The sequence below is a fragment of the Ruditapes philippinarum genome, unplaced genomic scaffold (assembly GCF_026571515.1).
Source record: "Ruditapes philippinarum isolate M1 unplaced genomic scaffold, ASM2657151v2 ctg5762_1_1_1_1, whole genome shotgun sequence".
Lineage (NCBI taxonomy): Eukaryota > Metazoa > Mollusca > Bivalvia > Venerida > Veneridae > Ruditapes > Ruditapes philippinarum.
The window spans coordinates 1-57,441 of NW_026860723.1; the positions used below are offsets into that span (position 1 = coordinate 1).

The 57,441-nt window shown below is 31.6% G+C and overlaps 1 protein-coding gene across 1 annotated transcript; it reads left to right on the plus strand.

Moving 5' to 3' along the window:
- Positions 1–18,309: 18,309 nt before the first annotated feature.
- LOC132713188 (multiple epidermal growth factor-like domains protein 10) lies at positions 18,310–51,411 on the plus strand (the record flags this gene model as incomplete). The annotated part of the gene is made up of 16 exons (XM_060695673.1): positions 18,310–18,462; positions 20,229–20,378; positions 29,831–29,980; positions 33,245–33,394; positions 37,844–37,993; positions 39,118–39,255; positions 40,357–40,488; positions 42,758–42,889; positions 43,795–43,926; positions 44,249–44,387; positions 45,169–45,326; positions 45,661–45,815; positions 46,621–46,708; positions 50,104–50,180; positions 50,619–50,655; positions 51,314–51,411. Coding segments are annotated over 16 exons (2,039 nt in total), but the record flags the coding sequence as incomplete, so codon positions are not given.
- Between the last annotated feature and the right edge of the window lie 6,030 nt (positions 51,412–57,441).

Genomic DNA, 57,441 nt, shown 5'->3' on the forward strand with positions numbered 1-57,441 from the left:
TAACGCTAATGACCTCACGTCAAATTATATGCATGGATGTGCAATACCATATTTACTGAGTGGCAAAATCGTCACCGGTGTGTGATAAACAGAGCTGCATTACTGGTACTGGTACTGGTACTGCAGTACGTACTGCAGCGATTCTACAAGTACTGGTACGGATACTGAATTACTCTTACAAAATTTGCTACTACTGGTACTGGTACTGCATTACTGTCTTAAAAAGTGGTACAGCTACTGCATTACCCAGTACTTTTGGTTTTGATAAAAATTAAAAATAACATCAATTTTTCTCATAAAATAAAGCTGTAAATTACATTAACTATATTTTTTTTTGTGAAAAAGTAAGTTACCAAATGTATAGATAATTTGCTGCAATATTCTTTCAAATGTTAACATAGTATTCATCATAAGAAGCACCAAAGGCTTTAAGTAAAAATTAAATTAAGATAAATTAAGATAAACAGACTCAATAACTCTTTACCCTAAATTATCCTTATTAAAATCTTTTATTATTTTGTATTTACTAGTAAAAGAGCAAAATAAACACTAATTAATTTCTTCTTTTTTAATTAATCCCATTTCAAGTGAAAAAAGTGATATTGTTAGCACCATAAAAAGTTGTTATTTACTTTGGTATAAATTGAACAGAGGTGTGAAGGTGTGAAGGCAATAAAAGACTGTTGTGTTTTAAATGAAAGATGTTTGCATTGTATTTATACAGTTGACTGGTTACTAAACAATTAGATATGACATGAATATATGTTGTAAATATTGTTTGTAAAAAGTATGTTAAAACTATAAAGTTGTAAATATGTTATGTTAACTTTAAAGTAAATTATGATTTTATTTCTTTGCTGAATAATATTTGCAATTATTTGTTTGACACTGTATTTATTCAAACTTTGATGAATATATAAAAGTAATGGTACTGATACTTAATTACTTCACCAAAAAAGTACTGGTAGTGCAGTACCGAGCTAAAATCTAGTACTGGTACTGGTAATGGTACTGCAAAATTTGCCAAGTACTGGTACTGGTACTTAAGTACTACACCCTTAGTACTGATGCAGCTAATAATTATTATAGATGTTGAAATATGATTTTTTTTCAAAACGGCTTATATTAAGTTTTTTTGATATATATGATCAGTACATGTGCTGGGATTGACAAATATGCATTTTATTTGGATTTTAAAGGCATTTTGAGCTCCAAACCCCAAGTGTCTGTGGTAGAATCCTGTGTTTTTAATCTGTTTTCGTGACTTCTGTCAAAATAGTTAATTCCTTTATTTTACACTCAAGATTATATAGTTTGATTGTTTATAATGCAGCCTCACTTAATATATAGATTTGCCTCATAAATCCATCTGAATTTAATTGTTAGCACTGTATATTTATGAAAAATTGCAATGCATTTTTCAATGTCGGCCATGTTGGACTATTACGTAAAGATTATGTAGTGAATGCAAGGGATAGTTCTTTATCCGATTGCTCATAAAAAGGAACACGTTACCCTAACTATTATACTTTCGATATTAGCGCATGATAGCCTATAAATATTTCTAAAAATCATTTGTTGAGGCTGTGACAAAAATTAATTTCGGTGCTAGGTTGAGTGCATTTCAGTTCTTACATAAACTCGTTTATAATACATTTCTAGCTACCATATAGATCTATATGATAATCAAAATTTATCGCTAAACGATCTACATCTAGCTAAAGTTGTTAAAAACTTAAAATGATTACGATGTTTTAATAAAGGTTTAGCAACGTTTTCATTTTGCGTGCGTTTTAGCGTGCGTATATCGTTTAGCGTAATTCGTTTAGCGTATATCGTTTTGCGTGCGTCTGCGTATTTGGTTTCGTTTTGCGTGCGTATAACTTGCGTTCGTATAGCGTGTAACGTGCGTTCGTATAGCGTGTAACGTGTGTTTTGCGTGTAAACTGACACGTTCACCCTACCCCTACTGTATATTCAAATATTGTACTAGCATCATACTGCTAATTACTAATATGTTTTAATCATTTAGCTCGTCCTTCCCCCCCCCCCCCCCCCCCCAAAAAAAAAGAGAGGCATTGTTACAGTGATGCTGGCATTCACATTGCCGTCCGCAAGTTTTAACCTTGATCATAACTATGTAAAATGTTGCTGTCGTGTTATCCTACTTGGCCACTTGAACACTTGACAAGACCTTCAAGTAGACCAAACTAAAATTCATTCATAAATTACCATGACTTTCAATGTTAATTGTCTAAATTTTGCTTGAATTTTGACTTTTAATATTAGTGGCTAATTTGTTATTTTAATTGGATTTTCTTCATACTTGAACACAAACATCTTTTAGGAAGACCTTCTAGTTAACAAGACAGACCTTAAACCTGCACTCGTAAATGACTGTGACCTCTAAGATCAGTTATTTTCTTTCTTTTTTTGCTCTAACTGACTTTAACTTTGTTATAAATGAATGATTTAACTTTATATTAAGATCCAACCGTTTTCAGGATAGAACCTTTATGTGTTTCAAACCGAAACTGGTCTTGACTAATTGATGACCTTGACATTTAAGGTCAAATCATTGAATTTTCACTGATTTCTGCTATAATTGACTGTATTTAATATTTATTTATTAGTTATTTTCATACTTGCATAAATTAACGTTTTGCACAAGACCTTCTTTAGGCTTAAACTGGCCTTGATCTTGAGCTTTAAATGACCCTGACCGTTTCAGTCGATTATTGACTTTTGGTTATATTGTCATTATTTTGTTTTTATTGTATAGATTTGATCTATACTGAGACAAGACTAGACGTCAAATTAACAAAATTATCTTGTTTTGCCTTCAACTGGCTATAACTTTGTTGTTAATAAATAGATTAACTTCATATTTAGACACAGCATCTTTTAAGTCAGGGCCTTTATGTTTAAAAAAAACTCAATATAATTGTCATACAAAATATCTAAGGTCTATTCTTTGGGGCTTCAGGGAAGAATAGTTATAAAGTATGTTTATTAAATATAAATGAATAAATATTTATAACAAGTAACAAATATGTCACTGTGGCTATCATTTGATACAATATGATATTGACGAATTTTGTTAGAAATTAATTAGTAATTGTCTTTTGATATTTGATTTAAACATTATAATAATAATCATAATAATAATAATAATATCGACGGTTCGGCATATGTAACCTCATACAGATAATTTTAAGTGTTGAGATAAATTTATCTAAAAAGACATTTAAAATAATTTGTGTATAACCAGATTTTGCAGTAATTGTTAAAATTACACCTTTAATTAATATATATACAATCAAACTTTTGACAGCATTTAAATAATTTTAAACACACTTAATGCCATGAATCTATGACAGTACAATATTCTTCCATTAATACACATATAACATGCGTTTTGATTTTATGTTTTTAAACTATTTTATATATTTCTCAGAAATGATTTAACTACATATTATCTCGATATTCAAACTTCTGTAAATCCTACTATTTTAACTACAAAATATATCATATGCGGTATTTTTTCTCCCGCGAATAATATAGCTATTGTTTTTTTACTGAATATTTTCAAATTTTAGGAAGGCTAAAATTATTGAGGACATCACGCTGTGTTTCTCTTTGACTCGATCTCCCCTGAACATAGTAGATTTATGTAACACTTCGAGTCTATAAAAACAACAACTTACTGTCCCATATTGGAAGCTCCAATTCGAACTTATTCTTAATAATATCAAATCACTGCCGGTATTTCTGGACATTTTGTTAAATTGTGAGACGGAAAATTAAATCTGCATTTACGAGCTTAAAGTGTATAGGCCTACGTTTAGTTGCTCAAACTAGAAATAATGTTTATATTCTTATACATGTAATTTACATTTTTCTCGCATGCGAGTCTGTATTCTCTCATTAGCGAATGCCTTAGTTAAGTAGACACGGTGCAAACCAAAACTGAACATTAAGTGAATCAGTTTCCCTTTCTATATATTTCTTGTCAGTTTTGCATGATAATGTAGTATTTGTTGGCGATTTCTAACGTCAGGTTTCTGTTGTGAAAGTTAAAACCTGCGAAAAGTTTTAGCGCACGAACATCGCACCCAAAATAAGAATTGTAACATATTTATGTATCCCATGAGGCCCGGTTAATTTAATTATTTCTACATAGACGTGATACATACTAATGGACAGAAATCAGAATTTAAATTAAACATTAGCGACGAACCATTTGTTTAGTCTTCTAGCTAGTGTTTCCGTTCCCCTACGACGCGTTGTGGTATTCAAGATACGCGCTTGATTAAAAAGCCATCTCTTGCTCTTGAACTCTTAAAAAGAATATAAAATACGACAGTATATCATGGTTATTATATAACTAATAAATCTTTGTGTGTTATAATTTATAAAGCGGTTACTGATATTTCACTTCAAATGATTTATTTTAAATTATGGTTTAGTAAAATTGCCTTTTTGACACCAACTTTGTTTTCATTTTTCATCCATTTTGATGATAACATTTAGCTATTGATCAGTAAGTTAATAAGATAATCAAATTTTTATAATTACCGAGCACATTTCACGCTAATTGTGAGACGAACCCTAAATGACGTCTGTGTGGGCCCCGCCATTTTAAAATGGACGTAACGTCAGGTTACAAAGTAAGTCAAAGGGGGAAAATATCATTTTAACATTTTGACCATATTACTGACTTTATGGACTAAATGAAAAACATGCCTAGAGATCTTGACGTCAGGGTTAACATGACATTAATTTAAATTATTTTACTATTATATTTAATAAAAAATGGAATATTCAAATTTGGTGTTATAGTTCCATTCTTCTAACGATAATTTATTGAATTCATAACCAAATGTAAATTATAATTGTATTTGAAATAGGTTAGTTGATGAAGGTTATGATTTATTAATTAAAATTTGCTGAGTAGGTATGAACTTCTCTGTTCGATTGAATCTTAATGAATGCAAAGTATGTTACACCACTGTTAAGGTCTTTGACAGATTTTACGTGATATGTAACAACAATCTAGGTATGTTTCATCTTATAAAAGAACAACTTTACGAATAAAAGAAAAAATAAAGACAACATTTTATCAACGTTTCCACCTCCCTGCAAAAAAAGCGTAAGCAGTACTTTTCCTAAACAAAAAATCATGACTTATTGAGTGAAACATATTGTGGCTAAAAAATGAGCATGCGAATTCGGAAAAGTTAAAACATTCAAAATAATAACGCACACTTCGCATTGAATATCACATAATCAAATATCCATCATTCGTGTCAGAATGCTAGAAAATTACTTGATTTCTTGTAATCACTGGACAATGAATAAAGCAAATGACCATTGATTATGTGATAGTCATAAATTGTAAAGGAGTTACTTGAAATTTCTGATAAAACAGTTTTGCTATGTAGATTTCATTGTTAAACAATAGCACCGATGCGATTTAAAGGCTCGTCTGTAAAGGGCAAACACAAAGATTATCAAAACTTTTATTATGCCTCTTATCTCTTAACTTTACAACTGCCTCTTGTCATAATAAACAAGCATTCCAAGATTCATATTGATACCTTAAAAATTGTGTTAGCAATAGGTTATACAAAATTTTTTGATTCTTCCACATTTTTTCGGAACAGACGGGTAAAAATCGGATTTCAAGAAGTAAGCGTCAAATATTTACATTTAAACATGAATTTAATTGTCTTAAATTACATTAAGATTATATTTGTTTCTAAAATGATACTTTTACATTCGCAAATACCCATGACAATTTTTGATAGGTAAATATATATGGCTAAGAATAGGCATTTTGTTCTGTTTTCAAGAGACTTTTATATGTAAAGCACAATTATAACGATAAAAAAGTGTAATAAGATCTCATTGCATGAAAAAACCAGCACAAACATGATATAGAGGCTCTTACGCGATCGTTTACTTTCGCAGCTCTATTCACTGATGACCTGATAATATCCCCTTATCTAATTTTGTTGACCTATATGTCAGTTAAACTTTGGTGTCAATATCTATCGCACATACATCAAAATATATATTGTATTGTAATATATAAAGTATTAAGTTGTTGTTATAAAATGACGATTATGTAATGAAATTTCTAACAAAATAGAGGAAAAACAGAATCCCTAAAGAAATCCCAGCACGACAAAAGACAAGGTTTAATTGAGCCTGCTCAAATTAAAGACGTGTTTTTAGGTGTCTTTATAAACGTATGCTTCGTGTCTTTTTCATCTTAAAATAGAATTATCCTTCTATGATTTAAGGATAATAAAACCTAATTGATCTATGTGAACAAAAGGATCTGACCTCCTGTGTGTAATATGTTACGTAATTGACGACCTGTGGTGAATATGTTTTTCACACGTTCAAGTGGTGTCAACATACTTGAGGGGGCATTCAGGCCTGGCATTCGTTCTTTTTTTTGCAATCCAATCAGAACAGAACATATACTTTATTTCTGACTTGGGCTCAACACCCATCATCATAACATACATATAAATGTATAATTATTACAGTATACATACAATTATCAGATATTATCCGAAAGATAATTTCTTTATTCATTGGTTATTAGAAAATTAGAACTGCGTTAACCACACCATGCCCTATTGACTATTATATGGTCGATGAAATTTTAGCTAATCATCCAGTCAAAATACAGTCGAACTTCGTTCGCTTGAACTCGAAGGGCCCGTGCAAATTTGTTCCAGAGATCGGTAGTTCGAGCCAACCGAGTATTAAAGGTACACTGTATTAATCTATATTCATGCATATTGTAATTGGTCGAGTTCGATTGGGCAATTATGTTCCAAACTTGTTGAACAATGTTCAAAATATATTTATATGTTTCATACGGGACACATTTTATTTTTAACAATGAACTAATAAAATACATGTATTTAAATATAGTGTATTATAAACAGTGTGAGCGATCAGTTTCCGGTTTCGGTCCAATAGCGACGGACACTACTTTACCCGTCTCTGAAGAAAGCGTGTGAAGCTGGGTTACGAGCAAGTCTACATATGAACAAACTTTTCGTCTATAATAAAATGTACACGGTAGACTCTCTCCAAATACACGAAGTAGAAAATTTTCCAAAAATTCCAGGTGCCTAGCAACAGAATTCTGCCCGCAGCATTACTAAATAGGAAATAAAATATGAATGGTTCTATCTTGGAATATTTATGGATAAAAGTCTAAGCTGAATGATTTTAACTTTTTAAATCTCATCTCTTCATATGATATTGTGCTGTTAACAGAAACAATGACTTCAAACCTTAATCTTTAAATTATCTTAATCATTAAAAAATTAATGGTTTTGATTATGTACATGGTCCTAGACCTAACAGTAGTAGTTGGGGGGATTGTTATTTATTACTAAGACACTTTGGTTAATACGCTTGAGAGTGTGAATACAAACTTAAAAGGTATCGTTTGGATTTAATTAAAAAAGGGCATTTTGGATGTGAAACAGATATGTACTTGGGTTCGTGTTACATTCAATCTGAGGATTCAAATGTTTATAAAGATGTAAATTCTCGAGTTTTACTTTTTTGAGCAATTAAATGAGGATATTCGTAAATATAGTGACCTTGGTCAAGTCTTCTGCATGGGCGATTTCAATGCTCGAACTGGTAAGAGGCCGGACCATGTAGAGAACATTCACTAAAATCATTTCACTGCGCTTCGACCGACGAGATTCAGGATATTCCGAAGCGATCAAACAACGATTCACACGTTAAATCTTTTGGTTACAAATTATTAACTTTGTGCAAAGAAAATAAAATTATCATAGCTAATGGATGTTAATTATACCCCGGTCACATATTCACGGAATACGCCCACGAAGAGCCACGGATTAATTCTGGCATCGTCCGTAGCTTCCCGTACTGGTCAGTAGCTCTCCGTATCGTAACCGTAATCAATCGTAGAAGTCCTTGTATATCCGTAGCGATCCTTGACAATTTTTGAACATGCACAAAAATTTGCTACGGAAAAATCAACCGTAGCGTATCCCTGTTAGTCTATATTAAACCGTACTGATACGTACGGGTCCGTACGAAAACCGGACTAGTCCGTACTGATTCGTAGTCCACCAACTTGTCAAGGCGTCGCTTGAAAACTGTAATGTTCTATCTCCAAATTTTCCAAAAACAAGTTAAATACACAATTTTGTCCGTAATGGACTGTTCTATCTCCTTGGCATGTTATATTAGTGCTTCAGAGCTTCATAAATAAATTACAACGAAACCATCCTGTTCTATCTCCACAAATTTACTATGTCTTGATAAATAGACTGTTCTAACTTACTGGACTAATCATATCATCGATAAATGTCACGTGACCTGTGGGATATATGCAACATACTGTTCTAAATCCAAAATTATCGTATCAAAACATAGCATCAAATCACGTGATAGCAGGACACCCGCCATGTTGTACGAAACATTTTGAGTTAGATGGTTTGTTGTTTATTTAATATACCAATACTAAATATAAGTATTGAATGATATTATGTATACATTTATTCCCTCCAATCATTGACATTTTAGTATTAAGTCCTGTACTTACTGCATAAAATTAAACAACAAGCAAAACTGATCATGATTTGAAAGTAATTTCGGATGTGTATTTTCGGATAGAAACAACTGTGATCATACAATTTCATCAAACAAATTCGTAAAAAAGAAAATTTGTTATATGTTCTAAAGTTTCTTTAACGTAAGGTACATTCTGTCTCAGAAACCAATTAGTTATCCTTATAACAGACACATATGAGTTTAAAAAAATTGACTGTACTCATTGCCAATATGAAACAAAAGCAAAAGATGGTTTAAGTTACTGACCAATGTGGACTATTTTGAAAACTATAACAGAACTCCAAATATCAGGCTTTTGAGAGATTAAGATAAAATAGATAAATAAAGAATCCCTAAAGAAAGCCCAACACGGCAAAATTGAAAATGTTGCAGGCTCGGTTTGATTGAGCCTGTTCATGGACGGTACTGGAAAGTGCAAATTACCGTCCACGCCCCCTAGCACCGATTTAAGCAGAATTCAACATTTAAACGTGAAATAGTAAAATTTTGAATTTAGAAACTTCCGCAGATGTGTTCATACGGCGGTTATCATGGAACCTTCAATGTGACACTTCCGTGCCATTCCATGAAAAGCGGCGTATGGTCCCCAAGTAATAAAAAGCGTGTGCCCTAAACGAGAAAACAATGGGCGGAACTAAATAAAATAGAATTTTGAAAGGGGATCAGAGGTTATGAAGCCTGCGTATCACAGATAAGACGTCAAAAGACAAATTTAAAAAGCAGGCAACATATCCTAAGGGTGATTCAACATTATTCAAGTAGGAATATTGGAACCACCCAACTAGAAAATGCCGAAAAGTTGAAACTAAAAGTACCACAAGCACAACAATAATGTCGTGCTGAACGATCTTCAAGGATCGAAAATATAACATCATTGATTAAATGTACGGGGAGACTTTTTACAGCGGCCACACGGCACAAATAACACGGATGTGATCATAAGATAGATAAATAAAGAATCCCTAAAGAAAGCCCAACACGGCAAAATTTAAAATGTTGCAGGCTCGGTTTGATTGAGCCTGTTCATGGACGGTACTGAAAAGTGCAAATTACCGTCCACGCCCCCTAGCACCGGCTTAAGCAGAATTCAACATTTAAACGTGAAATAGTAAAATTTTGAATTTAGAAACTTCCGCAGATGTGTTCATACGGCGGTTATCATGGAACCTTCAATGTGACACTTCCGTGCCATTCCATGAAAAGCGGCGTATGGTCCCCAAGTAATAAAAAGCGTGTGCCCTAAACGAGAAAACAATGGGCGGAACTAAATAAAATAGAATTTTGAAAGGGGATCAGAGGTTATGAAGCCTGCGTATCACAGATAAGACGTCAAAAGACAAATTTAAAAAGCAGGCAACATATCCTAAGGGTGAAAGCCTAAAAGCCTTTCTGGGGCAAAAAAAGGCCTTTAAGAAAATTTATAGATATTATACGTTTACATATACTACATGTTTTCGAATGCGTTAATGTTATATAACTAATAGATTGCTTTAAAGTAAACACATTTTATACCAAAGACAGAAGGAAGAAAAATATTCTTATACGTATATTTTGTTTATCTTGTAATTTGACTTTGAATTTCTAAATGAAAATTTATATAGCATTATGTTTGTAATGTTTTTGTACACGAACAATCTTTAAATATGACATTTTTCAGATATAAGTCATGCCTGCTCCACCATTAAAGTCTTTTCTAGCAGATATATTTTCATTGCCTGTTTAAGTTATAGAAACATTCTTTTACATACCTTCAATTATAAGAACTTCTTACCAACACACAGAACATGTAAAGCGCATAACAAAATAATTACTACTATTTCATACTTTTGGAAGGAATTTGAATTTGATAATCTTTTGAATTTTCATAAAAAGAAAAAACTTGAAAGATTTTCTCAGCATTCTAGAAAATTTGAAAGTTTTCTTTTCCCGTTTGCGGCTAGAACTTTCTTTTTCCAGACATTGAATCACTTTGAATGTGGCCAAAGTTATAAAAAATAGATAAAATGTCTACAAAATTTTTGTAGGTATTTTATCTTTATTTATTTAAATCATTTGTTCAAATGTCATTTAATAATGTAATGAATTTAAGGATTTTAATAAGATTTCGAATGTCATAGTTCATGTAGTAAGATACATATGGTCTAAGAAATAGTGTAGTGTCAAAGTCAACTAATCAAGGGATAATTAGCCGAGAGCATTTTTGGCAGTCTTTTAAAGATAAAACACACTGTTTTATATGATATAAATCAATTCAACTTTAAAGACATAATGTTCTAAGTCACATTAAACACTCTGATTTTTAACAATTTTTGAAAAAAGTTACAAGGACTGTTCTATCTCCAAATGTCTTTTTAGGTTTTTAAGCAAGGAAATATTAAAATCCATATATCTTTAACAATATTGAGTTGTTCTCCTGACACCACGTTTAGTAGTTTTTAAATTTTCAAAATCCGACAATAAATAAAAAAGTTATGCAATTCTAAATCTTTACATGCTTTTTTCTCAAAAACAACAAATTGGCACTTAGAACAAGACGTTTTTCAAGCGACGAAGGATTTCCACGGTTTGGTACGTAAAACTACGTGTTTGTACGGTTACCCTACGTATAAGCTACGGTTTTAATATGGATTAATACGGCATTGTCACGGAAAGCCACGATCGTAATCCGTTGTACTACAGAGGCAAGGATTAGCACGGTCTTATACGGTTTATTGCGTTGCATCACGAAACGGTACGGAATGGTGGGTCCACCACTGTTTAGTACGGATGAATTAAGTATCATGTACTTTTTCAAGGGTATAAATACTACCTTCTTGGTAAAAACAGACATATTTGCTTAAATATTCAATAAATGATAATTGCCATTTACTTGTTGCAACTTTATAATGAAATGGCTCAGAATGCGGAGGCAGTGGTCGAGCTGCTTGATGACATGCATGGAGGTAAAACATATATTAATATCATACTACAATTCATAAGTAAAAGAATAACATTTAATGTTACATATTTTACAAACATTGGATCGTGAAATTGAAGTAAATATGTACATAAAACGAAGTGTCTCATAAGCCTTGGACGCTGGCCCTTGAATGATAACAAGATTAATTAACAAGGTTTTTACATATTTTTTAAACATAAACATTCACGATAATTTATGTAATTGTATAATGAACAGCAAATCTTAAAATTAAAAGAGAAGCAGTATTGGTCAAACATTTTCATTAATGATTACTAATCCATATCTAATCAGGTAAGAGAAGATAGACGAGATAGTGGACTAGAGATGGGCTTTTACGAAGACCACTTCATGTTTAGTATGAAGCTCTCCAGCGTCCTTCAAGAAATTCACTTTAATCGGACCTGATGTTCTCGGGTGTCAGACGCGATTAGGCCGAATCCTCTCCGCCAAAATCATTGAACTCTGCAATTCGTTTTCTAGGTGTTCTTTTCTTGTGAGGTATTTTGAAAATGAGCAAGCAAGAGGTTGTGGACGGATGTATTAGGTCCGTATAGATCCGTGGCAATTCGTTCTTCTCCGTATCAATTTGTTCTTCTCCGTATCATACCGTACTTATTCGTACTAACCCGTTCTTATACCGTAGCAGACCGTAGTGTATCCGGAGTGCGTCCGTCCTGATTCGTGTTGCTCCGTATCAAACCGTGTCGGTCCGTAACAATCCGTGTCTCTCCTGGGGCTTTTGGTGGTAAATCCGTCGGACTCCGTACTCATAGCGTTGTGTGTCCGTACCGGAACCGTAGCGGACTACGGAATTTCACATTTCTGTAGTAATCCGTGATCGATTAGACCGTAGCTCTTCCTATTTCATATTCATTAAGTTATAGTCAAAGTAATGGCAAAATATACAAGGTACCACAAAAAATAAAATTGTATGGCATACTGAAAATAATAATAAATTTTGCAACTTATTGGAAGAAAATAGACATGTGTTTGAAAATATATGTGATTAACTAATGTCAGGTGAAAATGATATTGACTGTAGTATAAACACTTTATCTCAAATGATTTATGATATATCTTATAAATGTCATGGTAAAACATTTCATAAAAATAAGCAAAAAAATAATAAAAAATCGCCCTGGTTTAATCATGAGTGCAAAAATGCTTAATCAGATTTTCTAAACTTTGCTTTGAAAATATGTTATTATTTTTGACAAGCAGAAATAAGTATGCAAGGGTTAAGAGACATGCAAAATATTTATATTATTCTTAGGAGAAATCAAATCTTTCAGATTTAAGTAAAACGTCTCCCCGTAAATTTTTGAAATAAAAAAAATAAGAATTAGTATAAAAGTAAATCGAAAGCCAATAATTGTCAAACTTTAAATTTAACACAGCCACTTTAATGCTGACGATTTTTAACAGTCACGTGATTCACATATACACGTCGAGCAGCTAGATACCTTAATTACAATAGATGAGATCTCTAAAACAATTCCATCGTTGAATAGAAATAAAAGTGCGGATTATCAAAATATTGTGGCAGATTTTTTCATTGATGCTAATTATTTTATAAGTAAATATCTGTGTATTATCTTTAATAAAATATTTGAAACAGTTGTTTATCCTGATTCATGGTGTAAGGGGATAATTGTCCAAATACATAAAAAAGGGGATCATGATAATCCCTCGAAATACAGGGGTATCACTTTGGTAAATTGTATGGCAATTTATTTTCGTTAATATTGTGCAATAGAATTAATAAATGGTGAGAGTCAGAAATAATTTTCAGCGATATTCAGTTTGATTTTAGAGATTCTAGATCAACCCCTGATGCTATTTTTATTCCTCATGCCCTAATTCAAAAAGTTCTAGCAGCAAATAAAATCTAAACTCATATGTATTTTCATTGATTATAAAAAGGCTTCTGACACAGTTATAAGAGATGCGTTATGGATTAAGTTGTAAGATACTGGTATTAGTTGTAAAATGATAAATATGTTAAAGGCAATTTATTCGTCTTTCGTGTCATGTGTATATGTTAGTAATTAGCATTCGCCTATATATAGCTATTCAAATCAATGTGTAAATGGAAATAATAAATGCTTGGCTAGGAAAGCTCATACTATTATAAATGAGTTAGGATTTTCATATTTGTTAGATAACTATTATGTTATTTCTGTTTTAGCTTAATTTTCAAACAACGCCTTAGAGATCAATTTATACAAAATTGGCATGAGCAAATAAATAACATGCCAAAACTCTTTTATTTTAGGAATTACAAATCCAATCTTTGTTTTGAGGAATATCTAAGTGAAATACAAAATGACAAGTTAAGAAAACGTTTGACATGTTTCAGACTTGGTTCTCATTCTCTTGACATTGAAACTGGCAGATATATAGGTTTAAACAGAAATGAGACAATATGTAAACTTTGTACTCAAAACATGGTAGAATCAAGAATATCACTTCCTGTTTTGTTGGACATTTTATTCAGAATTAAGAAAACTTTTTATTCATAATGCATCTTTTCCAACACTGAATAAGTTTTATTATATCATGTCATCTAATAATAAACATAGATTATTACTGATAAGTAAGTACTTGGACAAAGCTTTTGATTTACGATATAATACCATGGAACAAATGATAAATAGACGAAATTAATGATATATTATTATTACTACTTTGTTATTTGTTAATTTAAAAACGAATACTGATATTTAAATTGTTTATATATGTATCTTGTAGTTATGTGTGCTATATTTCAAGATCTATATACAATTATGTATGTGTTTTGCATGTATTGTCAAAGGCAAGGATTTGCCGATTTGCAAATAAAATTCGAACTTTGAACTCTAAGACGGCAAATAAACAATATTACATTACAGACAAATCGGTTATAACACCTCTTATTTTATATCAATCAACCTTATTTACTTTATCACGATCATGATGTGTTAAAAAAATGTGTCGCCGACAGTAACTTTTTCAGAACATGTAGAACCAGAACTTTTGTTGTCTTTTTGTGTTGACCGAAAAGGTATGATTTTCACTATATTTCTGCCGAAGGGACCAGAGATAAGGTTTGAGAGTTTGAGCGATCGGTGTTCGAGCGATCCGACGAGGTAGAACAGTATATATTTTATAGGAATTTTTCCGGGACTGGGTGATGATTTCGAGCGAAGGGGATTTTCGAGCTATCCGAGTTCAAGCGAACGAAGTTTAACTGTAATAGTATTTTACATTTTTTTGTAATGTTTATTAATGAATGTTACCAACATTATGTTTTCTTCATGAGCATAAAAATGCAATTAAGAAGAAATGTTTTGTCTGTAAATATCACATGACACTATGTACTTCTTCCTGTTAGTTGGGACAAACATTCTTTGTTGCAGCTAAAACAGTGTTGAAACGTGATTCAGGATGCAATTGGATTGGTTTGCGCTAGAATCTTTGTGTTTAGTTTAGTTTGATACAAATTAAGGCCTAATGAAATGAAAACGGATGTACGAGGATTTACATACATGTACATAATTTAGGCTTAAATGAGCGTTGTGACACTTCTCAAACATATGGTTTTAAAAGATATGTTTATGTTGGCATAATAGTGATATTTTTATGTTGGATATAAAAATGAAAGTATTACGTTTATCTATAATATGTACCTAAATGCCAACCATACGACGATAAACACAGCAAACCATCGTTACAATGAACTCTTAATATTTTACATAGAGATATATGTTCGTCACTTCCGGTTTGATCTCGCACCTTCGACTTTATAATGGTTATTCTAATACGAGGCAATATAAGGCAATATTGCTGATAATTTAACGCGTAAACATAAACTTTTTTTTCTTCATTTATTTGATATTTGAAGTATAACAATACAAACATACACATTAACATACAATTCATAGACTCATACCTATATTTTCAAAAACAAAAACACCACAAAGTATGAAAACACCCATTCACTCCATATTTCTACCATATATTCATTCATTTCGAATAATAGAAAGAGTATTTCAGAAAAAGGAACTGAAAATTTAAAGTATATTCAAAGACATTTTAACATTATTTGGAGTAAAAAAAGAGAATGAAAAAAAGAGGGAAATTTGAAGTATATTCAAAAACATTTAACATTATTTGGTGTAAAATAAGGAGAGAGAGAGTAAAAAAATAAACAAAGAAAATGACAGAGAAATATACATACACAAACATACACACAGACATTCAAAAAGATAATTTTTTCCTACATGCATACAAAAATATACATACAATCGCAAAAAAAAACAGAGACAAAAAAGTAACAAGCGAGCTAATTTCAATTAATTTTCTTACGTTTTATGGTTTTGAATTTAATTTTAACTTTCCCTTACTGTTGGTTTGTAGGTTAGAGCGTTAAGCAAGTTACCCCATTTTTGTTTGTGTGATTCAACGTTATCATTTAGAAAAGCAATTTCCTCTTCAATTTGTATTCTCAATAGCAAAAAGTTTTTGAAAATATCAAAAGTTGGTTCATGCTTTTGGTATTTCATTTTAAGGATAAAATATTTCATAAGTATGATGACATAATTTATTAAAATACTATTAATATTGTTTTTTAGTTCTCCAAAAAACACTGTTTCTAAATTATAAGAGAAAACAATATTGATTGATAAGAGAAACGAATGTAATTTTGACCATACATTTTGTACAATAGTACATTCCCAAAAAAGATGGTAAAGCGTTTCTAAATTGCTTCCACAAAAATCACATAGATTTGAATTACAAAGGCTATACTTAAATAACATTTTATTTATTGGAGTAAGTCTATGAATAAATTTGTATTGAAAACTTCTCAACAACACGTCTGTAGTACTTTTAAAAGGAACCATATATATTTAATGCCAATCCAGCTCAGTTTCTATTTCTTTTTCCCATTTCTCTTCATTTGTATTTTTGAACCTTTCATCATTTTCAAGTTGAATATTATATAAAAGCTTATTTGTAGATTTTGATTTTTTAACTTTATTTAGGAGTGTATCTTGTACTTCGTTATAATTTCTTGTAGATTTCAGACTAACAAGAAATCTTTTTGGTATATTATTCATAAGCGTGTAATATTTTAAAAACTCAGCATTTTCCATACCATAGATATTTTTAAGGTCTTCAAATTTGTAGAGTTCATTTTTCCTATAATCATATAGATGTTCTAAATATAGAATACCTTTTTGATGCCATGTTTTATAGTACACCAATTTATTATCAATTTTAATATTCGAATTATTCCATATTATATGTTTAAGGTTATCTTTTTTATTATTGTGTTCTTGTTGAATATGAAACCATGACGAAAGCACATTGTTTATGAATGAATTATGAGGAAAAAGCTTATTGATATCTGATTTCGAAAGATTACAGTCAAATATAAGGTCATTTCCATACTGTTTTATCTTTTGATTTATAAAAAGTTTCCATAATCCTTTATTGTCCTCATTTATATATCGTTTGACCCAATTTGCCTTTACTGCATTTAAAAAAGTATTAATATCGATCATTTTTAAACCACCATTTTTAACATTAAGTTTTAATGTTTTACGTTTGATTTTTTCTGGCTTGCCGTCCCAAAGAAACAAAAACATTGCTTTAATTATTTCTTTTATCTTATTATCTGATGGGTTTCCTAAACTGAAAATGGATATAACAGTTTAGGTAAGGCAAATGTTTTTATTACCATCACTTTACCCATAAGGGTCAGTTTTCTGTGTTGCCATTGTTTTAAGCAAATAAAAAAGTTTCTTAGTTTTGGTTCTAAATTTATATCTGTAATTATTTTGTAATTAGACGAGAAAAGAATACCTAGAGTTTTTGCTGAATCAGATGTCCAATTGAATTTTTTATGTTTACAAAGTTCTACATCACTTTTTATGAGCAATCCCACTCGTAGAACTGTGGATTTTTTCTATTAAGTTTTAATCCACAGATTTTGCTAAATTCCGTTATGACATATACAAGTTTTTCAAAAGACTTCACTGATCCATTATTAACAAATCTGCAAAAAAAATGATTGTTTTTTTTTTCGCGATTTCTACCCCTTTCATTTCGCTATCTAAATCTATGAAATTTGATAATATTTCTATACATAAAATAAATAATGAAAAAGATAATGGACATCCCTGACGTACACCCCTTTCTATATTAAAAGACTCTGAAAAATGTCTATTATTGATAACTATACTTGATATATCAGTATAAAAGATTTTAACCCATTTTATAAGATCTTTGCCAAAATTAAATTTATCCAGTGTATCAAATATAAATTGATGGCTTAGGCTGTCAAATGCTTTTTCATAATCAGCAAAGAATAATAAACCCGGTTTATTTTCTTTCTGCAGATGTTCAATAATTTCAAAAATCAGCCTTACATTTTCACCAATATATCTATTTTTCATAAAACCAGTTTGATTAAAACTTATTATAGACGGCAGAATTTTTTTCATTCTATTTGAAATTGTTTTTGTTGCAAATTTATAATCAACATTGAGCAAGCTTATTGGTCTCCAATTAAACATAAACTTACTTAAGTTTGTTCTGCATGATCAAATATTAAAAAAGCACGTGAATATGGTGACCACTGACGTTTAAATGCAGGTTGACATATACTTGTATTTAGTTTGGAGTCAAAAAAAAAAACACAATGTGAATCTTTTTTCCAGTGTGTAGCTATTGGTATTTTGGAAAACTTTGTCAAAATCAATGCAACGACAACTGTGTAAGGTCGTCTGGGGCGAAAGTACTATGCAATCACGTGAACGGCACATGCTTATATGGTTGCAAAGCAGGATATCAAGGATCCCATTGTGACATAAGTATGTTGTTTTTAATATTAGATATAAAGGTACATAACAATATATAACTTTCAGAATAATGCCCTTATTTGGTTCTTGTCGTGATTAAAAGCATTCCAATTTTCATATTGATATCTGAAAAAAACTGTTATCGTAGTAATGAGCTACACTGAAATATTTGGGCGACGACGACCTAACAATCATAATATCTCGACTTTATCTTCGGAACAGACGAGTAAAATATCGGGTTTTAAGAAGAAAGCATTAAACCTAAACCTTAAACACGAATTTAAATATGTCTTGAATTAAAGTAAGATTGATTTGTTTTTATAAAATGTTACTTTTGTCCTCTAATGTCCGCGATATTTTTTTTAAAATTAAAATACATTTTGATATATTATTGCTTTTGCGCCCCCACTTTAACGGGGGCATTAAGATTTACCTTGTCCGTCCATCCGTCCGTCAGTCAGTCGGTACTTTCGTTCTCATTTTGTGTCGCACCTAGCTTAAAAAGTATTTGACCTAGAGCCATGAAACTTTACAGGAATGTTGCTCAGTATGTGAAGTAGTGCACCCAGGGTTTTGCTTGTGGATTTATTCTGTTTTGTTAGGGTTATTGCCCTTGACAGTAAAAAATGGCAATTTTCAACTTGTGTCGCATGAAGCTCAAAAAGTATTTGACCTAGGGTCATGAAACTTTGTAGGACTGTTGATCAGCATGAGTTGTTGTGCACCTATGTAAATATCTTGTATCTTTAGAATTTTGCCCTTAAATTTTCAACTTAGGTCACACGTAACTCAAAAAGTATATATTAACCGAAAGTCATCAAACTTTACTAGAATGTTGATCAGCATGTGAAGATGTGCACCTGTGGTTTCGCTTGTGAATTTATACTGTTCTGTTAGAGTAATTGCCCTTTACAGAAATGTTGATAAGCATGTGTAGTTTGCACCTGGGTATTTTCGTGTGGATTAATATACTCGTAGTACTTGTAGAGTTATTGTCCTTGATTTAGTAAAAAAATTAAATTTTCAACTTGTGTCACACGTAGCTCAAAAGTATTTGGCATAGGGTCATGCATCTTTACAGGAATGTTGATCAGCATGTGAAGTTCTTGTGTTTCGCTTGTGAAATTATATGTTGTGTCTGAGTTATTGCCCTTGACTTATTGAAAATTTGCAATTATCAATTTGTGTTCTACGTAAGTCAAAACAAATTTCACATAGAATCATGAAACGTATTTGAAATGTTGGTCAGCATTTGTAGTTAACGATGCGCTTGTGGATTTATTTGTAGAGATATTGACTTAATAAAACCCGTTTCATTATGTTGTATTATTTGTTCCTTGAGTGTTTGAGTAAGAATCAGCCAAATTTACAGTAATAATGATCAACATTACTTTGAAGCTATGTACCTGGGATTTTGCATGTGGATTTGTTTCAGTATTGTTAGAGTATAAATTTGTAATTTTCAACTTATTCTTGCATAGCTCAAATCGTATTTGACCAGTATAGGCGTACAATTTACAAGAATGTTGGTCAGTATGTGTACCTATTCACCTTGGGATCGCTTGTGGATTTGTTCAGTATATGTAAAGTTCTTGTCCTTTACTTACTAAAGGATTTTAAGTGCTCATTTTGTGGCACATGAAGCCCAAAAATATTTGACCAAGAGTTATAAGATTGACAAAATAGTGAGGTGTGGGGGCGCCCGTGTTCTATACACACATTTCTAGTTTATTTTAAAGTCAAAGATAACAAAATGTTGAAACGAATTATTTTTCCAGAGTGTAATAATGGATCTTTTGGCAAAGACTGTCAGAATAAATGCGACAGCAACTGTTTAAGGTCAGGGGTGAATGCCATATGCGATAACGTGAACGGCACATGCCTAAATGGTTGCAAAGATGGATATCAAGGATCCCATTGTAATAAAAGTATGCTGTTTTAATCTTATTTTTAATTTTTAGATAAAGAAAGATCTTACATGTTTCTTACCAAGCGGTATATCTAACAGGTTCTTGTATCAATAATTATGGTTCGTTTTTTCATATTCAAACCAGACTGGGTGTTCTTATTGGTGAATTTGTATGATTGGTACGAACAATATCTTGAATGGAGTCTTGAGTAAAATACAAATTACAGAAAACATAAAGAACACCTAAGAAAGAATTAAAAATGATGAAAACTCGGTTTGAGACGGCCTTATCATGGATTTAGGTGAGTCATCGTTTGTGGCATTGACCCTGGCTTAAGCATAATTCCACATTTCAAACATTACAAAAATGAGTTAAAATTACTGTAGAAATTGATTTTCCATGCTCACTATTAAATAGGTTTTACAAAGAGGTATTCATTTTTTATCTTTATATTAACATGTTGTTCAAATTTCGCTTAATAAAATGTACAGTGCAATTATTGCGGGTCATAATTAGATTACATGTGTAGCAATTTTATTAATGGATTTTTGAAGTTTCCTTTTATTGAATCTTGTAAAATTGCTACTTACTCATGAAAGAGTAATAATTACTCCAAAATAAGGTAACATGGACTTGTCCTTACCAAAAATATTTGTTGAATATCTATCTGTCAGTTTGGAAATTCTTGACGTTTGTTGATTAAATTACTTTGTTAACAGTTATTCTCATCACCAGATCATCAGACATCTGTCTAATGCAGACTTAATTTCCCACTCCTAAAGTACTGCATGCAACAGTAGTTTTATTTTAATTTGCCCTGGGCAACTGACCTATATAACCGATCAAGTGAGTATGACTTTTAAGGTCAATTGTCTAAATTTTGCTTGATTTTTGCCGACTTTTAATATTAGTGGCTAATTTGTTATTTTTAAATGGATTTTCTTCATACTTGAAAACAACAATCTTTTAAGGAAAAAATATGATAAACAAGATCAACAAGGAAAGGCGGCGTTCAATGAACGCAACCCCCATATGACCCAGCAACAAGAACCAATGGGAAGGAGCCCAGGCGGACCCCAAACATAAAAAGGACAGGGCAAAGACAGGTTAATCATTAAATGATAAATAATTTGTAACTGATTAGGAATTCAAAGAAAATAATAATAGGCCCACAAATAAAAACTAGAGGCAAAGGGGAAGATACTTACTTTTAGGAAGACCTTATAGTTAACAAGACTGACCTTAAACCTGCACTCGTAAATGACTATGACCTCTAAGATCAAATTATTGTCATTTCTTTTTCTTTTTTCGTCTCCAACTGGCTATAACTTTGTTATAAATGAATGGTTTAACTTTATATTAAGATTCAACCGTTTTCAGGGTAGAACCTTTTATGTGTTTCAAACGAAACTGGTCTTGGTTAATTGATGACATTGGCCTTGAAGGTCAAATTATGGAATTTTTACTGATTTCTGCTATAATTGACTGTTACTTTGTATTAATTCATTGGTTATCTTCATACTTGCATAAATTAACATTTTGCACAAGACCTTCTTAGGAATTGAAAAGGCCTTGATCTTGAGCTTTAAATGACCTTGACCGTTTCAGTCAATTTTTGACATTTGGTTAAAGTGTCATTATTTTGTTTTTCGTGTATAGATTTGATTTATACTGAGACAAGACTAGACGTCAAATTAACAAAATTATCTTGTTTTTCCTTCAACTGGCTATAACTTTGTTGTTAATAAATAGATTAAATTCATATTTAGACACATCATCCTTTAGGTCAGGGCCTTTATGTACAAAAAACTCAATATAATTGTCATACAAAATATCTAAGGTCTATTTTGACCTATGGGGCTTCAGAGAAGAATATTTATAAAGTATGTTTATTAAATATAAATAATTAAATATTTGTCACAAGTAACAAATATGTCACTGTGGCTATAATTTGAAAAAAAAAACAATATGATGTTGATGAATTTTGTTAAAAATTTATTAGAAATTGTCTTTTGATATTTGATTTAAACATAATGATGATAATAATAAATAAATAAAACGTGACATGTTAAGGTTGAAACTTTAAAATATCTGTTTTTACATTTTATTTTATTCAATATTCCTTATGCTACAACACCTGCCTAGCATTTCAAAATCACCTTAAAGCGGAGTAGCTGAAAGACATTTATATTAAACAAAATTTTGATGCAATAAGTCGTATACCCAATACATTAAAATGCATAAGGTGGAGAGTGTGGTTGTTAAATACATTCATGTTCCGGTTTCAGCACAACCTGTCTTTAAAGATAATAGTTTAAATTTGAAATGAATATTTTTAATCAGGCATCATTTTCACCGAACGTTTAATTTAAAAGCTTTATCACAGAATATAGCTAAATTTTTCACTTCTTTCTTGCGACCAGTTTGCATTAATGAAATGAATTTAAACATACTTGTGTTGCAATTATAGTATCTTGGAATGTATATCTTTCTTTACTCAGAATATATTGGACATTTAAGGATAAAGTGAAATTCATCTTCTATACCATTCATATTACATAAAGTGCACTTTCGTTCATTCCTTTGTACATTGTTATGTCTTCCTAACTCGATATTAAGTTTGTGTGAGGAGAGTCTAATTTTTGCTAAAACATTTCTATATTTTACATTTTCAATATATTTTATATATAACGATTGTTCAAATGTGATCTTATATTCCTTATATACATCTAACAATGGTGAAGATTGAATACCATCTTTCCAAAAACTTATATAAATATCCCGTAATCTATTCCTAAAAATAGGTACAAATAGTTTTATATTAACAGAATCGGGATATAACCAGACTTCATTAAATCCTGCTGACGGAACTTTTGAAGCCCAGTTTGTTGAACAATTTACCACATCAACATCATATATTTGTCTACACAATATTGTTCTCAATATACAATTATCTTTTTTACCTGTAATTAACTTTAGAAAATATTTTATCATACGAATATGCCTTTCAATGTAAAGAGGAAATCTCCCCTATTCTGCATATGATGCAAAGTATTTGTTGACTGTTTAACATTTACAATAAACCTACAAAAAATTTTTGTACTCGTTCCCAAACTTCTGCATTCATAAACCGCCATACTTCACAGCCATAATTTAAAATTGATAAAACATAGGCGTCAAAGAGATTAAACATAATGTTAACTGGTACTTTGTAGTCACGTTACAATTGTAACAATGAAAATAATGATCTGAGCCTTTCCCAGCTAACGTCTTTGTAGCTTGCATGAATGACCCACCACTCGTGAATACCACACCTAAGTAGTTAAATGAATTTACTACCTCGATTTCTTGGTTATTATAAAACCATTTATCCATATTACCAAGTCTACCACCTTTTCTGAATACAATTATGTTTGTCTTTTCAACATTTACCGTCAAATTCCAACGATTACAATAGGACAATAACTATCAAGTGACTTCTGCAAACCGGACCTAGATTCTGAAATGATGGCGGCATCGTCAGCAAATAACAATAAATAAATTGATATTTGGTCGATATAAAGACAAACGTCAATATTTTTTGCAGGTGTTATTCGACACTATCATGCAAGAACAGGGAGAAAAATATTGGAGAAGTTATCTCCCCCTGTAATAGACCAATGTTACTATTGAAGACATCAGATAAAGTTCCTGTTTAACACACAATTTCACCTCATTATACATCGATCTTATAATTGACAGGAATTTGCCGTCAATACCCAATTTTATAAGTTTATACCATAACCTTGACCTATCACTACAGTCATATGCTTTTCTATAATCAACGAAACAACAGTACAGTTTTTGTTTTCAATTTGCCTTTGTATCAGTGAATGTAAGATAAAAACAGGATCAACTGTATTATACCCATTTTTGAAACCAAACTGGGCATCCGACAATACACAGTTGTCTTCAGCCCATGATTTAAGTCTATCATTAAATATAATTGAAAACAGCTAAGAAAAACAGCTAGTAAGTGTGATTCCTCTATTATGGTTGGGATCTGAAACAGTGCCCTTCTTATGCAAGGGAATAATAACACCTGTCGCCCATGACTTGGGAAATTTCTTCTTATCTAGTATATCGTTAAAGAACAAATTTAAAGGGTGAATTATCTGAGGGACGGGTACTTTAAAATATTTATATAGGATATTATCTAACGAGAGCGTTTTGTTTACTCCTAGCTTCTTGATAGCTTTCAAGATTTCCTCATTTGTGATACGTTCATCTAGCGTCTCAAATGCACTACTGTCATATATCCCCTCACCTAAATTATTGATAAAATCGTCATAGTCATAATTTTCTACTTCCTCGCTCTCCCCTGACATTAAATTGCAAAAATAATCTTTAAAATCACTAACTGAAATATCTTCCCCACAAACAGTAGAATTTGTACTTTTGAATATTTTCCAAAATTCCCTTGGTGATTTCCTCCTTAAATCGTTCAATTTTGACAATATGTATTATTAAAAGCATTCTTTGATTTTCTACATTGATATTTATAGTCTTTTCTTTTATTAAAAAGTATAGTTCTATCCTCTGAAGAGTAAGATAAATTATATCTGGATACAGCATCCTTATATGCAGCCAATTTTTGAGAACATAAATTATCAAACCATTTCTTATTTTTGTTATGATCACTAAAACAAACTTCACTGTCAACAATATAAGTCTTCTTGAAATACTTATCACCATGCTCACACAAAAAATTAGTAAAAATAGAAGTGAGTTTATCAACACTGTTTTCTCTATTAATTTCAGAACGTAAATCCCTTTCAAGTGAGTTCAAATGGTGAGATATATCTCTCAAAAATAAATCTTGGTATCTTTTATCAAACTTAATACGTGTATTAGTACTACTTGTAGGCTCATATAATGGTTCAATATTAGTTTTAAAAAAAAACGACAATGTGGCATGGTTGGAAAAAATATTGAATTCTCCGACCTAAAAATTGCCAAGTAAGCAAAATTTATCTTCTTGTGTAAGTAGGTTATCTACTACACTTGTTCCGTTATGCGTGAAACAGGTAAATTCCCATGATCACCTGGCTAGCGACCGTTAACTATTCGCTGATTGGTTGCTTTACAGAGATCAAGTAGATAATCACCGAACCGATTTGACGTAGTATCTCGAGAAATGCGAGGCATGGGATTATCAATAGTTATTACGTCACCAGTACTAATATTTCTGTCAAAATGGATAAAATCAGCTTTACAACCAGTTGTACTATTAAGATCGCCTACTACAAATATTTTGCCTAGCAAATTATAGTTTATAATATCTTGTTCAAGTTGTGAAAAAAATATCAATATTGTAAACGTTATGCACAGGGGAAGATTCAGGTGCGATGTATGTAAAACAAATATATATATCATCTCTAATATTAAAAAAAATGTTTTATCTACTTTTAACCAAATTATACAGTCTATAGATTTTTCAACAATTTTTATTCCTTGCCTTATAGTGTCTTTAATATATACCACAAGTACGCCGCTTGACCGCTTTGCCCTACGGTGTTGATATTTCCGATATGAATGAATTGGGTTTGAATAGCCTTTAAGTTCAATATTTGACGATTTGTTTGTCCATGTCTCACTTAGACAGATGATATCATTTTTACATAATATGTCTAAAAAATCCTTGCATTGTTTTTTTTCCACAGTAAGTCCTTCTACGTTCCACGATATACATTTTAAACATTCCCACTTGGTTCCTAGCATGATTCTGTATAAAGCTGATTGTTAATGTTTGTCCATTTTAAGGTATGCTTCCTTTCCATCCCGGCGGGCCTGTAACATGATAGGGATTAACTTCCGGCGCTGATCTACTATTTCTTTCGGATACTGTTCTGATATGCCAAAGATAGATCCCTTCAGCTCCTTAGCAGCTCGTCGCACCCGCTCACGATTGGGGAAGACCGTGAATTTAGCGACAATCGGTCGTGTTTTTCCGGCTCTATATTGCCCAATGCGATGTACTCTCTGAAGTCGAATATCACTAGTTGCATTTTCTAAGTTTTTCGTCAATGAATTGTAGGATTTGAACTTCACAGTTTTCATCTTTTCCTTCTTTGATTTTGTGAAACAATAAATTGTCCCGCATACTACGACATTTTAAATCTTGTATTTCTGACTTTAATGCGATTTCTATGTTTTTATGTTCTAGTTCAATTTTCGACATTTTATTGGCAAAACTATCTAACTCTTTGTGATGCTTATTCAGTTCCAACAAAGTTTGACTATCGAAGTCGCGGCTACGCTCTAAAGCCTGTACTTTATCATCGAGTTTATTGACCTTTAATTCCACTGTTTGGATACGCATGTTTATACTGTCAACACTACATTGAATTGCATCTAACCTGGAAAGTTAATTGTCCATACTATCCAACCGTTTCATTATCATTGCCATAACGTCTGTGCCTGGCGAGGCGGTTACATGAACATAAGATGAGTTACATACATCCATTTGTCCCATAATTGGGTAGGGGCTTGCACCAATATTCATGGGGGGGGGGGGGGGTACGTGTATCTAAAGTTCGATGATGATAACTGTGATTGGGGGGTATAAGGTTGTGTTTGTTTAAACAATGAGTCAGTACTTAGCTTTTGTCCATTTTGTCCATTTTCCTTGTCCATGTTTTGCTTTTGTTTACGTTCCCGCCTTTTCACTGGTGTTTGATGTTTTTCATCTCCAGGCGAAGTTTTAGACTTTTTTCGCTTTCTGGTCATATGGTCCCAATATTAAACATTCCCTTTACCAAAAAATATATCCAAAATTTATTTTGATCACTAAATAACTTGTAAATATATTAATTTTCCATTCTCTATAAAACTGATTTAAAATTTCCACCATTTGCTCACGCATGCGCACTTAGTACGATTATGTTATGAAATTTCAGTTTTAAGTGTTGTTACTGAACACGATTTTCCATTAACGACACCGACTTTTAACACAATTGGCCGGGTCGAAATAACCATTCATTTATTAAAGGTTAATGCTACCTGAAGACCTGTATTATAAACCAAATTAATAAAGAAAGCAAATAAAATGGAGAAAAACAGAATTCCTAAAGAAAGCCCAGCACGAAAAAATGCTAGGTTTAATTGAGCCTGCTCAGAGTACTTGATATTATTTCTCCTATGAACTGTATTTACGGCTTCGTGTTATTTTACTTACATTACATGAACTTTTAACTATTAAATGACCTACATGCTAATTTTGATGAATTTTAAATAATTTAAAGACGTGTTTTTAGGTGTCTTTCTCACCGTGTGTTAGAATTATCCTTCTATTGTTAATAATTTATTTATAGAAACTGGTAGATATAAAAACACTCCTAGACAACAGCAATTATGTAAATCTTGCAATATGAAGCAAATAGAGAGTGAATACCACTTTATCCTTGTGTGTCCCAACAACCAAGATCTTCGACAAAATATTTTAACAGATACTACTGCCATTGGCCGACTTTGAATTAATTAGATAGTCTCTTGTCGTCAGACTCAAAGAAAACTATATGTGTCTTAGCTTAATTTTTGTATTGGGCATTTCGTAAACGTATATCTTAATCTGATATTTTTTCTGTAAAACTATATTATTGATAAGTACAAGTCTAATTTGTTCCTATATTTACTTGTATTCTCAGAAAACTTGTGTTTTGTTAACTGCTATTCCTTTCACTGTACATGTGTATCATTGTTAATTGGCTATAAGCAATGTATTTTGTTTTATGCTTAATAAAAATTCGGATTTGTATTCGTATTAAAGGATAATAAAACCTAATTGATCTATGTGAACAAAAGGATCTGACCTCCAGTTGTGTAATATGTTACGTAATTTATGACCTGTGATAATTTTGTTTTTTTCACACGTTCAAGTGTTGTCAACATACTTTAGGGGGCAGTTAGGCCTGGCATCCGTTCTTTTTTGCAATCCAATTAAGATATCCGAAAGATGGTTATTAGAAAATTAGAACTGCGTTAACCACACCATGCCCATTTTTGCATAATGACTGTTATATAGTCGATGAAAGTTTAGGTAATCATCCAGTCAAAATCACAGTATTGTACATTTTTTCTAATGTTTATTTATAATGTTACCAACATAATGTTTTCTTCATGAGCATAAAAGTTAGAAAAAACAAGACATGTTTTGTCTGTTAATATCACATGGCACTATGCCCTTTTTCCTGTAAGCTGGGACAACAATTCTTTGTCACAGCCTAAGCAGTGTTGACACGTGATTCAGAAAGTAATTGGATTGATTTGCGGTAGAATCATTGTGTTTGGATTGATATGCGGTTGAATCATTGTGTTTAGTTTAGTTTGATATAAGTGAAGGCCTAATGAGATGAAAGCAGATGTGCGAGGATTTACATACATGTACGTTATTTAGGTTTAAATGAGTGTTATGGTTTTAAAATATATGTTTATGTTGGAATAGAGTGATATTTTTATGTTGGATATAAAAATGAAAGTATTAGGTTCATCTTTAATATGTACCTAAATGCTAATCATATTACGAGAAACACAGCAAAACATCGTTATCATGAACTCTCAATATTTTATATAGAGAGATATTTACGTCACCTGCGGTTTTATATCGCACCTGCATAACAGGTAGCGACTTATATATTGGGTGAAACTTGAGTTTATAAGGGTAATACTAAGGCAATTGCTGATAATTTAATTCGTTAAGTTTGTTCTGCATCATCATATATTAAAAATGGCACCTGAACATGGTGGCCACTGACGTTTAAGGTATTACCATCCTAATGCATTACCTCCGCTTTGAAGAGTATTCAAAAAGTCTAGAATTACTGTTAACTTCATTGAAAATTAGGGCCGTGGATTCAATCCCCAGAAGGGTCAACTTTTTTTCTTTCTTTTAACTTTAAACATTATTTATGTATCTCTTATGTCCCGTTTGGAAAGTAAAAAGTGTTTAATTTTGATTTTTTAATTTATATAGGTATTTTTTGGCTAAATTATGCTAAATCTAGTAATAAATATGGTAAATGATATTTTCAAAGTGTAATAAAATCAAAACTAGACGGTAAAAGTATTTCATATTTTACATGATCAACCAATATACTTCTTTAAAAAATGAAAGAAACTTTGAAAGCAGGCACTCATTTGGGTAAATTTTCAGGATTTTTTAAATTAGGCTCCCTTAGTAGGAAAATGGTCAGACACGTGGTAAAAATGGGTGGGGTAGGGTAACATTTTAATACAGATTACATAAATTTGAAGTAGAACGATAATTTTGCTTATGTGGATTGTTAGCTGAATGGTACTTTTTGTTTCTTACCAAAAATTAATGGGAAAACATTTTTCATTAGACTGTTATTGCAGATTATTTAAAGGAGATATTTATTTAATTTATTTATTTAGTTTGTAGATAAAGGAAACACTATGTGAATCTTTTTCAGAGTGCAGCTATTGGTTTTTTGGAAAACTCTGTAATAATCAATGCAACATCAACTGTGTACGATCTGGGGCAAAGGCACTATGCAATCACGTGAACGGCACATGCTTATATGGTTGCATAGCAGGATATCAAGGATCCCATTGTGACATAAGTATGTTGTTTTAATCATATTTCTAGTTTATATAAAGTAAGATCTTACATGTCTCTGACCAAGCGGTGTATCTAACAACTTCTAATACCAATAATTATGGTTAGTTATTTTCATATTCAAACCAAACTGGGTGTTCTAATTGGCATCTCAACAACGCGGGACTTTGTTTCCATTAATGTCGCTCTCACTGTATTCAATTTAGTTAAAGTATATAAAACAAACTGCATAAAGTAAACTTGAAAGTATGGTTGTTGAATACATATATTCCACTTACCGCATTTCCGCAGACTTTGAAGGTAAAACATTTTAATTTGAAATGAACTTCACAAGATTTGAGAATTAACACATTAATTTTCACCGATTTTTTAAGCACCCAATACAAACCAGATGACATCAAGATATTATGTTGGTAACTTATTAACTTTCTAACAAAGTGTAACTTTAAACATCCTAACAAAGTGTAACTTTTAACATTGGAATACGTAATAAATTCTTTAAAATTATAATTGCAATTATGACTTTCTCTGTTCGACTGACTCATAATGGATGCAAAATATGTAATAAAATATGATAAACAAGATCAACAAGAAAACACCACCTTTTAGGTTTTTAGAAAGTACCTCTGATAACAAGCTAGGTAGTTTAATAATTTTCATCTCAAACAAGAACAACTGCATGGATATTATGTAGACAATTGTTATAACAGATCTGTTACCTCTCACAAACAATTGCACCAATGCGCTGTGAAAGCTCATCTTTGAAGGGTAATCACAATCAATCAACTATTTTTTGTAGATGTGATTTTTTTTATAAAAAGTATATCTCAATGACAAATATATGTTGCCTCCTGGATCCAGACTACTAGTATTGTCTTACAAATTGTGTTGTCATGATTATCAAGTCTTACAAGTTTTAATTTCATATCTTTGATAGTTTTTTTTAAATTGTCCTACTTATATATATAATAAGTAATTTTGACAAAATAATATTAGATATTAAGGTGCATAACACAAAAACATTACTTTCAGAATAATGCCCTTATGTCGTTTTTGCCGTGATAATAAACATTCCAATTTTCATATTGATACCTGAACAACTGTTATAATAATGAGCTACACTAAAATATTTGGACGACGACGACCTAATAATCATAATATCTCGACTTTTTCTTCGGAACAGACGAGTTAAAAAATATCGGGTTTTAAGAAGAAGCATCAAACAAACCTAAAACACGACTTTAAATATGTCTTGAATTATATTAAGATTGATTAGTTTAAATAAAATGTTACTTTTGTTCTCTAATGTCTGCGATAAATGATAGTAAAATACATGTTAATAAAAATATTGCTTTTGTGCTCCCACTTTTGGGGGGCATTAAGATTTACCCTTGTCTGTCTGTCCGTCCGTTCTTATTTTGTGTCGCACGTAGCAAAAAAGTATTTGACCTAGAATCATGAAACCTTATAGGAATGTTGATCTGCATGTGTAGTTGTGCACCGGGGTATTTTCTTGTAGATTTATTTAGAATTAAAGGAGTTATTGTTCTTGACTTAGTGTAAATTTTGCTATTTTTAACTAGTGTCGCTCGTAACTCAAGAAATATTTGACCTAGAATCATGAAACCTTAAAAAATATTGCTCAGCATGTGAAGTTGTGCACCTGGTGTTTCGCTTGTGGATTTATTCAGCTTTGGTAGAGTTATTACCCTTGACTTAGTAAAAATTTGCAATTTTCAACTTGTGTCGTATGTATCTCAACAAAGTATTTGACCAAGGGTCATGAAATTTTACAGGAATGTTGATCAGTTTGTGTTGTTGTGCACCTGAGTATTTTTGTGTGGATATATTGAGTATTTTTATAGTTATTGCCCTTGACTTAGTAAAAATTACAAATTTTCTACTTTTTTCGCTAATAACTCATAAAGTATTTGATTATGAGTGATGAAACCTTACATAAATGTTGCTCAGTATGTGAAGTATTGCACCTGGGTTTTCGCTTGTGGATTTATTCTGTTTTGTTAGAGTTATTGCCCTTGACTTAGTAAAAATTTGCAATTTTCAACTTGTGTTGAATGTATGACCTAGGGTCATGAAACTTAATAGGAATGTTGATCAGCATGAGTAGTTGTGCACCTATGGAAATAGTTTGTACTTTTAGAGTTTTGCCCTTGACTTAGTTAAAATTTGAAATTTTCAACTTGTGTCACACTTTACTTAAAAAGTATATAACCGAGAGTCATCAAACTTTACAAGAATGTTGATAAGCATGTGAAGATGTGCACCTGTGGTTTCACTTGTGAATTTATACTGTTCTGTTAGTGTTATTGCCCGTGACGTAGTAAAACGTTGAATAATTTGAAAAAGTAATTGCCCTGAGGTCATGAAACTTAATGAAATGTTGATAAGTATGTGTAGTTTGCACCTGCGAATTTTCGTGTGGATTAATTTAGTATTTGTAGAGTTATTGTCCTTCATTAAGTATTTGAAATTTTCGATTTGTGTCACACGTAGCACAACATGTATTTGGTAGGACATGAATCTTTACAGATATGTTGATCAGCATGTGAAGTTGAGCATCTGGGGTTTCGCTTGAAAATTTATATATTTCGAGTTATAGCCCTTGACTTATTGAAAATTTGCAAGTATCAATTTGTATTCTACGTAGCTCAAAATATATTTCAACTAGAATCATGAAACTTATTTGAAATGTTGGTCAGCATGTGTAGTTGAACGATTCGCTTGTGGATTTATCCAGTATTTATAGAGATATTGCCCTTGACTTTATAAAACCCGTTTCATTATGTTGTATTTTTTGTCCTTGAGTGCTTGAAATAGAATCAGAATAATGATCAACATCACTGTGAAGTTATGCACCTGGGATTTTGCATGTGGATTTGTTTAATTATTGTTAGAGTTATTGCCCTTAACTAAGTATATATTTGCAATTTTCAACTTATTCATGCATAGCTCAAATCGTATTTGATCAGTGTAGGCCTGAAATTTACAAGAATGTTGGTCAGCATGTGTACGTATGCACCTTGGGAATCGCTTGTGGATTTGCTCAGCATTTGTAAAGTTCTTGCCCATTAATCACTAAAACATTTTTAATGTTCAACTTGCGGCACATGAAGCCCAAAAATATTTGACAATAATCATAAGATTGTCAAAATAGTAATGTGTGGGGGCGTCCGTGTTCTATGGACACATTTCTAGTTTATTTTTAAGTCAAAGGAAACAAAATTTTTGAAACGAATTATTTTTCTAGAGTGTGATAATGGATCTTTTGGTAAAGACTGTCAGAATAAATGCAACAGCAACTGTTTAAGGTCAGGGGTGAATGCCATATGCGATAACGTGAACGGCACATGCTTAAATGGTTGCAAAGATGGATATCAAGGATCCAATTGTAATATAAGTATGCTGTTTTATTCTTATTTCTAACTGTTTGATAAAGTAAGATCTTGCATCTCTCTTCTTATCAAGCGGTATATCTAACAGGTTCTTGTATCAATAATTATGGTTAGATTTTTTCATATTCAAACAAGACTGGGTGTTTTTATTGGTGTATTGGTATGATTGTTACGAACAATATCTTGAATGGAGTCTTGAGTAAATAAGAAATTACAGAAAACATAAAGAACACCTAAGACAGAATTGAATATGATGAATACTCGGTTTGAGAGAGCCTTATCATTGACTGAGGTGAGTCATCGTTCTTGCCCCTGGCACTGGCTTAAGCAGAATTCCGCATTTCAAACATTACAAAACCGAGTTAAGAATACTGTATGAATTGATTTTCCATGTTCACTATTAAAAAGGCTTCACGACGAGGTATTCATTTCTTATCTTTATATTAACATGTTGTTCAAATTTCGCTGCTGTTTGAAATAAAATGTACAATGCAATTATTGCGGGTCATAATTAGATTACAGGTTTAGCATTTTTAATAATGGATTGTTGAAGTTTCCTTTGATTGAATCTCGTAAAATTGCTACTGACTCATGAAAGAGTAATAATTACTCCAAAATAAGGTAACATTGACTTGTAGCTTACCAAAAATATTTGTTGAGTATCTATCTGTCAGTTTGGAAACTCTTGACGTTTGTTTAAAGTAAACCTTGGATGAAAACATTCTATCAGTGTATATTAAGAAGAAGAGACACATCAATGATGTTCTATAAGGTAATATATGTTCATGAAATTGTCAAATGTCTCTTTGAATATTCTAATTTTCATTTGAAATTGAAAATAAAAAGGAATTGATTCATACTGAATTTTTAAAGCTAATTTTCTTTTCATTGCAACCTTTTTAACCCAAAATATGAAAATAGTGAAATGCGAAAACTTTTAAAAAATCGTAAAACATTGTGAAATGCAGAATGATCCATGTTCAGTTTCACTGAACTTGTTTGTTGAATGTTTTCGGACGGCAATAATAAATGCAGTTATTTCCTTGATTGTAGAATTTTATAATAATTTAAGTAATAGGAAGTTCGTGCGTATGTCAAAATACAAAATAACATTACATTAATAATAAAAACCCGCTAGGAATGCATATAATTTAATATAATTAGACATTCGATAAAACCCATACTTTTTCAAAAGAAAAATGCGATATTCACAACACGACACTTTTGAAGCACCCTCATATAAGCCAAATGACATCTTGATCTTCTGTCGGTAACTTATTCACTTTCTAACAAAGTGTAAATTAAAACATTGAAATAGGTTATAATTAATTATAATTGCAATTATGAATTTCTTTGTTCGACTGTATCATAATGAATGCAAAATATGTAACACCACCTTTTAGGTTTTTTGAAAGTACCTATTTATGTTTGATAACAAGCTAAGTAGTTAAATTATTTTCATCTCAAACAAGAAGATGTGCATGAATATAATGAAGACCTTTTTTAACATCTCTGTTACCTCTTTCAAACAATAGCACCGATGTGCTGATAAACATCATCTGTGAAGAGTAAACTCAGTCAATAACTTTTTTGTTTATATTTATTATTTAAAAAAGTGTATATCTCAATGGCAAATATATGTTGCCTCCAGGATAATTTCTTTTATCTTACAACTGTGTAATGTGCTGTACTAAATCTTTGGACGATGACAACAACGACGACACAACAATCATGATATCTCGGCTTTTTCTTCGGAGCAGACGAGTTAAAAATCGGGTTGTAAGAAGAAAGCGTCAAACCTATATATTTAAACAAGAATTTCAATGTGTCTAATTAAATGAAGATAAGTTTAAACATACTTTATTTCAAACAATGATACAACATGTTGTAAATACATTTACAATAAGTCGATAGACAAATGGAAAAGGATTTGAGCCGAAAGCTATAAAGCTTATAAAGGTCTTCTCCTACATATTTGTACAATGCAGTTAAATTAAGACAGTGTTTGCAATATTGTTTGAAAAAATGAAGTTAATTTTTAACATATTTGGAACGACAAAAAATCGAAGATTTTAGCTATTGTTCAAAAGATCCTTTTTTAAAGAATATAGATAATTCAATAGAATTAGAAAGACGGTAAAGAATATTCATTCGGGTATGTCAAGTTGGCAAACTATTTTGTGAATATATGCTCATGGAAATCGGTTACTTTTACGTATATATACATGAACTGCTTGAACAATTTTTGAATTAATGTCATGGCTAAGGTTCTGGTCTCCGTTTAGTAAGGTATGAAGTGTTATAGTACAGATGTTAGAAACAGCATCAAATAGTCTGAGTCTGATATCATTATACAAGTGACACTCAAAGAAAAAGTGGTGATTTCTTTCCAGGAGTCCACATTGACAATTTGGTGAGGGGGACATATTTTTTCTGAATAAGTTATGGTTTAAAGAGCTACATTCTGTTCGGAGCCGTGTGTGCATGACTTGCCATTTTCTTTCACCTATGTAATAGTATTTGGGGCATTTTTTTTATATTACCTTTAAGTTGCGTTTTAAAGGAGGAGAAAAATATTGAGTTTTGTACCTCTGTTGATAGTAAGTTCCAATCTCTAAAAGTAGATGGCAGAAATGCATTATGGTAAAGAGAAGTTCTTGTGCGTATTTTTTGCATGTCAGAAGCATTTCGTAAAATGTACCTAGACGTTTCTGCAACTGATGGTGGAACTAAAGACAATAAATAGTGTGGTGTGAGACCGTTTCTCATTTTGTTAAACAAAATGAGTTTGTGATTCTGTATACGGCTTTCGAGGTATTCCCAACGTACTTCTCTTTGAAGTTCCTGAAGAGATACAAGTTAAGTGGCCCCTGAAACTATACGGGCGGCTTCGTGTTGAATTTTATCAAGTTCAAGTTTTTCATATTGTGTACAGTTGATCCAGATTACATCTGCATATTCAATGAGAGGTCTTATGATTGATAGATACATGTATATAACTTCTAGTGATCTTCTGCCTAGTGTAAATTCAAGTTTTCTCATGATGTGAATTTTTTTCCAAGCCTTCTCTTTGATAGAATTAATATGTACATGCCAAGAGCAATCATCCGAAAAGTAAAGACCGAGATATTTATGACTATTTACTGAGGATATAGGCTGATCATGCATTAAAAGTGGCGTATGATAAGGCTGATTTGTTTTGCGTGACATGATCATAGTTTCCGATTAAGAAGGGTTGGATGTTACAAGCCATTTATCAGCCCAACTTGAGATTTTGTCGATATCAGATTAAAGAGTTGTCGCGGCAGCTATTGGATAGTCAACAATTATGTGCAAACTAGTATCATCGGCAAAGAGGTGTATGCTTGAGTTAAAATCTTCAACAATCTCATTAATGTATACCAGGAACAACAGAGGTCCAAGAATAGATCCTTGAGGAACTTCTGCATTTACAATTGACCAAATAGATAAGCTCCAGGTAGAACGACACATTGACGTCTGTTAGAAAGATAATCAGAGAACCAGTTCGGCAATTTTCCATTTAATCCAGCATTTTGTAATTTATAGAGAACACCATCATGCCATACCTTTCGGAAGCTTTACTTATATCAAAGCATACTGTTCTTACTTCTAATCCGTCGTCGAGAGCCTTAAATGAGATTATTGGAGATTGTGTATGCAAAACTGGTATGCCGAAATTCATAATTCTTCAAGATTACAAACTTATTGTCTATTTAAACACAATTTTGTTAGGGAATTATATTTAGACTCCGTACATGAAAATAGATATAGAGTAGCACTTACTAGATTTAGAACCTCTTCACACAATCTTTTTATTGAAACAGGAAGATATGATAATACCCAACGTGAAGACCGAATATGTAAATCATGTTACATGAGAAAAATTGAAAATGAATACCACTTTCTGCTTGTGTGTCCACACTATAGAGAGCTTAGAATAATTTTTTTTTAAACTTATATATTGTCGTTAGCCAAACATGTATAAATTTAATAATCTTTTATCCTTTAGATCAAAGAAAACATTGTTGGCTTTGTCTAAACTTTTGTATTTTGCAAATCAGAAACGTATTTCTTGATCACACATAACCATATAACAATATGTACGACACATAGAAACTTAGGTTGTATGAAAATCTAGAATTGTTTATTTTTCTGGAAAATATTTATCCTCTCCGGAAAATTGTTCTGTTTCTCATTGTATGTATATGTTTATTTGCATTTCTATGGCTATAAACATTGTACTATGTTTTATGCTGAATAAGGTTCGTATTCGTATTCGTTAAATGAAGATTGTTTTGTTTTTTTTAAATGTTACTTTTGTGTTTTCTTATGTCTGTGATAAATTTTGATAGTAAAAACAGGTTGATAAATTATTGTTTTCTTTATATTTTAAAGTCAAATGAAACAAAATGTTGAAACGAATTGTTTTTCAGAGTGTGAAAACGGATTTTTTGGCAAAGACTGTCAGAATAAATGCAACAGCAACTGTTTAAGGTCAGGGGTGAATGCCATATGCGATAACGTGAACGGCACATGCATTTATGGTTGCAAAGCTGGATTTCAAAGATCCCATTGTGACAAAAGTATGCTGTTTTAATCTTATTTCTAACTGTTTTATAAAGTTAAATCTTACCTGTCTCATTGAATGACGTGGTAAGTGCGAGCTTCCGTCTGTATCGCTGTCACTGGCAAATTAATATTTAGATAAAATTAAAATTAAACATGAATTAATAACATTGAAGACGATGATTTTTTGCTGCTTATTTCATAAGCTACAAAATTAGGTTTGTTTTCTTTACCTTTATATTAAGATATTTCAAAAATTTTGCTGCGGGTTGTAATGAAATGCCGAGTATCATGCATTTTTTGCGGGTCTTATTTAGAATAGATATGCGGAACTACTTACTCACAGGGGAGTATTTTATATTTTAAGAATGACTCCAAAAGAGGTAACTTTTACTAGCAGACTACCGAAAATATCTATCTAGTATCCAACTGTACGTTTTGAAAATTCGTGACGTTTGTTGATAATTCACTTTGGGTAAAAATACTCAGTTAATATCAAGGCGAAGAAACATTAAAATATTGTCTTGTATAAACGTCAACCGATCATGTAAAATGTTTCATATTATAAGGAATATGTGATCATGAAAATGTCAAATGTCTAATTGAATATTGTTGTTGTTTTTTTCTTTGAAACTGAACCTAAAAGAAATAAAAATATATACTGAATTTTCGAAGCTAATTTTTTTTCTCAGTGCATTCATTTTAGCCCGAAATGTGAAAAAAAAACTTTGAAAGGGTCGTTATCTAAGTAAAACGCAAAATGATCACAGGTTCGTTATGAACCTTATTGTTGCCTTTTTTTTGACGGCAGTAATAAATGCAACACTTTTTAGTTATGTGTCATATTGTATAATTTTATTATAATTAAAGTCGTAGGAAGTTCTAGCGAATGTAAATGTAGAGATTAACATTATATGATTAATAAAACCACTTTTAATGTATATTATTTTTTATATTAATATTATTTAGATGTTCGATATAAAACAATACACTTTCAAAATAAAGTGCGATATTCGTAACGCGAGACATTCTTTACATTGATGCCGCTTTAACAATATACAATCTAGTTCAGTATATTCATGTAAATTATCTTTCCTCTTTTTTATTTACTTTTTGTATAAAATAGCTAACATATTTACAGAATGTGACGATGGTAAATGGGGCATAAACTGTACAAATGATTGTGGGAAATGTTTAACTACACCATGTTACCATGTGAATGGATATTGCCAAGATGGATGTGCTGCTGGTTATAAGAAGACAAGGGATTGCCACACTGGTATTTTTTTATAAAAAGATGTATAAAAGTATAAAGCGATAACTGTGTATCTGAAATAAGTCGTATAGTTCATAACATTGTGGTAACATTTATACCGAGTTATTTAACTGAAATAAGATTTTGAGAATTTCATGATCGTTTTGATTTGGTAGCTTGCAGTTTCAATCAACGTTAATGACAAAAAAACAACAATTTTGTTTAAATTATTTAAAGAAACGAACAAAACGTTACATATATAACACAGATGTGATAAATAATTCCGTTTGAGACATTTAAGCGTTTTCTTTTTGATATAGCTTTAGATACATTAACAAATAAATTCCGCTTTCATTGTCATGTCTGTGTTAAGCATTCATCTTATATGAATCTCAAGTTAATCTAATAATTATCAGAAAAAAACTCATTAATCTAATAATTATCAGAAAAAAACTACATTTCCTTATATTTGATGTAGCAGGTACTATGTACTTCTAAATTTTAAAGATATTTTAACCAGGCACGAGACTAAACAAATGCAATTTGAAATGTGTACCAATGCAGTTAGGTTACCTTATAAAAATCTGGAAACAAAGTGATCCCTCGGAAGCATTAATCACAACAAAATTACATAAGAATTGCAGACACGGTTTGATTGAGTCTGTACATGAGGGATACTGAATAAGTGCAACGTCCCTCACGCCCCCTAGCACCGGCTTGAGCGGTACTCAATTCTCAACACTTAATAGTGCTGGTATCAATGATCCCGAAGGACCAAAAAGATATAACAACACTGAAGTGAAGTACGGGGCAACTTTTTACAGCTGCCACACAGCACTTGACACCTGCTGTTGTGAAGTATAAAAATCTGGAAACAAAGTGATCCCTCGGAATCATTAATCACAACAAAATTACATAAGAATTGCAGACTCGGTTTGATTGAGTCTGTACATGAGGGGTACTGAATAAGTGCAACATCCCTCACGCCCCCTAGCACCGGCTTGAGCGGTACTCAATCAATTCTCAAGACCTTTTTCACTTAAACTGATAAAAAATAACAGTATTGATGATGTTGCTATTACAATTATTGCTGTAAGTATTTGTAGCTTTCTAATCATTTTTTAGAATGTGACACTGGGACATATGGCAAAGAATGTAAAATCCGTTGCAGTAATAATTGTGTCGATGCATGTGATAAAAAAACAGGAGTGTGTTCTGATTGCAAAACTGGCTGGAAAGGAGACAGATGCACTGAAGGTATGTTAATTACCTTTTTTTTGCATTTGATCATACACAAAGCCAAATGGATTGAATGATATAAATTCAGGACTGATGATAGATGACAACCTTGAACATTTACAACAATTGTACCGAATTACTTAACTGAAATAAGATTTTGAGCATTTCATGATCGTTTCAATTTGGTACCTTGCAGTATCAATCAACGTTAATTACAAAACATGAGGGCCATGATGGCCCTGAGGTCGCTCACCTGTATATAGCCCCCCCCCCACACACACACCCATAAGATGTTTCATGCTAAACATCTAAGCACTAGCTCATTGGGCTTTTTAAAAGAAGATTTTTTTTAAAGTTTTTACTATACACATATAGTTAACAAGAGGGCCATGATGGCCCTGAGGTCGCTCACCTGTATATAGACCCCCAACCCCCCCCCAACGTTGCAGGGCCAATTTAACCCAAGGGCTTTTATTTGCACAAACTTGGTAGACACCCATAAGAAGATGTTTCATGCTAAACATCTAAGCTCTAGCTCATTGGGCTTTTTAAAAGAAGATTTTTTTTAAAGTTTTTACTATACACATATAGTTAAAAACAATGACACACCTGGGGCCGGGCCAGTTTTGACCCCAGGGCTTTTATTTGAACAAACTTTGTAGACACTTACTAGAAGATGTTTCATGCTTAATATCTAAACTCTAGCTATTTGGGTTTTTTCAAAGAAGATTTTAAGTTTTTGCTTTACACATATAAAGAAAATCAATGACCCCCGGGGCGGGGCCAATTTTGACCCCAGGTCTTTTATTTGAACAAACTTTGTAGACACTCACTAAAAGATGTTTCATGCTTAATATCTTAACTCTAGCTATTTGGGTTTTTTCAAAGAATTTTTTAAGTTTTTGCTATACACATATAAGGAAAATCAATGACCCCCGGGGCGGTGCCAATTTTGACCCCAGGGCTTTTATTTGAACAAACTTGGTAGACACCTATTAGAACATGTTTGATGCTAAATATCTTATAGCCATAGCTCTTTGAGTTCTTCAAAAGAAGATTTTTAAGTTTTTACTATATGCATATAGGGAATCAATGACCCCCCAGGGCGGGGCCAATTTGGACCCCAGGGCTTTTATTTGAACAAACTTGGTAGACACTTATTAGAACATGTTTCATGCTAAATATCTTAGCTCTAACTCTTTTGGTTCTTTAAATGAAGATTTTTTAAGTTTTTACTATATGCATATAGGGAAAATCAATGACCCCCTGGGGCGGGGCCAATTTTGACCCCAGGGCTTTTATTTGAACAAACTTGGTAGACACCCATTAGTACATGTTTCATGCTAAATAGCTTAGCTCTAGCTCTTTGGGTTCTTTAAAAGAAGATTTTTTAAGTTTTTACTATATGCATATAGGGAAAAATCAATAACCCCCCGGGGCGGGGTAAATTTTGACCCCAGGGCTTTTATTTGAACAAACTTGGTAGACACTCACTAGAAGATGTTTCATGCCAAATATCTAAGCTCTAGCTCTTATGGTTTTTTTAAAGGAGATATTTAAAGTTTTTTCTTTCGGTTGCCATGGCAACCAGAGTTCTGCATGGAATTAAATTCTTTAAACAATTTTTAAAGGTGACCACCAAAGGAACATTCCTGTGAAGTTTGGATGAAATTGGCCTAGTGGTTTATGAGGAGATGTCATTTAAAGTAAAAGTTTACGGACAGACGGACGCCGGACGAAAAGTGATCACAAAAGCTCACCCTGTCACTTTGTGACAGGTGAGCTAAAAAAAAAGATTTTGTTTACTTAATAGGTAATTTTAAAGAAACGAACACAATGTTATATATATATATACACACACAGATATGGTTTAAAGCAGATAAACTATTCCGTTTGAGACATAAGCGTTTTCATTTTGACAAAGCTTTAGACACATTAACAGATATATACATGTATATATATTTCGCTTTCATTGTAATGTTTGTCTTATAACAATCAATTTATTTCAATCTCGAGTTAATTTAATCATCATCAGAAAAAAACTACATTTCCTTATAATTGATTATGCAAGTACCATTTACCTCTTAATTTTAAAGATATTTTTAACCAGACACGAGACTAAACAAATGCAATTTGAAATGTGTACCAATGCAGTTAGGTCACATAAGCCTTATGAAATACCTAATAAGACCTTTCTCACTTAAACTGATAAATATTAACAGCATTGATGATGTTGCTTTTATAATTATTGCTATTAGTATTTGTAGCGTTCTTATCTTTTTTTTAGAATGTGACACTGGGACATATGGCAAAGAATGTAAAAGCAGTTGCAGTAATAATTGTGTCGATGTATGTGATAAGAAAACAGGATTGTGTTCTGATTGCAAAACTGGCTGGAAAGGAGACAAATGCACGGACGGTATGTTATTTAACTTTGTTTTGTAGTGTTTAATTACTATTACTTTTTATAAGGCTTTTTCCTTTGTCTAATTGTGATTAATTAGATGCATATAACAATAGTACTGTGTCATGTCTTTCCTTGATTAATTAAGAAAAAGGTAAGGTCAATAAGGCAAGTGCGATAATACATTTGATATTCAATCTTAACTTCTTATTTTACACTGGTCAATACAAATCGCATGGTATTAACAATTTTTAAAAATATATATTTATTTCCATCGGACAAGTGAGTTCGAATAAAATCATATTATTTAAAGACTGACTTGTGATATAAATGACGATTACAATAGAGTGATATGTGTTTACAAACATTGGCTATTGTAGCACATTTTGCATTTGATCATACACAAAACCAAATGAATTTAAGACTGATGATAGATGACACCCTCACACATTCTAAACTTTAGAAGTGATGATATACACTTATCAGCTGTTTCAAATTCAACCTGTTTGTAACGACGCTGGCAATTGATTGCTCATCGTATATGGACCTTATGGACGTTTGTTATCATGCATGTCAAAGATTCAAAGCGATTTTATTGAAATTAATCGTTAAACTAAGTAAAATCCCGGAAAGAATTTGGATAATAATGTCGGGATGTATTTGGTAAGTGTGAAAGAGAGAGCCATGTGACAGATGCAATAGAACATGCGTTTAGGATGTCTTTCAGACTTTTAAAATAACTCACCGGTTAAAAGATGGTTAGGTTTATTCTCAGTAATAACTCTCTTTGTAAAATAAATATGTTTATTGCTTTATCTTACGGTTTGTTTGCATCTTGATTATAGAAAAATATTATGTATACATATATGACACTAGTGGTATTAAAATCATGTTTAAATTGTGACTGTCATATTTTGAAGTATGTGAAAATGGAACATATGGTGATTCCTGTCTATTCAACTGCAGCAAGAATTGTGAAGGAATTTGTAATAAAATGAACGGGACGTGTAATCAGTGCCGTCAAGGCTGGTCAGGAGATTTCTGTGACAAAGGTAAGTTAAATTATTGAAACTGAAGTATATTTTAAGTTTTCCTGATTGATTAAAAACAAGAGAATTTAGGAAAGCTTACAGTACGCTGAAAATAACAAAATAAAACACGGAACAAGCTCTGTTTAATTACACCTGTTCGTGAATGGCATTGATACATGCAAGTTATCGTCCATGCCCTGCAGCACCGGCTTAATCGGATTCAAATATGACACACTCTTATTTTGTACAGTTTTTCTGTATTTTTTTAGCAATACTTATGAAGAAATAGATTTAGTATGTAATGCATTCTTTTCTATTACTAAATTACTTTATTTTTATTCAGCGTTGATTGAAGATTTTCCACCATTCACTGACGACACCTCTGCTACTTCCGGAATAGTTGGTGCTTTGACAGCAGTTGTTATTTTAGTGTTGTTGATAGGTGTCGCAGTATTCATATACAGAAGGAAACAAAATACTGAGTAAGGAGGACACATAATTGATACGATTATTTATCTAATGAATACGCTTATTTATTTATTGATGCTTTCGAATATTGTAGTAAAGTAGTTGGTCAAATTTGCATGCCTTTTTAAATATTTATTTTTAACGTATTTTAATTAAGGAAAACATTGTCTTGGCTAAAGCGCGTTTTGCATTACGCAATATCTTAATTTCTTTAGTTTTGATATTTTTTTTTTTACAAAATAGTTGTGGTACATTAAATTGTGTATGGACGATAATGGTTATTAGTTAAATATAAATGATTAAACATAATTCAAGAAAACTATAATGTGAATGTTTCACAATGTGGTTTTAATTACGTTACTATGGTGGATAAAAGTTGTCTATTGCTGGTTTGACGACATATAAACAAAGTTTGATATGCATTCTTACACCTTTACACTATAGTCTTATCAAACAGTGCAGTAAAGATACAATATCACGTGATACATGCACGACATAACAAAATAATGCTGACACTTTAAATAACGTCAGATATTACGTCTACACTCAACATATTTGTAAATTCTCTTTTTATAAGCATATTAGAATATATAAAGATATTATTTTTCTCTCATTGGCTTTCGTGATTATAATCCTGCGCATATGGACACACACCGTACATTAATTTACGACAATATACTAAAAAATATGCGAAGATAAATAGAAAAATCACAACAAAATGTCATTCTGTAACTTTTGTCTTGTCTTGCTGTTTAGCTTCATGAAGATATATATTTTTGTCTTTCCATTTCAAAGAAGGAGAAACAACGAATCAAAAACTGTTACCGAATCTATTCGAGATATTAAAGATGACAGGGCAAATGTAAAACTGGATGAACCAAGCAACAGCGTGTCGTATGTCAATGCATCGGAGCTGGTGCATAAAATGCGGGAAATCAATGCAGTATCAAATGGTATAATGTTGAACTGATCATTTTCAGTTATCATCTAAGTATATTCTTATTACCCTGCAAATAAACTCTGATGTAGTAAGAAAGCATCAATACAAACGAGACAATACAATTATATTTTCATTAAATATAAGGATGAGTCTGTTTACTAGTTAAGTTTTGGAATAAGCATGATAAGTAACATAAAATTCGTTTGGTAGGATAATTTAATTCAGAAGCTAGAGGTAGATTAACATTTGGTTGTAGTGATATGAATCATTATTACATTAGGTATCTGCATTTGTACAATCAATATAATTCAAATACTTTAAGATACACTAACTGTTTCTGTACTTAGATAAAGGTAATGGTAAAAGTACGTTTATTGAAGAAAGGAAGGTAGAGGTAGAATATTGTATCCCCAAAACTGCACAAGGAGTTCTTTTGTCAGAGTTTGAAACGTATGTGAGATCTGGACTAGCAAACACAGAGATTTTCTTTCAACAGTTTCAGGTAAAATAAATTCATAAAGAAGATATAGTGTTATTGAGTATTATGATTTAGATATATTTCTCTGAAACATAACCAGATACAATACTACAGCACAGCAAAATTCGAGTAAATATAGTGCATCTCTTTTGGCCATGGATGTAAAATAAATATAAATAATGTTGCTAAAACTTTTGCTTTATTGTTTGTCTATAATGCATCAAAATTCAATAATTTCGACCCTGAAAACTTTTAGGTTTTAGGTTTTCAATTTGAAATTCTTCTCTATGTTTTTAATGTTTTTAATGATTGACTACTTAGGTTGTTGTTCAACTAGACTGACTATTTCAGTTGTGAAAGGATAAAAACTGCATCAAATTAAGTATTTTTATAAAGTTAATTAACGAGAAAATTTAATTTGTTTACATAATCTTATAATCGAGTGTCGAAATAGTTTTGTCAAAGATTGTTTGTGTTATTAAACAAGTATTAATACAGTACATATGGTAAACAAGATAACATGTTCGTGAATTAAATATTATGATGTTAAGACGTGTTTTAACCGTTCAGAAATAGTTTCGTGCAATGTCCGACTCATTTTGTAGCAATAATTTATACTAGTATAACATATTCTTTTTCAAAATTGAAACAATTTCTTTTACAGAATATATAAAGCTTTATACACTTTAAGTTTTCATTTATTAGTAGTTCATAAGTGTTACATTAAAAGGCTACAAAAGTAGTTGTAACTTAGACTATATTGTCTCCAATAAATGCATAATTATATATTTACTTTTATTTTAATAAATAATTATATGGAAACTTTCAGCAAATACCATACGGCATGCAGTATGCCTCTGATGTTGCCACGAAGCCAAAGAACCATTGCAAGAACAGATATAAAGCTATGTATGCATGTAAGTATTTTTCAACCAGATTATTTCAACAGAAAACGATTTTTAAATATTGTTAGACTGGCGAACATTATTATTTTTATAGTTCTTATTTCATATAACATTATATCATAATTTGTTAAGTTCTGTAATTCATGTATCCAACAATTTGTTTTACACAGTATTTTGTATTTTCAGAGCGGGACCATTTGATTACACATGTTTTTTTTTATAAATATTTATAAAGTTGGTGTGAAATCTATGGAAAATGCTTGTCGTTTGTGTTAATAAAACGTATACTACTTATTAATCAGCATTCTTGTTAAAACAAGTGAGTGGTGGAACTAATGCGATTGTTTCAAGCACGTTTCAAACATAATCATTCTATTTGTGTTTGTGGTGAATATGCCTCGAACTATGGCTTTTTATGTTTTAACAATTATCATATTTAAGTTAGTAATTATTTCGTTTTGATGTACTGTCTTTCGTCTTCTACACAATATAGATAGTTTCATATTCAATATTCCATGGCATAATATGAAAGCCCAGAATAAATAAATTAATATAAGGGCATCTGATTTTTCTATCGTTACCCCTTTCCTTGTCGTCATGTAGCCGATCATTGAACATGCTCTATGTTTTTCTCCGACAGACAGAGCAGTAAATTGAGTGCGGGTACTAATACCTGCACTCTAGTTAACGCACCATGCATTTTTGGGTACACCCCAAATTTAAAATCTTTTCACATTTTTAATAGAAGTTCCCCCAAACACGAAAACAAAAGGGTTTAGGGGAAAAAAATTGATAAAAAACTTTATATCACCTAGATTTAAAAATTTCTAAAGTATAAAAAGATACACAGTTAGAGATATAAGATTATTTATATTTATAACCCCAAAAACGAAGTTTGGGGGGATATATAGTATTCACCCGGTGGTCAGTCGGTTGGTCGGTCGGTTGGTCTGTCGGTCGGTCGGTCCAGCGGTCCGTTGCATTTTCCTTGTCCGGAGCATAACTTGAAGACTAATGGTTGGAATTCAATATAACTTCATACAATGGTCAAGCACATTGAGAGGAAGTGCAGTGCACAAGAACCATAACTCCATCTTGACTATTTACAGAGTTATTGCCCTTTGTTACTTTTCCTTGTCCGGAGCATAACTTGAAAACTACTGGTTAAAACTCGAAATAACTTCATACAATTGTCAAGCACAATAAGAGGAAGTGCAGTGCGCAAGAACCATAACTCTATCTAAAGTAATAACAGAGTTATTGCCCTTTGTTATTTTTCCATTGCTTTCTTTTGTCCGGACTATAACTTGAAGACTAACAGTTGGAATTCAATACAACTTCATACAATGGTTAAGCACATTGAGAGGAAGTGCAGTGCATGAGAACCATAACTCCATTTTGACTAATTACAGAGTTACTGCCCTTTGTTACTTTTCCTTGTCCGGAGCATAACTTGAAATTTACTGGTTGGAATTCAAAACAACTTCATACAATGGCCAAGCACAATAAGGGGAAGTGCCATGCACAAGAACCATAACTCCATTTTGACTAATTACAGAGTTATTGCCCTTTGTTACTTTTCGATTGCTTTTTTGTCTGGAGCATAACTTGAAGACTACTAGTTGGAATTCAATATAACTTCATACAATGGTCAAGCACATTGAGAGGAAGTGCAGTGCATGAGAACCATAACTCCATCTTGACTAATTTCAGAGTTATTGCCCTTTGTTACTTTTCCTTTGTCTGGAGCATAACTTGAAAACTACTGGTTGGAATTCAATACAACTTCCTGCAGTTGTCAAGCACATTAAGAGGAAAATGCAGTGCACAAGAATTATAACTCCATTTGACAAATTACAGAGTCATTGCCCTTTGATACTTTTCCTTGTCTGGAGCATAACTTAAAACATACTTGTTGGAATTTAAAACAACTTCATACAATGGTCAAGCACAATAAGAGAAAGTGCAGTGCACAAGAACCATAACTCCATTTTGAATAATTACAGAGTTACTTGCCCTTTGTTACTTTTCCTTGTCCAGAGCATAACTTGAAAAACTACTAGTTTGAATTCAAAACTATTTCATTACTATGGTCAAGTATATTGAGAGGAAGTGCAGTGCACAGAAAAAGCATAACTCTTTTTGACTAATTTAAAAGTTGTTGCCCTTTGTTACTTTTTATTGTCCAGTGCATAACTTGAAAATTAATGGTTGGAATTAATGAAACTTTATACAATGGTCAAGGGGCAGTGAGATGAAGTGCAGTGCACAAGAACAATAACTCTATTTGGACTAATTACAGTTATTGCTTTTGTTACTTTTTTTCCAGTTGCATAACTTGAAAACTAGTAGTTGGAATTCAATACAACTTCATACAATGGTCAAGTGCAATGAGAGGAAGTGCAGTGTACAATAGCCATAACTCAATCTTCAGTATTTATAGAGTTATTGCCCTTTGTTCCTTTTCCTTGTTTCTGGACTTCTTACAGAGTAATCCAATAAAACTTCATTCAATGGCCAACCACATTGAAAGGAAATGCAACATACAAGAACCACAACTATCTGTAATTGCCCACAACCATAACTCTGTTTCAATTCTTTACAAGGTATTCTGTTACTAGTAACATCCTCATTTCCGAAGCAGTCTTGCGGGGGGTATTAATCACATTTAGTGATAGTTCTAGTTTCGTTTGATTTGATTTGATTGAAACTACACTCTATATATAGCTTTAAATAAGTTTGCTACAATTAAAAGCCAATTGTTATTTACATTACACCAAGTGAAGAGATAAACGCTTAGTATAAAGGATATTAAGATATGTTGTTTATTAATATTATTATTATTATTATAATTATTATTATTATTATTATCATTATTATTATTATTATTATTATTATTACTATTGTTTTCATTTGGCATAAAGGAGAAATATTTAAATTTTTCCATGCTTGATGATCTTTGAAGCACACAATAGACTGATTTAATATATATTATGGTTCACAGATTCACAGACTGTAAGTGATCGCCATTGTATAGTTGAGCCGCGCCATGACAAAATCAACATAATGCGTTTGCGACCAGCATGGATCCAGACCTGATCTGACCACATCCGCGCAGCCTGAACAGGATACATGATGTTCGCTGTCAGTTTCTCTACTTGTTATAGGGTTTGTAAGCCAACAATTTGGATCAGATGCGGATGCGCAGGCTGGTCTGGATCCATGCTGGTCGCAAACGCATTATGTTGATTTTGTCATGGCGCGGCTCAACTATATCGCATGCCTAGTTTACAAGAACTAGGAGTTTTACTTAATATACCACTGCTATTACGATTTTTTTTTAAATTTTATTATATTCGCAATCTTCTCTATACAGTTAATGAAGTATCTGTCATTTCTTTCTTCAGATGATCATTCTAGAGTGATACTGCGAACACTTCCTGACCAGCCAGGCTCTGATTATATCAATGCATCCAAAATAATGGTAACCTGATCATATCTCATATCTTAATCATAGTATTTGTTTTTCCGAAGAAACAAAAATAAGAAAATCTAAAATTTAGTTCATTTCACTTTTATTTTGTATTAAATGAATTAGGTCAAACGTATTTTTTAATAATCAAATTTAAATCCCAACCTGTAACCACAATTGATATTTAATACTTTTTTCATTGGAACAATGTAAACATAATAAACGACTTCATCCATTTTCATAATATTGATAACAATAGCATTCAAACATCTAAACAACATACCTGAAAAAATAGATTCCACTGAATAAACAAATAGAATTATAAATAGTATTCGTATCCAGAGCTTTACATACAAAGGTATAGGCAGTTTTCGGTCGGGTTTATTGAGTTTTAATATACTGTTATGACTCGAATAATCAATGTTTCTTGTTGATGATATATGTTTTCAGGGCAATACTGGTAAGGTGTCATACATAGCAGCCCAAGGTAATGATAGTTAAAATGTTATGTAATTATCTCCGAATTTTGTACATAAATCAACAGGACTTCCATTAAGTTACAAACATTGGAAGTCAAAGACTGAAAAACGTCTTTTACATACATTATATAGGAACAGAGGGAAAAAGCAATACATTTTGGAAGTCACAAGCCAAAATCTATATACATGAATGTTGGATGAGTTGAGTTTTGCATTTAAGTTAATGGAACATATTTCCCTATTTCCTTGTCTATATATTGTACTGTCAATATCTGGCATGAACCTCACATAACATTGATATGCATGATATATTATTCATTATTGTATTAAAGGAGAACCTTTTAGAATTGTAAATTAGCACCTTGAAATTGTGTATAATTTACAGGTATATATAGATTAAAATAAATATGAGCCGCGTCATGACAAAACCAACATAGTGCGTTTGCGACCAGCATGGATCCAGACCAGCCTGCGCATCAGCGCAGTCTGATCACGATCCATGCTGTTCGCTTTCAGTTTCTCTACTTATAATATAGTTGGTAAGCGAACAGCATGGATCCTTATCAGACTGCATGGATGCGCAGGCTGGTATGGATCCATGCTGGTCGCAAACGCACTATGTTGGTTTTGTCATGACGCGGCTCAATTATATTTTGTCTGTTTTAGGGCCAATCTCGAGTACTCTCGGTGACTTTTGGAGGATGATATGGGAGCAAACTGTTCGAACAATTGTTATGCTAACGAATCTTACAGAAGAAGGGAAGGTAAGTGCGAAGGAATCAATAATAACATCTAAAATGATTACACTACGTTTTTATACTTTTATTTCTTCACTCATGACTCCATACAAATACTTGACAGTACACCAACATTTTTCAAAGTTTGTTGGATTTTTTTAATTACCTATTTACATGTATGGGTACTTAAATAAATGAAGATAACTCGAAATTTTAAATGCAACTTTTAACCACGTGGTTGAGCACTACTGGTCTATCGTTCACTTTATAATGGAGCAGGAAGCTTACTTTTAAATAATTATTTTATTAAAGTTAAAATTTACCCTTTTTAAAACTTAAAAGGAATATTTCCGAAACTTAAAATACTCTTCCTTGATATGTTTTTACCAAAATATACCCATTAGGAACGATTTGGGTGAAGATAAAACTGATTCTTCGGATGTTTTAGGGGAATATTCCTCTTTTGTTTTTTTACTCTTGTTGATGATACAAGATAAAGAGGAATATTACTCTTAAAATGAAAGTTCCCAATATACTCTTTATTACATGTCATTGTTCAATACTATTTTGGAAATTTGTATTTAATTTTTTGCCACCGCTCTTACATGTAATTTTACATTTATAATGCAATAGAAATATCTTTTAATCCTTTTGTAAGGATTTCAAATGATACGTGATTAAGGCCAATTTGAAAATTAATGGAAACTGTTAGTGAATTCGGATAGTCCTGAATCGGATAAGAGGTTAACAACCAATTGACAAAATGCTGGTACGAATATTTTTTTCATGTTTCGGCCTCCTGTTTAACATCTTAGGTTTAACTACCCTTGAGGACATTAATATTTTTTGCCTTATTTTTTATTTATTTATTTTTTTTTGATTCACATGCTTAATAAAATGAATTATAAGAGAACTGGCAAAAATAAAATATCTAAATTGCAATTTCAAATGCATTCCCGTTTTCTTTCCTTAAACTATTTCACAAATACATGTTAAACATGAAAAAAAAAATGTAAAAAAAACCTTTTCTAATTTCGGAAACCTTTTTCTAATCCGGCAAAACCTTTTTCTAATCCGAACTTTTCTTCTAGTCCGAACGAGTTCGGATTAGACAGGTTCCACTGTACTATTATTCAAAACATAATAAAACATTTAAATCATATATAACTTTGAACAGTGGATACTTAATAAAAAAATGCGTGTATAAAGCATTTTGTGATTTAGTACAAGGAAATTAATAGATAAATGAGATAAAAAAATTCATAAAAGAACAGATAATAATTTATTCTTTTCAGTAAAAAAGTGAAATCAGGAATATATTTTAATATCAATTATGTATAGATGAAGTTGTTTCTTTAAGTTACTGGCCGGGAAAGCTGGAGGAATTTTTTTGAAACACGGGAAACATTTTTTTTTTTGTCCGAAATTAAAGAGGATGTTTTCGCGGAGTTCACGATTCGACGCCTTAAAAATACATTCAGGAAGGTGGAGTTGACTCATTTTGTTGAGGTTGTAACTTTAGTGAGTAATACCTCAGATGTCGGTAAACTGACATGTTTATGATTAATCATTAGCAGTTTTTGTTGGAACAGTGTTCAATGTTATTTCGTGCTCTTTTTTTCAATGTATTTGTCTTTTTAGTAAATTGTGTTTATTCCAAAGGACTATTGTATTATTTTACTAAATTCGTTTTTTTTTTTTTTGGCGTTCGTGGCCGAGGGGTTAAGGTTTTCGTTGAACTTCCAACTTACTTGCTCTTGTTATTTGGTTTTCAAATCCCACAAGAGACTGGAAATTCTTCCGTGTGTGAGGTAGATATCTCCAGCTAGCCAAAACGGAAAATTGTCAGTGGTTCTACCAGTGCCCGTTCGTGGTATAAAATTTAATGCACGGCAAGGAACCTGATGCCACTATCTTACAATTGTTTATGGTCTGATTTGTTTTTTAAAAAAGGGTTTAAATATTTGTCTCCAAATATTCAATTATTAGAACACAAACACTGACAGGGCAAGAACTTTGCGGTCATTTCCATTTCACTGCCTTTGGCCGACAAAAGATGTTTGCCCCAAGAAAGCACACGTATGTTTGTTTACTTTACATTTTCTGGCATCAAGTCCGAAATCATTTGATTGAAAAGAAGGATTCGACCTTGGCAGCTAGTCCACTGCAGGTAAGACAAGATATTCAAGATTTTATTTTCATAATTTTAAAAATAGTAAAAAATTTTTCTGATATTGTAGAACTCCTATTTATCAGACAGAATTTTATTTACATACATGTTTTGAAAAATCTCGGTGGATCAGAATTTGGTTTAGCTATACCGATGAAGAACTATTGGGGATAATCTCTAAATAACATCGCCAAGAGGCTCATCATTTTATACCAAATTCTCAAATCGCCAACTTGGGTATAATTTGCAATATCGTCATTATTTTTATCATTCCCTTTTTATCATTTCCATTTTATTTTATCATATTAATTAAATTATCTTTTATTATTAATTATTTACACGAGCCGGGTATTGGAAGGATAAGCAAACTAATTTATGTCAAGTTGCACCCTTTCCCTGGTTGCCGAACTCAGAACCGGAATCCTTGATTTGGGGATATCTGTTTTCAACGGTAACATATAAAATTCTAATACTTTTAACTTGAAAATATACGCTTTGCTTAGGGATTAAGCTTGCTTACGCTCTCTACAATTTTTTTATGCACGAAAGTAAGGTTCAATACTAGAATATAGTTTTATTAATGCCAATGCTTTTGTTAGTGCCGGAGTCCGGTCGAACAACTTTGGAAACATTTATCGGAAACTAGACGTTCTTTGTGATATGGGAAAGGGGATATGGGTTTGTAGATTGTATTCAATGTGTTGACGACCTTAGAAAACAGAGAGTCAATATGGTGCCCAAACAAAGGTGTATTGTATTGTATATTTAACTTTAATCTTGATAGAAGTATTAAGTGGATGGTTCAACTATTTTCTTATGATAAAAAATCAACCATTATATTTATTTAAATTTATCTCAAGTAACAATCAAAATAAACTAAATGTATATTTCCATTTAGGCCCAAAATTGACTGCACCAGATATTGTATGTTGCTAATATATTCGGAACTTTTAACTTATTTTGTAATTCTTAATTACAATGATTGGCTAGTTGTTTAATAATAAAACATTATGCAATAAACATGCCCTTTTTAAGAGCCAGAGGAAAAGAATATTTTTATTAATTGATGATTTAACAATTTTGCTCAAGATTGATGACCAAAACTAATTAGACATAAAAACAGATATTCACATAGATTTCGCTTGACAAATTATGAGACAGGTCGAACCCATCATTTGCTATGCCTAAATTTGAATGTTTACAAATTTGATGCCCATATTTACAGAATCAGTACCAAAGTATTTACACTGTCCCTGCAGGTTAGAAGCCACTTGTATTGCCATCAGAGCCTGCACATATGGACAACTTTTCATGCCCATCTACCCAATCATCTGAAGAATTGACTGATCCGGAGGCAGGAAAAAACATCCCTTTTGATATGCAGTACGAGGTTACACTTAAATTACTTCATAACAAGTAATATCGCCCCAACCAGTCTTTTAGTCAAAATGGTCATTTAATTCTAAGTACGTATCGTTAGTTGACATTGTTATTGAGCCTTAAACCATATTTCATGACAAGCGTCCAATATTAGTCCAGTTTTTCGTTTCATTTTGTATTAACAAGGTTCGAATATATGTGTATTCTTTCAAATACAAAAATGAAAAATATTTATGTCATAATTATTTAATCTAATTGTAATGGCAGAACCCATTAAGTCCGAAGTTATTCATAAAACTTTAAACAGATTGTTTTAATTTTTTTTCAAATCAAATATGTATTACTTTTAATTTATTAATTTTACTCCATCTTCACATAATTCGTAGTAAATTTTAAACACCCAAAAATTCGAAAAAAAAAAACATTTAACCCGCCGCTCTGATTATGTGTTTCCCCTATAATGTATATTTCGAAAATTTTTAGAAATTTCTTTTCCAAAACTACAAGGGCTATAGCCCCTTAGATATTTTAGCATTGTAGCCATTGTTTCAAGTTTAAACCTTTATTAAGATAATCCCAATTTATAGTTTTAAGTTAAAAATTTGCCCTGCCCCCAGGAAGTCATTTTAGCCTTTTCTTTCCCATAATTATAGGGTTTAAGACAAAAAAGGGAAACAAACTCATATTAAAAATGCTATTTTATACATGTTGTAGAATGTTATGCTATTTTTTAAAAAAAAAAAAGGAATTCACATTTTTGGAGTCGGCAACCTCTTTGCAAGAGAAGATGCTTTTTTTTTCAGAATATTTATGCCAATTTATTTGGAGGTTCTGATCTCTAACAAAAGGAGGGGTATTTGATTTGCTGTGTTATTTAAGAAAATTATTGAGCACATTTTAAGGACGTTATGATTTCCCCAACTATGTATAAATTGATTATTTTAAATCGTAAAATGTGTATTACTATATTTTTCAGAAATAGTAAATGCTTTTAATTAAATAATATCAAAATTTACGATAAATAACGTAATTGTATTTTTTATTTTTTTAAACTTATTACAGCTATTTAGTTACACTAGGTAAAATATAACAAAAGTTTTTTTCAAGAAGAAAACTTGATTTATATTTGAAAAACCAGTTATTATACTATGGCCTTTCATATCTTTTTAACATTAAGACTTTATTCTTACATTGTCTGTCATTTTGACCGTGCTGACAATGACCTTGACCCCCACATGTATTTTAGACGCCAAAAAAAAAAAAAAAAAAGTTCCGAAACAAACAAAAAAACGCCATCTACAACATTCTGTGTCTACCTTGGTTTTTTGTAATTTATGCAGTGTGGTTTATAGCCATTTCTTTACAAATGCCCATTTATCTTTTCTATTTCTATTATTGTTTTTTTTAAAACAAGGCAAAATTATTATTTCATCAATTGACAGACCGAATATTTTTTTCAATTCAGGGTAATTACAAGCAGAATTTTGGAAATAAATTGGATTCATCAGATGTCTTAAATGTGAGGAATAAAAATAAGAAATAAAGAATTAAAACAAAAACTTAGATTTTAAAAGTATAAAGTCATTAAATTTGAAATTAGCCGATGGATCTTTTATGTTAATTCCGATAAAAAAAAGAAAATTCGTTCTTTAAAACAACAGACTTACTCGTGTTTGGTTTGGTCTTAATGGAAATGCCTTAAATAGAGTCCCAATATATGTTTTTATTTAAATTTTTTAATGTTATTCTTTGCCAGATAAATAACCCCTTATTTCCCAATTGAAATAACTTGTTAATTTTTGGATTCTTTGGACGTATTATGTCGATTTTGATAAATTAAGGTTCAAAACTCTTAAATACTTTAATATAAATTCAATAAATTTTAATTATTTCCGACATTTGCCCTTTTTGGTCGTTTTGCGTTAGAATATTGAAAATGTTAAATCATTTTTATTATTCGGGGTTTCAGGACGTTGACGAAATGACTGTGAAAGTTTTTACTAGTGTTGAAGAATCCGAATGAGGAAAATATGGAGTAGCCCAAAAAGGGATGAAAAAAAAACAAAAATAGATTTACCCGATAATTCTTGCTCGTAAGTAACATATTGTTTACTTAGATTGACAATAAAATTATTTGCATTTCTAGGGAAGTCTGTGTATTTTTTATGAGTGTAGTCCTTTATTTTTATAATTCGTATATATAATTGCTTCCATGCTTGTTCATTTCTTCTTTTTTCTATTTTCTTTCTTTAATTTTGTTTTGCCCAGCTTTACGTGGGCTTTATAATTTTTCGGTTTTTTGATCAATTCTACTCAAGAAAATACTTTAAAATTATTTATTATTTATCTTATAACTCCCGGAAATCTTTAAAAGATTTTTACTAAAAAAAATTCAAAGCCTCCCTGAACGGGTTTCGAACCCCCACTAATGAGTGGGGAAGGGGGGTTAAATAAAAGTAATTTACGAATTGAACCATTCGGCCACTTGGATGCTTCTAAATGGTATA